Here is a 71,751-nt window from a genome sequence, read left to right on the forward strand (position 1 = left end):
AAGACTCGTCCTGACAAGGCCAACGCAACGCGTGCCGAGGACCGGTTCTGCACTGGTGTAAGATCGCGGAGGATATGCAAAAATTGAAGCTAGAACTTGGTTTTTGAATGCCTTACCGAGACAAGGTCATATGTCAACGATCCTGAACCATCTATGTCCTGTATTTCACTGATCAATGAGTTATCGGTGTGGAGAAATCCCCGCCGCCGACCTCCACAACCGCTGCCTGCACGGACGGTCCCGCTGTGCTCACACTGAGCGGTAGTGAGACCGCTATTTCCCGTTCTACTTGTCTCTTCTAGAATTCCGCGGGATTCGGCTGCAGTCGCATCCGATGGGTGCGGGCGACATCCGTTCGGAAAGTCTGTCGAGCGAGGGGCCCACCCCTGATGACAACCGCCTCGGCGCTGCCGCTGCCCCTGGATGGTTCCGCCAAGCATCGGCGAGACTACTGTTCTATCTGGCGCTCGAGGGACAAGTGCTGTAGGGTACACCCGCCGTTGTGCGGATTCCCGTGGTGGGCGTCGACGGTTGCAATATTCGATACTGCCGTGGTTGGACGTCGGCACATCTGTTGTCGGCGGTGATGCTGCCGTTGTCCACGGGTCGGTAGCCGCGAGTGTGGCGCCGACGCACAAGTCGTTGCCGAATCTGCATCATGCGGGCGTGATTTTGCCTACCGCTGCGTTCGCCATTTCCACGGTCTTCACAGAGAGATGACCGGCACAAGTACCTGCCACGCTCAGATATATGGGGGCGCCCGAGCAGGCAACAAACCGGACCGCTACGAGGCGCCACAAGCATCCTCTCACAATAATGTTTGACATTCACGCACACTTTCCTGGAAACTGACAGTAGAACTGTATTAAATTACTAACAATTATACGGCATCACACACAAATTTATATATTTTTACGCTGTACATCAAAACACGGACATTTCTTCTTACGAAAGCTCACCTCACGTATAACAGAAGCCTAAGCAGATAGCAGGGAATAGGCTGGACGAACCCGTCTATCGGAAAAGTGTGAGATTATGTCAGGAAAGGGTATCTGCTTATCATGTCACCCGACAGAGGAAGACAGGACATCGGAGCTTACAGGCTGCCTAATGTCCCCTAAACAGCACTGCTTCAGACATTTTTTTCTGTGGATTCTGTTCCTTTGCAGGCGTGCATTGTGCAGCCTCCCCTGGTGATGAAGACACAGCCGTCGGTAGGTGACCACCAGAATTCTGATCAGCTCGTTGCGGTGGTTTCCCAAACCGCGCTCCGCAGCATCTGCTAGGGTACTGCATGGTAAACAGCTGCACGGTCCAGCTGCACAATGTAGAGGCGGAGCTCCTCCTCAGCACTCAGGAGCACCTCTCGACTGCTGCTGCGGAGAGATTCACCAGCCCACTGCGATTTTTTCAGTCACAGATGGTGACATAAGGACGTGGGGCCGTCGTGCTCCAGGCGGCTCACCAGTGCCTCTTAGCAGGTGCTGCAGCCTGCTCTGTCCAATGCCCCTCGGACGACGAACACGGTGGCATAGCAAACTGCATTGGCGACCACAGAGGCCGGTAGTCGTCCAGTATACCGAGCACCTCGGTGCTGCCGGTGTTACACGTGCCATCAGTACCAAGCCGACAGCGACTGTGACCCACAGTGAGGATGGATTGGGACCCAGCCTTGCGATGTTCCTCCTGCGTTCCGTGCAAATGCCGGAATGTAGCGACGAACGGGCTGGCGCCCGGGTTGTCGTTTCATCCACCTGAGAAAACTGAATGAATGGTAACGAACCCAGAAAAACCGTCGATCCCGATGTCAGATTTTGGAGTAAGTTCATTGGCATTAAGACACTGGGCACTTGCTCTCAAAGGTCGGTGTAGATGTTCTCAAACAGATAAAAACAGCATGCCAAACAAGGAACACAACGTTATTTCACTCCAGCCGATAGCCTTCTATTGGGTAGCTTATCAAGATCACCGCTGGTAGTGAACAGTGAAACAATGGAACTCATTACTTCAAACATACATTGAGTGGCCATGGATCATTACCTTAAGTAATTATTCACCAGCAAGCCAAATCAATGATTGTGACTCCTTTTTACACAGTTTTGTCACTATATGTTGTTCGCATCACTGCTTGTGACTGAAAGCAATGCAAAAGGCTACAGGGAACACCAGAAGAGTAGCTGTACTAGACACTGCTTAAAAGTTCTATCCTCGTTATGCTCATCAATGTACAGAGAGATAACTAATTTTGTGGTTAGCTGAATTATATCTCAGGTGATTTGGAGATGGAGCCAGAACTGACAAGGCCATGCTCAAATTATTGAATTTTTAAATTGGATTATTATTTTGTTTTTTCATCGAAAATTTGGTGCAGCTGTAGGCAAATAGTGGATCGTTTGGCGAAAAATTTGAAGGTACCCTGTAAGGTCACTGACCTGTGGCAGGTCAAAGTCAGGCTATGGTTTTAACGAAGTCAATTTCCAGGGAATCGTTTAATCTGGTGCACCAAAGGACTGTTAGACGAAGCCATGCGTTTCTGCAATGCTTTCTTAGACAATGCAACAATTGAACGAGTAAATTGCATTGACCTAAGGTCAGGTATGGAGGTCAGACCAAGGTCAATGCCAACCTGTTTTATTACTCTAGGGCTTGCTGAGTAGGATAGTTTATGGTGTTCATTTCGGATTTATTGAGAGCACGAGCAGCACTCTACATCTTCCATGGATTTCTTAAAGATCAGCAAAAGTCACTAGCCTATAGTGACTCAGGTCAACATTTGGTCTTTAGGAGCATACTGTCTAACCTTGAACTTTGTCACTTATTCAAATGCAATACTCAGACCAGTCTTGTATGAAGTTGGTCACCATGAGGTTGACAAGGTCAAACAAGATCACTTACCTTAATTGAGGGTGTCACCTTGGTTGCTTAGAAACAATCATCTAGGTTCTGGGATCACTTTAGCGACCAACCTGGAATTTAACATTGTTTGACCTCATTTGACCCGAAGATAATGATCTTAAAACCTCAAACTTGACCTAAGTTAGGTCACGTGCAGGTCAAGATACCCGTGAATTTGATGTCTCTAGCTCTCATAGTTCTCCTGATCTCAGGTGGGGGGGGGGGGTCAAATTGACTCCCCCCACCCGAGGGAAGGATATCCAGCAGGCCACCCGAGCGCGTATTAGATTATTCATGCCCAAATAGTTAAAACCATCTAAATGTTCAAAGATAATATATATATATATATATATATATATATTTATATTTAAAGCATGGGTTTTTCTTGCAGCCTTAATTCAGGCCTAAATTAGAGAGGAACAAGGTAATAAGCAAGCAATGACAAAATGGCGACTGAGGCATATAGTCGACCTTTTCTCAAGGTTTTAGTTCCAACCATGTGTAAGATTAACATGATCCACATCTGCTTTTTGGAAGGTAGCAAGCTTGTCATGGCACTGAACAAGAGAATAGACTGTGAAATGTGCATAATGCTAACCTATCTAGGTGGTGAAAGGTACTAGTATGGGCGAATAGTTCAAACCAAATATAGCCTCCATGCCATCTAGATCCGTTTCTGATCCCAGATAATGAGCAGTTCTCACAGGACTAGATCTCACACTGTAATGAGCTCTCTTCTGTCAGTCATAGTAAAAGTAATAAAAAAACAATAACAATTATCCTCTTCACACTTAGTTGCTCCCATGTAGTGATGCATGATATCAAGAATCACAGAAACACCAATTCAAAACGTCTGCACAAATAGGAACCTACCATAACCTTTTGGGAGAGCACTGCCCAAAATGTATTAGCAAAATGTACAACCGACAGTCCTGCTACTATAATTGTTGCGCAGTTACACACACCCTGTCTTTGTTAAGAAAATGTAAAAAAACAATGGCAGGGTTTTGATACAGGATGGAATGCACTGTTTGTTACAAAGATAAAGCAGCAGGTATTTTAGCCTGTAGATGACTTACTTCTTTAAAATATGGCCCCCACGAACCAGGCAGGAAGTTCTTTCACCAGAAGTTAGTGATTTCAATATCCCTCATGTAAAATCATGAAAAGCTCTCAGGTGGTAAAGCGAAAAGCAAGAAGTCAGACAGCTCAGTTAGGAAGTTGAGAGAGGCACAGATATACATCGCCAATATGGTACATCTGTGGCTTGCAGAGAGCACGCTACCATGCCATGGTGGCTTCAATAGCCTCGCAACAGATGAGCGGCGTCCGGCCCGAAAAGCCACAGGGCGTCGATGGGTTGTTCTCTGATGGGCTGTTGATATATCCACGCGTTTCGATGAGTTGTTTTGTAACCGTTATATGCCTCATTGACGCACGTTGTTTTCTACCATGGCTCAGTCAGCGCCAGTCAGTGTCAGCGTGGATGACGTCAGCGTCTTGGGCCAGTCCCGCGATTACGTCAGCATCTGAAGTCGTTTCAGTGAGTGATGTCGCTGTCTGAGGCCAGTTCCTTAGAGCGGCGTCACTGCCTTAGCCTGGTCTCCGTTATTACGTCACCTCCTAAAGGCAGCCCCTTGGGTAACGTCACAGTATCAATGTGTCAAGCACGCGGCTTTCGACATGAGCATGTGTCGAGGCAACTGACGTCTGCCTCCGCGTTGGCAAGAACGCCGTGCTCGGCACAGACCCGGACCACGAGTACAACGGCGTGCTGTTCCCCGACGTTGTAGCGACGCTACTGCAGGTCAGCCAGCAGCCGGAGCGGCCCGATCTCTGGCAGTCCGTGCGTCGCGCCCTAGCCGCCGCCATCTTTGTGGTGAACAGCGCCGCGGCTTCGCTGGCCGACCCAAGTCATTTCGTGCAGCTCTGGCCAGAGACTGAGGCGGCCCTGACCAGGGACTGAGGCGACTTTGACCAGGGACTGGGGTGACCCTAGTCAGACACTCAGGCGACCCTGACTGGGACTGAGGCGACTTTGACCAGAGACTGGGGTGACCCTAGCCAGAGACTGAGGCGGTCCTGACCAGAGACTGAGGCGGCCCTGACCAGAGACTGGGGTGCCCCTGGCAGGGGACTGAGGCGACCCTGACCAGAGACTGGGGCGACCCTGACCAGAGACTGAGGCGGCCCTGACCAGAGACTGGGGCGGCCCTGGCAGGAGACTGAGGCGACCCTGACCAGAGACTGGGGCGACCCTGACCAGAGACTGAGGCGGCCCTGACCAGGGACTGGGGCGGCCCTGGCAGGGGACTGAGGCGACCCTGACCAGAGACTGAGGCGGCCCTGACCAGGGACTGGGGCGGCCCTGGAAGGGGACTGAGGCGACCCTGACCAGAGACTAGGGCGACCCTGACCAGAGACTGAGGCCGCCCTGGCAGGGGACTGAGGCGACCCTGACCAGAGCTGGGGCGACCCTGACCAGGGACCAAGGCGACCCTGGCCACAGACAGAGGCGACCCTGGGGATTGGGGCGGCCCCAACCAGGGACTGAGGCGAATCTGATCAGGGACTGCGACGGCCCTGACCGGGGACTGAGGCGGGCCTGACTGGGGACTAAGGCGACCCCACCGTTGCCTTGACGCCTCCACTGGTAAGACGTCCACGTCCGGCTGGTATCTTGTGTGGAAGTACTTTTGTCACAGCCTCACAGACAGTCTATATGTCTATGCGTCACACGGGTAACATAAGGCGCATTTACATAACCTACCAGCAACATAACTTCAACGACGTGGATGTTGTTACATTCGTGCACGTCATGTGTAATTTAAGCTTGCGGAAGTTTCTGACGCGCGGGTGACTTACGGGCCTTGCGTAAAGATTTGCAGGTGCGTACAGTTACTTTGCAGCCCGGGTGTGTTCATAGGAGCCTCTGTCTAAACCACCTATGATGATAAGTATGTCATTCCATGTCGCTTACTTGTGTGGTAACGATCCAGCATGTACTGATCTGTCGGGACGTTGCATAATGCTATCATTTGTCATGTGTAATGCATTGAGTTTACAACTTCTTCCAACGTTTACTGTGAACATGGATGTCATCCAACTTTAAAAATGTCAATACAAGTTGTCTTTTGAAGGGCGTCGATTGACGTAAATGTTTTTGGGAAGGTAGAGGGTGAACAAAGGCTCGGCAAATAAAGACCCGAGGCGAATGTATTGCTGTCGAGGTCGACGTGCTACGTTGCCTTCACAATGGGCCGCTTGATCGACTTCACTGCAGATTCGGCGTGTCCATTGCTCTGTGAGTGATGGGGGCTAGATAAGACAAGGGCCCCCCCCCCCCCACCCCCCCATCTGGACGGAAAATCTCCCGTCCTTTGGCTCTGAACAGAAGACCAGCGTCAGTTCGGAGCACAGTTGGCACACCGTTCCCAGCAAACACGTCACGCTGCACTTCGACCAGCTGACGTGGTGTCGCCTCTCCTCGACACTCAGTGACGTTGGACCAGTTGGATAAACGATTCACATACACAGGGTAGGTTTTGCCGGCATGTTGAAAGTAGTCAGCTGAGACAGACAAGAAAACTGCTTGGTAGATGGTCCGTCAAACATTTATTGTTCTTGTTCCCGGACAGTAGTGGCCTGCAGTCACAACACGAGCTAACGATGTTGGCCATGTCGTTGTCTATGTTTGACCAGTACGTAACTTGCCTCGCTCCTCTTTTCGTTCGACCAAGTCCAACCTCCGTCTTGGCGAACTCCACCTGGGCAGGGCTCGATGTGATGCCGTTTTCATCACACTACTCCAATACTGTCCATACTTGGCCTACATGAGTAGTGCAGTCGTCATCATGCGCAAGGATGTTATCCACGACTTTGCATGTCCGTGGTGCACCGTCCAGGGCCTGTATCAAACACACGCGTTAACGCTGCCTTCACCTGCGCCAGATGATCTGCCCGCTGTTATGTTGAAGGGGCGCCCATGTCAGAAGACCAGATCGGTTGACACGGCATGCGATTATGACTGGTCGTGGATGCCGCTGATGGTGCGCAGGCGCTGACGTGCGGGTTCTCCAGCGCAGTCTGCTGCACGCTTCTGACGTTAGATGGCGTCACCTGCTGCGAGTCCTGAAGCATAGGCAGCGTCACTTGCTCTCCAATCTTAGCCATGGGCAGCGTCACCTGCGCTCCGCCACTGGTGGGTGGCTGTGTCGGATGCGGCTGACGTTGCGGGGATGGAGACGATCGTCGGTGCGCTGAAAGCGGGGTACGCGGGGGTATAGCCAGAGCGTTCTCCGTCGGCTAGTGACTAGAGCTGACATTGAAATCGGCGTCTGGTTCTTAAACTTGCACGTATGCAATCTGCTTCGGAAAGAACGCGGAAGGCGACGGCTGCCGGAATGGCGGACCATGTACAAGGTCAACAGTTCGCTCTTTATGACCGGGATTTTTTGCGTTGGAAGCGGAAGCGGAAGATCACGTAACGCACCAAGAAGGTCTGAGATTTAGAACTCGTTTTTCAAGCTGGCATAGCCCACATCTCCAGATTCTGTCTCCGAATCATAAATTTACGCGAACTGCCGAGTTTCCTGTTGCCTAATTGTGTCGTTGTTATCAATCAGACGTCGTTTGTCTTTGAATAAAAGCATGAGAGGATAACTGGGGTGGGTCAAAAATCGATCACAAATTCCATAGGTTTTCCGCGTGGTAAAAGGCTAATTGCGATGCGATAGGATGGTTCCAGCGTTTCCTGCACAATTTTGTGCGACTTGTGTTTGAATTTTGCGTAAATGCCAGTTTGTCAAAACAATGTTTAACGGATGAGGACAGTCAGCGACCCGACATAGGTAAGCAGCAAAGCCATTGGAAGGTTGAAAGTGTCTCTCCCTGATGTTCATGCCAAACTTGGGCATCTGACCACATATAGTGCAAGAGATATACAGCAGGCCACATCGCTGGGTGTTTTATTGCAACGTGATAAAGCTTGCTTTGGATCTTATTCAACGTGACGATTCCTATATTACCAACAGTTTTTTTTTGGAAAACACACTTTAAACTCTTGCAAAGCGCCGACCGCGATCTTTCAAACCAGTCTCACTGGTCGCCAGCCATTGCTTTGTCTGTCATCTGTCTTCCAGTTATCAGTATGCCTGTTGAGGAGCTTGTGCCAGTTCTGATGTACTCTTGTATGCAAGAGCCTACTATCGAACTACACAAAACGTTTTCGGTAAACTCTCGGCCGCAGATGCCAGGCAATCTACATGTCAATAAGATGGTGTTTCTGGATCTCAGACCACAATCGATGACCGATAAACGAGAACAACTTTCATTGAATAAATCAGTCCGTTTTACTTCCAAGTTTTGTGGTAGCTTACAGCTCATTGTGAGCTTCGCGCAGATTGCAGCTTCACATCGGCGTGTAATTGGCATGCGAAGGCAAGTGCGATGTAAAACAGTGGCCAATTGTCATTGCAATGTGAAATGAACACTATCTTCATAGCACGTGTTTTTAATCCTGGGACGCAACTGACACCTGCGTAAATCCAGGAAGGAATCAGAGTTTGAAAGCAGATTAGGTATGCCCTGCCGGCTGCCCACGCCCCCCATTTCACCGTTTTTAGCAGCTCAGCCTCTGAGAGGAAGCCAGCATCACGTAGGCTATGTAGCTTTGCGTTTTCATTACAAAATTATTTACAACCACATCATTTGCGCATGTCGCACCATCATGCATCCGGTTCGCCGCGCGTCAGGTGATTTTTCCTTATTATTGCACGCATTATTGTCCACGCATCAATTAACATCAACCGCAACAGATAGCAATCACACCAAGCCATGCAGCTGATAAGTTTCTCACGTAATTGTACCTTCACATTGGCGCGTAATCGGCAAACAAGCGTAAGTCCAGTGCAATGCAGGGCCAAGTGTGAGTGCAAGATGAAATGGCTCCTTCGACAGCAGCAAAATTAGGTTTCATACGAAACAAAAACGCTAGAATACCTGGAAAACAACTTACAGGGGACGAAATCCTGAAAGAAATCAGCCCCCCCCCCCCCCCCCACCTACAAGCGATTATGGAGAGTGACACCATAAAACAAAATGAATATGATTAAAAATAAAGGCCAAAATGCAAGGCACCTGAGAGGAGGCGAACAGTACTGGACCATCAGGTTGGCATTGGCGCCAGCCGCCACACAGCGCAATCACCCGAGGCCGTACATTTCTTCGAAGTCGATGTCCGCCAGGGTGACAGGCGGTAAAACTCGACTGCGACGATTGCGGGTCGATTGTGGAATGGTAATGATCCAGCCTTGCACGCGGCATATCAGCAAATGATCTCGCTCAGCATAAAACAAACAGGCCTACCAGCAAAGCAGCTCCGAGTCAACTAGCGGATTTTAGCATACAAAATACGTGTGCACAGTACTGGCGGCGCCCGCTGACGCCGCGCCCGACCGAGCGGCGCGGCAGGGAGGCGCTGGAGCCACACAGACCACCGGGCCAGGCGACGGCGAGAGGAGGTGGCAGCAGTCGTACGAGAAGTGGCGCCGCAGCTCGCGCTAGCATGGAGCGGTGGTCGTGTCGCGTGATCTTACTGTTTGTGCTGCTCAGCGCCGTAACGCCAATCGAGTTTTTGCACCGGTCGGGACGCTGCAATGGTGAGGACCAACAGTGCACACCAATCGTCGGTTGTCCGGGCTACAAGACCAGACTGGACATCCTGAACAATCCACCGACGCCCTGTGGTTTTTTTCGGGCCGTACGCCGCTCATCTGCTGCGAGTCTACTGAAACCACTTTACCGGAGCGTGTAAACCAGACACAGCTGTTGCCGGAGGAATGTGGCGACCCTAACAGAACAATCACTGCCTTTATTCGTTTCCGCCGTGACACGGCAGTCATTGCAACACGTGATGTAGTTATGGGCGAAACGGATTTCCCATGCCCTGGGTTTCAGGTATCAGGTGTCGGCGGCTTGAACGCTATACTCGGCAAGTGGCCGTGGATGGTGCTGTTCGGCCAGCGGACGGACACCGACGGGCAGAAGTGGTTCTGCGGCGGCGTCCTCATCACCGACCGACACGTGCTCACGGCCGCACTCTGCATGCGGCCCGAGCAGGCCGCCACCGTGGTCGCCCGCATCGGCGATCATGACCTCACCACCTTCAGGGACGTCCATCACCAGGAGCGCAACACCTACAGTATCGTGCGACACCCGCAGTACCACGCCTCGCAGAACGACCTGGCGGTGGTGCGGCTGCAGTCGCCGGTGCAGCTGACGGACGCCGTGCGGCCCATCTGTCTGCCGCCGGCCGGCTCGCAACACCACGGCCAGGACGTCGAGATGGCCGGCTGGGGCCTGGTCGAGTTCGGCGGCGAGACGGCCGACGTGCTGCAGGAGGTGCCGCTGCGTGTGGTCGACGAGGACGCCTGTGAGAACGCCTACCGCCAGGCGGCGGCATTCAACATGACATTTCCCGGCGGCTTTCAGGGCGCCAAGATCTGTGCGGGCAGCCGCGACGACAAGCCACGGGACGCGTGTCGGGGAGACTCGGGGGGTCCACTGATGGTCGAGCTGCCCGATGGTTCCTACCGGCTCACTGGCATCGTCTCCACCGGCGTCGGCTGTGACAATCCTGAATTTCCCGGCAGCTACACCAAGGTGTCATCCTACATTGACTGGATCCTCGGCAATCTTACTGAGTAGTGTGTCACTGGCTGTGGCATGGTGTGCAAAGAGCACATCAGTTTGGTGCATTAACGTGCCCAACCGCATGCCTAGTATCTACTCAGTATCTACCTAGCATCTGCTCTAAAGATAATCACCAACCACGTGGATGGGTGTACATTTGAAGAAAATTACAGCTACCTTACACCAAGCTTGTCTCAGTATTCCAACTTGGGCGCTTTATACGAAAATCTTTTGGAATGCATTCCTGTTTCACAGCGCTCAGAGCTAAACAGCTGAGGACATAGATAAGAAATTCGACAACGCCAGCCTACGACGTTGACTTCTGTTCGTGCAATCCCGGTTCAAATGCTGCGCTGTGAGCATGCGGAGGATGCTCTCGACTCAGCCGGCATGAGAAATACAAGAAAAGTTATGTGTGGCGCCCCCCCCCCCCCCCCCGCCCTCCTGGTAACGCTCTGTTGGGCGTGCAGTCCCAAAAATGGTAACGTCTGTTTGGGCCCTAGTTCAGTGGAAGGTGTCAAATAAAAACGGCCACGTTTGATGTCATGCCAGGAGAGAAAGACTTGACTTTGCATAGTTTTGACTAGGACTGAAAGCAAATATACTGAGGCCAGGTAGGTTTAAATTGAACATACCAGACGGCTGTGAAAATTCATGCACCCTTTCAGTTGTTTGGCACACACTTCAGGGTTTTGCTCACCCTTTTAGATGCCAGCTTGCATTGGATCACATCTGCCGGTCATGATTTCGAAAACCCATTGCGTAAGTTGTTCAGTGCAATAGCGAGGAGCATTGTTGACATAGATAAGACAGCAGTATAAGCCTTATCTTCGAAAGACAGGAAAATAGAGATATAGTTAGGCTGCTATTTTGGCAACATGCCTTGCTCCAAACCACAGCAGACGTCTTCTGCTACTGTTTCGAGAAAGGCATAGTACTGCAGTATGATCGAAATCAACCTAACTATATATCCATATCCCAAGCTTTTGCCAAGAAATAAGGTTAATACCACTGTCTTATCTTTCGAAAATCCACCTTAACCGCGCCAGAGTATCAAAAGAAACATGCGTCAGTCTCAGAGGTATTGTATAATTGAGATGTTTTGAAATTTCGACAAAGATCTAAAGTTAGCTTGTTTATAAATACGTCGTGTCTGTACTCAAACACGTTTGAACTTCGGGCTTATCTGAAACACTATAGCACTCCAAACGGTTTTGAGCATTAACATTTTACATTAACATGGATACCAGCCATCGCGCTGACCGGCCGACGGCTCCTGCTTACAACGGAAGGCGACGAATTTAGAGACTGCGGACCATTTACAAGGTCTTCCGTTCGCTCTGTATGACCGGGATTTCCCGCGTTGGCAGCGAATGCGGACAACCACATGACAACGCTATGAGGGTTGCGATTCGTGACTCGTGTTTTAAGCCTGGGCGCAGTGCAGATCTAAATCCTTCAGCGAATCGCTCCTCCGGCGCGCTGCGGTCGCCGCCGCTCTCCCAGGCCCCCTTTCCTTATCGCCGGACGTCTGCCCCCGGTCTGGGGTGGCGCGGAGGTGGAGGCGGAGGGGCAGTCGTTGCCTTAGGTCGGTCATGTTTGTGTGTGGTCAGTCACAGTCGCAGTCACAATCAGTCTTTGGCTCACACCCGTTAATGCTTCGTGTGAGTTTCACACGCATGGTAACCGAATTTAAAGGTGTTTCATTGTGGTGTGATGCGCTGCAGTAGGTACTGCGCTGCTTGGATGACGTGTGGATGTTGGTAAACAGACGTACGTCTAAACCTCTACGTACAAGTCACTTGATAAGATAGTCTACAATGTTTGTCATTCGCGTGTTGAATCCGCTTTGGGTTCTTTTGAATGAGGAACCCAAATCAGGAGCTTTCGGCATTTAGCCTTTCGTATATCATACTATAATCGTAGTGCCGGTAATTACCTGCTCTGTGAGTATATGGTTATAAAAATCAGCGCAGTTCAGTCGAACGTTCTCGTCCATGCTTCCATCATCCTCCTATGCCAGACGGCGGGGTCCAGTCCGGGAGACTGTTACCAGTGCTCAGAAGACAAAATTGCAAAGCGATTAGAGAGACACAGCAGGTGTCGAACATGTTCTCGGGGTGCTGATCTCGCTGTCCGTCGGCCTTGGAGCAGTGGCTGGTGCGGCAGTTTCTTCACTGTTCGGCTTGCCCTATCACTTTTCACAGCACGGCAAAGCTGACTCATGCAATCTGCACGGTGTCGGGACATCACGGTCATCTCTGCATTGTAGTATGGGTGCAGCCAGACGCTTCGGTTAAATGAATAAGTAATGAACCCATATGTCTTTGAAATGCATAGATTCGTCTCATTAGACTGCCTTCTTTGTGCTAAAGCGTGCGCTGCGGATGCTGCTCAAAACCTGAGAGCTATTGTAAAAACTGTTTCTTCCTGTCTCAAGTGATGAAGAAAATTCCCAAGTCAAAACGGCTGTACCATCGCACAGTCTGCGTGATTCGCTTGGATTATACACCGCCGCGTGCAAACGGTCGTCAATGAATTACGTCGCACATAGACAGGAAGATGGATCTTCATGGGTTGTGACCTAAACGCACCGAAGAAAAGAGGAGTTTGGATAACGTTACGTTACTCTCAAATGTTGTGGCATATCATGCTATTTTGTGTAGTTCCGACTTCCTCTTTTATGTTCTCAGCTACTAAACTCCACGCGCTGTAGAAAAATACGTCGCCGTTGATTATCGTGTACCACACAAACATTTGAAAGTTGAAGCAAGCTTGATATCGGCCAGGTTTGAGTCATTTCGAATTCTACACAACCACCAGTATGTCGGCAATCACCAGTATGTTGTTTACACCATCAAGTAGACCCTGGGCATACGGTTCGACACATTGGTGCACCAAAAAGATAAAGGCTTAGCACACAATGCCACAGCCAGTAGTGGCACACTACTCAGTAAGACGAGGATCCAGTCAATGTAGGAGGACACCTTGGTGTACATGCCGGGAAAATCGGGGTTGCCACAACCGACGTCGGTGGAGACGATGCCAGTGAGCTGGTAGGAGCCGTCGGGAAGCTGGACCATCAGCGGACCCCCCGAGTCTCCCCGACACGCGTCCCGTGGCTTGTCGTCGCGGCTGCCCGCGCAGATCTTGGTGCCCTGAAAGCCGCCGGGAAATGTCATGTTGAACGCGGGCGCCTGGCGGTAGGCGTCTTCACAGGCGTCCTCGTCGACCACGCGCAGCGGCACCTCCTGCAGCACGTCGGCCGTCTCGCCGCCGAACTCGACCAGGCCCCAGCCGGCCATCTCGATATCCTGGCCGTGGTGCTGGGAGCCGGCTGGCGGCAGGCAGATGGGCCGCACGGCGTCCGTCAGCTGCACCGGCGACTGCAGCCGCACCACCGCCAGGTCGTTCTGCGAGGCGTGGTACTGCGGGTGCCGCACGATGCTGGTGATGTTACGCTCCTGATGAATGACGTCGTCGAAGGTGGTGAGATCATGATCGCCGATGCGGGCGACCACGGTGGCGACCTGCTCTGACCGCATGCAGTGGGTGGCCGTGAGCACGTGTCGGTCGGTGATGAGGACGCCGCCGCAGAACCACTCCTGCTTGCCGGCGTCCGTCCGCCGGCCGAACAGCACCATCCACGGCCACTTATCGAGTATGGCGTCAAAACCACCGATAGCTTGTTGGATGGTCCCAGGGCCTAAGAAATCCGTGTTTTCTGGAAGTGGGTCAGGTTTTTCAATGACTGTCGTGTCACGGCGGAAACGGATAAAGACGGTGATTGTTCTGTTAGGGTTTCCGCATTCCCCCAGCAGCAGCTGTTCCGGGTTTACACGCTTCAACGTGGTGGCTTCAATAGACTCGCAACAGATGAGCGGCGTCCGGCCCGAAAAGCCACAGGGCGTCGGTGGCTTGTTCAGGATGTCCGCTCTTGTCTTGTAGGCGGTGCAGTCGAGGATTGGTGTGCACTGTTGGTCCTCACCACTGCAGCGTACAGACCGGTCCAAAAACTCGATTGGTGTTACGGCGCTGATCATTGCAAACAGTAAGGTCACGTGACACGACCAGTTCTCCATGTTAGCGATAGCCGCGGCGCCACCTCTCGCACGACTGCTGTCACCTCCTCTCGCCGTCGCCTGGCCCGGCGCAGTGGGGCCGTCTGTGTGGCTCCAGCGCCTCCCTGCTGGTCCGCTCGGTCTGGCGCGGCGCCAGCGAGCGCCGCCAGCGCTGCGTACACGTCTTTTGTATGCGGATAGTGTGCTGGTTCACTCTGAGCTGCACCGCCGGTGAGGCTGTCCGTTTTATCCTGAGTGAGGTCACTGGCTGATCTGCCGCGTGAATAATGGCTGGATAATTACCGATTCGCCTCTGCCGCCATTCATTTCAGTCGGGATTTACCGCCTGGCACTGCGGGCGGTTGCGTCGTCGAACGGGGACGTCCAGCAAATGCACGGCCTAGGTGATTACGCTGTGTGGCAGTTGATGTCTATGGAAGCCATGACAATAATGCATGCATAGACAAGAGCGTGATCTTGCAAGTCATATGGTTGGAACTCATGCCATTGTTTAAACACAACTTATAACCGGACGGCGTGATGCTGTTGGTTTCCTCTCATATGAGTCATCTTCGAAGCTGTCTTTCTATTTTTTATTTCCTTCTATCTTTTGGTGTCACTGTCAAAAAGCGATTGGTGGGATGGGTGTGGGGTCTAACGCGACAGGGCTACCTTCGCTACCCCCAAAACCTGATATCTCCCTGATCTATCCTCCATATGTTACGTCTTTGGGTTCCAAAGATATTTTCTTTCGTTCGGATACTAGCTTTGCCTTAGACGAAGCATTCATTGCATTTTGCACTATCGTTTGTCCATTGCACTGCATTGTACTACCATTGCCATGCCAATTGCACGCTGACGTGCAGGTGCAGTTATGTGAGAAACGTAGAATATATTGCTGTTCACTGAACAATCTGTTAGTGAAGCAGCCTGATTGATCGATGAAATTATTGTTTTGTTATTTACCCTCAATTATTTATATAACTATCATTGTATAATTATTTATTTATCCATCATTGATGGTGGTCCGAGACAGAAAACCACAAACAGTGATAATGATAATTTCATGGCCCGGTACCTGCGGCCGAGAGTTTACGGACATCGTTTTGTGTAGACTGATAGACGGTTCTTGCATGTAATAGTACATCACGACTGACACAAGTTCCTTAGCAGGCATGCTGATAACTGGAAGGAGTTTTAAGACAAAGGCTTGTGACCAGTGTGGCCGCCTTAAGAGAGCGCGACCAGCGCTTTGTCTTGAGTTGGAAACGTCCTTCCGAGAAAAATAAATTATTGGTTATATAAGAAAACCATCTTCGAATAGAGTGCACAGCAAGCTTCACAGCACGTTTGCTATCAAAACCCCAGCGTTGTGGGCTGCAGCATATCTCTTGTGCTACATATATACTCAGTAACCCAAATTTGGCATGAAATCAGCGACGGACACGTTTCGCCCTTTCAATGGTTTTGTTGCTTATTTAAACCTGACGTTGGACAAAACCGATCCGTCGGACATTATTCCTACAAATCGACCTTCACGCACAATACATGTTACGATTCGCACCAATTTGTGCCCGCAACAATCGACCTTCACGCACAATACATATTACGATTCGCACCAATTTGTGCCCGCAACAATGGAAGCATCGTATTGCATCACAATCGCTATTGTGTCGCACTCGCGAAGAAACCGGCGTTGATGCTCTGCGTCGCCGCCTGCCGCTATCATGCCTCCTCACAAGAGTCAATTTATAATGAGCAGCTCATTGGCCAGCACACGAGCCAGATGATATTACACGCACGACTCGGCTCGTTATGACTCCTGTGCACCCGACATCAACACACACTTGCGAGCCACAGGGCTAGGATAAAGGTGGTGACCGACGTACTGGCGGATGGTAGGTCCGATCGGGCACCATGGACGGCCGTCTCCAGGTAAACGGTGGTTCGCCCTTAACTACGGTACTCCACCTCCGCCGTTTAACTGCTGACAACATACAGATGAGCAAAACAGGAAACCGGATGCATTATTATTGAGGCACGGTACTGTGGGTGCCGCACGATGCTGGCGATGTGGCGTCCCTGGTGGCCGACGTCCCCGAAGGCTGTGAGGTCATCATCGCAGATGCGGGTGACCGCAGTGGCGGCCTGCTCGGGCCGCAGGCAGTGGGCGGCCGTGAGCACGTGTCGGTCGGTGATGAGGACGCCGCCGCAGAACCACTCCTGCCTGCCGGTGTCCGTCCGCCGGCCGAACAGCACCATACACGGCCACTTACCGGGAACAGCGTTGAAGCAGCCGACAGCTTGTTGGATGGACCCAAGGCCTAAGAACTCCGTGTCTTCCAGAAGTGTGTCGTGTGCTTCAATAGCTTTTGCTTTACGGCGGAAACGGGGCACAGTTATTGTTCTGGTCATACATATGCGGACTAGAAAGGACAGGTGAATGGAGTGGTCCGCTTGTTGGTAGGTGGAGCCGTCCGCCATGTTAGTAGAGACCAGAAACATAGACTCGCTTTGGCAAGGCCGGCGCAATGCATGGGGCGAGAAAATCGCTGTGCAAGATCGCGGAAGCAAAGATTAAAATCGGAAATGGTTTTGAAGGTATGGCCGCCGACAGCTTGTTGGATGGACCCTGCGAAAAGGCCATAACAAGATAAGGCCATATGTCAACGATCCTGAACCATCTAGGTCTTGTACTTCGCTTATCAATGAGCTATCTGTATGGAGAAGTCCCCGCTGCCGACCTCCACGACCGCTGCCTGCAGGGAAGGTCCGCTGTGCTCACGCTGAGCAATGGTGAGACCGCTATCTTGTTGTTTGCCTGCCTACACCAGAATTCCGCGGGAGTCGGCTGCAGTTGTATCCGATGTGTGCGGCGACATCCGTTCGGAAAGCCTGTGGAGCGTGGGCCCACCCCTGATGACGACCGCCACGGCACTGCCGCTGGCCCAGATGGCTCCACTGCGCCGGGCCAGGCGACGACGAGAGTAGGTGACAGCGGTCGTGCGAGAGGTGGCGACGCGACTATCGCTAACATGGAGGACTGGTCGCGTCACGTGATCTTACTGTTTGCAATGATCAGCGCCGTAACACCAACAACACAAGACCAATTCGGGCCGGACGCCACTCATCTGCTGCGAGTCTACTGAAGCCACTTCACCGGAGCGTGTAAACCCGACAGAGCTGCTGCCCGAAGAATGCGGCGACCCTAACAGAACAATCACTGCCTTTATCCGTTTCCGCCGTGACACGACAGTCATTGCATCACATGACATAGTGATGGACGACAAGGATTTCCTAGGTCCTGTGTTTATGGTACAAAGTGTTGGCGGCCTTGACGCTCTACTCGGTAAGTGGCCGTGGATGGTGCTGTCCCGCCGGCAGACGGACGCCGGCGGGCAGGAGTGGTTCTGCGGCGGCGTCCTCATCACCGACCGACACGTGCTCACGGCCTCCCACTGCATGCGGCCCGAGCAGGCCGCCACCGTGGTCGCCCGCATCGGCGATCATGATCTCACCACCTTCGAGGACGTCCGTCACCAGGAGCGTAACATCACCAGCATCGCGCGGCACCCGCAGTACCACGTCTCGCAGAAGGATCTGGCGGTGGTGCGGCTGCAGTCGCCGGTGCAGCTGACAGACGCCGTGCGGCCCATCTGTCTGCCGCCGGCCGGCTCGCAACACCACGGCCAGGACGTCGAGATGGCCGGCTGGGGCCTGGTCGAGTTCAGCGGCGAGACGGCCGACGTGCTGCATGAGGTGCCGCTGCGCGTGGTCGACGAGGACGTCTGTGAGAACGCCTACCGCAGGGCGCCGGTATTCAACATGACATTTCCCGGTGGCTTTCAAGGTACCAAGACCCGCGCGGACAGCCGCGACGACAAGCCACGGGACGCGTGTCGGGGAGACTCGGTGGGTCCGCTGATGGTCCAGCTTGCCGACGCCTCCTACCAGCTCATTGGTATCGTCTCCACCGGCGTTGGCTGTGGGAACCCTGAATTTCCCGGCATCTACACCAAGGTGTCCTTCTACATCGACTGGATCCTCGGCAATCTCATTGAGTAGTGTGTCACTGGCTGTGGCGTGGTGTGCAAAGACTTTATCAGTTTGGTGCACTAACGTGCCCAGCCGTAAGCCTATTATCTACTTAATGCTCTAAAGATAATCGCCCACCAGGTGGATGGGTGCACATTTGAAGTGAATTTTAAATTCACTTGAATACCAGCCATGGCGCTGACCGGCCAACGGTTTCTGCTTACTACGGAAGGCGACGAATGTGGAGATTGCGGACCACGTGCAAGGTCTTCACTTCGCTCTTTATGAACGGGATTATCCGCTTTGGAAGCGAAAGCGGACGAGCACGTGACAGCGCTAAGAGGCTTGGGATTCGTGACTCGCATTTTAAGCTGGGGCGCAACACAGATCTAAATCCTTCAGCGAATCGTTTCTCCGGCGCGCTGCTGTCGACTCGAAGGCCACCTCTCCTAATCGCCGGACGTCTGACCCCGTCTGGGGCGACGCGGAGGTGGAGGCGGAGGGGCAGTCGTTCAATTTAAAGGTGTTTCATTGTGATGTGATGCGCTGCAGTAGGTACCGCGCTGCTTGGATGACGTGTGCATGTTGGTAAACAGACGCACATCTAAGCGTCTACATACGAGGCACTTGAGGAGATATTTCTACGACCCTTGTCATTTGCGTGTTAAATCCGTTTTGAGTTCTCTTGAATGAAGAACCCAAATCAGGTCTTTCGGCATTTGGCCGGCCGTATATCATACTATAATCATTGTGCCGGTAATCACCTGCTCTGTGTGTATATGGGTATACAAAAACAGCGCAGTTCACTCGAATGTTCCCGTCCATGCGTCCATCATTCTTCTATGGCAGACGGTGGGGTCCAGCCCGGAAGACTGTTACCAGCGCTCAGAAGACAAAACTGCAAAGCGATTAGAGAGACACAGCAGGTGTTGAACATGTTCTCGGGGTGCTGATCTCGCTGTCCGTCGGCCTTGGAGCAGTGGCTGGTGCGGGAGTCTCTTCACTGTTCGGCTTAATCCACCATAAGCCACTTTGCCGTGGCGTGTTGCGAACAAGTGCCTATAACAGTCTAGCTGAAATTTGCATTTGTAAAGGCGTATTTTCAGTTAGTGATGATATTTGTGTATTGGACAGCTGATCCGTAGGTAAAGAAATTTACGTCCCGAAGTGAGCTGCTATTCTGTCAAACAACTCAGTCACCGCGTTTTGGAATGCGCATGCCGTATGGGCGCTGGCTGCGTGCAGTCGGTCATGACATTAAAAGCTTGTATCTGCCACATTTTCACTGGCTTTCATTTTCATATGCCCAACGGAGAGACGCGCTGCTGCTTGTGCAATGTACCAACGGAATCTTTTTTAATGACATCTCGAACCTAAACCGAGTCATTTCCACAAAAATATCGGCACAAAAAAACCGTTCTCCAACAAAGATGCTTTCAAGCCTCTCAGGCAAGCGCCCTGTGTTTGTGCTAACAGGTGATGCCTGTCAAGCCTGTAATTTGTGCGTTGGATCTATGTTGATGTATTGTATTGGGTTTCTGTGCCCATCCTCTCAATAGATTCCGCAGCGCTTTGGCGCGGTGCTTCCAGTGATATGACGTCTGTATAAGCCCATTGTTTATACTTCAATGCACCGCTGGTGTTGCGCACCTCTGGTCCGTAGTGCGTTGCATGTGTCGGGCTTATCAACGGCTGGTCATCATGTGACGGCAGCATGGCAGAGTGCCCAGACTGATGAAATTTCCCGGTAGCAGGTTTCTTACAAGTGTACGGGAATTCCCTGATGCAATCCGTGCCGATTGTGGTATGTGAATGAATGCAGCTGACGTTTGTCGGCACTGTGGTCATGCAACATAAAGCTTCCCATAAAAGAGTTGCCCACCTCCAGAAAGCCACTCAGGGTGTGCCGTCTGGATGGATGAAACTTTTACTCTTGAGCGCCGCGGTCTTTTCCTTCTTAGCGCACCTATCAAGCGAGTCGGACTGCTTCAATGGCAGATTCAGGGGGCACGAGGTCATGACCCTCTTTGGCCCAAAGGGACCCTTAACCTTCTAAAGTGGCCATAACCAGCCGGAACAAGTTTTTCAAAACAAAGCAGAACAAAATTGGGCGACTTTGAGCCTCCAGGCAACCAAGAACAGCTCCAAGCAAAAGTAAGGGCCCATGAGCAGACCAATGCAGTTCTTCATTTATAAAGAGGGTAGCCATTGGTGAGATTTTGAAACTCTTTACGATGTCCACAAGCCCTTCGCTGTTGTCGTTGACACTATATGTCTGCTTACCGGGTCAATGCGATCGCTTAGGGGCCTTCCACGTTGCCCTTGTGGTCTATTTGCATCTGCTCAGAGGGCCCCACGCCTTTACAAGGCCTTAATTGTCAACTTTCCGATCGGTCAGGGGCCCTCCACGGATTCTTGCCGTTCGCCCAAAAGACTCTTTACACTATTGCCGGGAACCCATTGGTTGACCTGCTGGGTCACTCTCGGTAAATCACGGGCCCTTCACGTTAGTTTCGCGTTCTATTCACGTGCTCGGAAGTGCCCACGCTGCTGTTGGGGTCCATATAAGTTAACACACCAAGGCACTCGACACTCAGGGGCCCTCGACGTTGGTCTGGAGTCCTTTCCCTTTTGTTCCATTTGCGGAGGACCCTACACTGAGGATCCCTTGTTTGGTGCTCAGTTATGGCAGGCGTCTTCCGATGAATACCTACGCATAGTGCCATAAACTTGACATTCTCTTCCATTTCTTTTCTGGACGAAAGACGCGGAGCATCTTCTCCAAAAGACGTCGGAGTTGGATGTTAAAATCATTTTTCGAATAAACAGGACATGAAAACAAAACTGACTTACAACTATACTTAACATTGCAGCACTATTCTGAAATACTGACGAAGTCGTACCGCATTCCGTACTCTGAATCCGGTTTGAAATCATTTGATACCATTTACGTCGCTGTCGGCATCAGTTCATCACATCAGCTTTCATCACCACCCAAAGACATCATCTCCCTTAACTCAATCCGGTTTAATGAGTGGAATGCGTTAGGTAGGTACGGGCATTATAACCAGCTTGCAGAAACGCACAGCTCTACACTCCGGCGTCCATATCCTCTTTAGATCTGCTATTCATAGACGAAACAAACATTTCAGAAAGTGCGGTGCAAAAAACCATTTTGTAGTCGGTTCTTTCCATGCGTTACCATATAACAAACTACAAACAAGACTTCCGACACGCTCTCCCAACACCTCGCGCAGCAAAAGGCTTAGGTTAAAGGCGTACCATTGAGGCGTGAAACAAAGCTGGGCCACCCTTCATTTGGATGCATTACCATCAAAACACACCAAAACAAGGACGTGCTCCACCAAGCAGTGTGGCTACATGGCCTGGCTCTGGTCTGCCAGCCCGCCCTCGCCTAGACCAAACGCCTCCTCCTGCCTGACAGGCTGGCGGCTGCGGCTTACGCCCGTCTTCGCCAGCTGGGGCTCAGGCGAGTTCGGCTACTACGGCGCCACTGAGCTGGTGGAGGAGTACATCCACCTGATCGGCGGCAGGACGATGGCCTATCTCAACGTCGACCTGGCCATCATCTACACCTACAACCTGATGGCGGTCGCCAGCCCGCTCATGCACCACGTCTCAGTGGAGGCCGCCAAACGGGTCAACTGAAGCCGGCGACGGGGTCAGCGTGTGACCAATGCGGGCGGAAGAGAAACTAGGTGCTTTTTGCCGTCCAAAGCCATAGGGGTGATGTTGAGTCGGAATATCCTGTGAGATTCGCTCATCCTCTCCCCCCGCCCGTGCTGCTGCTCTCTGTCACAGTGGCACGTGACCTGGCGGCCTACAACAAATCATCAGGTCACTACCTGCGCCCGTCACAGAGTCAGGGCGGGCCTATAAAGGAGTCTGACACGTCATTGCGTTTCCCTAATGGAGCCTCACGGAAGGTCATTATTCCCCTCCAGCCAAACTCACTGGAACGGCGGCAGTATTTTCCAACAACCCTTCGAAACAAGGTGCATAAATATTACGCCTTGGAGGGAGTTTATGATTGTGTTGATTGGAAAAATCACGAACTTCGTCGCCCCAACTTTAATTTGCCAAATCAGGCAATTACGAGCGCAGCCAACCAACGCCGTGACCGTCATTATGACAACACAGCCAACTCAGTGACGAAACATAGCGATATATTTCGCATGCAAAGCCACAGATTTCATCAAAACCTTCACGGGCTTTCATACCAATAAACATGGTACAAACTGAGAAAGCAGATGATCACAAAGTAAATCACATTGACAGTCACAATATTAGTTGCATCGGTTGCGAGCTGCGGGACGCGGAGGCGCTGATATCGCGGTTTGCTTGTGATTTCAGCGCCTCTACAACACTTCACCCCAAGCCTCGCGCCCTCTACCCTGCTGTAGCTCACGGCAGGCTCGTGCTTTCCGAACATTCTCCCCACGTTTACAGTAACGAGTACTTCAAACACAAGACATATCACGCAAATACCGTATTCTTCACCAGAGACGACGCATCTGAATTTGGAATGAGAGACGGGGTACATTACCAAGAGCCTCCCAAACCGATGGGCCCCTATGTTTCAGTACAAGCGCAAAACTTGAGTCTTTGCAAGGGAGGGGCACATGGCAAATGATCCCCCGGTAGTAAAATGCCTCTCTCCTAGAATTAAAAAAGCACCGAGTACGGCCAACTTGTTAATGAAAACCTGTTTTTATATTTCTGATTTTTACCATCTACATTTAACTATGATGGTAGCCAGAAGCCAGGAGCGCAGGTAGAATCTTGGCAAGGGGGCACAGGGTAGAAAAAGGGCCCCATGATAGAAGAAGACACCGAACAAAATCTTCGGATGCTGATCATTTTTGTTGATGACATGTTTTATTAGAGAGGGATGCATATATATATATATATATATATATATATATATATATATATATATATATATATATATATATGTATATATATACATATATACATATATATATATATATATATATATATATATATATATTTAGTGTATATATAAAAATTTAATAAACATATATATACATGTATATATATATATATATGTATATATATATATATATATATATATATATATATATATATATATATATATATATAGATCACACATTATGCCCTCCATACCACATGGTACCTTATAGGCCCGACGCTGCCGCGAGATCGATTCTGTCTTAAGTTTATAGTAAACAAGCTGGCAACATCACGCGTTAAATGGCTACATGAAGCAAATCGCTGGAGCTCTTTATTTTAAAATGGTCCAGAGGACTCTGTTTAAACCGACAGACCTCAGAGACTTTGTCAGAGTTCTTATCTGGGTTGAACAAAGACAGCGAGGACTCCGCGAATGTAAGCTTTGATAAAAATGGTTGAATAGTTTGGATTAACATAGCCAAGCCTCTTGGCCTGGATATGTTGAACATACACCAGAATTGATAAGTGGCACAAATTATGTAACGTACCTTTGAGCAAGCGGGCTCCCAAATCGTAGAAACAAAAACCTCGACGCGGGCGTGGCAGCCGCCTTTGGCCACGCAGCGTCGGCCCCAAATCCAACACTAGCCCGTGGCGAACAGGCGAACAGGCGATCCTTGAATGCTGTTGAACAACACATGGTACATTTGGAGATATTCCTGACGTATATTTCACCTGTGCAGTTTTTAAATTGATGACGATAACGCATTGGTCTTTACAACACCGCGAAGTGGTGCTGTAGTCTGGTGGTTAAACAGAAAGAGTAAAGGTAAAATCTCTATTTTCCGCGTTGCTGGAACTATTAATCTGTCCAGAGGACAACTTCAAGATTGTAAAATAGATTCTCTCAGAGTAATGCTCTAACTGTATGAATTATTTTCGAAAGAAATTCAGAAGCCTTATTTTCCGATGATCCTTATTGCGCGCTCGGCGCCCGCCCCGGCATTACTTGCAGGGATCAACGCTGTTGGGTTTTACGAGAACTGTGACCCGAGTCATCGCTATCCTTTTCCCCCGAGATTACAGGCGTGTCACTGGGGCTTTATGACGCACTCTGCTGCTGAGGCTATGTGGCGCCGCCAGCCTCTCATCCCAGCGGAAGGGGCGGGCACCGCGGGGAATCGAACCCTGCACCTGTGTTTTCTCAGACTCGCTATGGTTAACACAGGCACATTAACCACTTCACATCCCCCAGGGCTTCTGGGCTTCTGGGTGGCGGGTTGGAACGGAAATCCTCTTTAACCCCTGACCGGGAAAGGCAATGAGGCCCCCTGGTCTTCTACTTACGGGGCTCCCTGTCCACGAAAGGGGTCCCATACGTTAGGGGTCTGCAACGTTAGGGGTCTCCTGAGTGCCCAATCTACTGGACCCCTCAACGAACGCATGCGTCGACATGATGATGGCAAATGAAGAAAGCTGGCGTCAGTCACAATAACATGGAACAAATCTGGTGGTTTTACGTGTTTATAATGATTACGATTTTACGTATCTTATAATCTGGTGATTTCCACCTATAATGCTGTGCCAAGCTTTATCTCTTGAAAAGCAACGAAATGAAGGCGCATGAAAAACCTGTGGCACTGTGAACAATCGACCTACGTTTAAAATTCTCACCAGCCAATGTCCAGGCCGTGTTTTGGCATCTACCCTGTGAAGGTGGATGCCTCCTCAATGACCCAACATGCCTACCGACGCGTGGAATTTCGCGTCCCCAGGAAATTACATGTTGAAATGGACGAATGATCTCGGGAAGCGGGATAGCCTTATCTGCCGAATGACACAGATGAGTCGAATAGGCAAGATTGCGCGACAGTAAAAATAGCTCTAGATGCATATCCAGCATATCCATATGCATATCCAGCATTCCAGCATAGCAGCAGTGACATTTAACTGAAGAGCGGTAACAGCCATCATCTCTACCCCTCCCCCGGTCATCGGGCTTGCTGTCCAAAAAATCCTGCAGTGCGCCCTGAGCTTGGCACCCCCCTTTTTGAAGCGTTCCTACGCCTGTGACCTTGATTGGATAATCCCGCCGACTTACCCTGAGCTGTCAGTGCCTCTCGTCGCGGAGGACAGGGTGCCGAATCGCGGCACCGCTAACGAAATCAATAAGTTAAAAATTTATACCCTAGTAAGTATTCATGACACAGCAATGCGAACGCCACTTGCAGAATTGCAGTGCATTGAAAGTCACCGCCCAACTCTTATCTGTCGCATCGCAGTGGTTGAAGCATGTCCTTGCAGTCAGGTGAATCTCCATATTTAGATTTTTGCAGTATTGTATATGGTCTAGTTCGGGTCACTGAAGGTCGGCTGCTAGCAACAGCCAAACGGCCGACCGGCCGGGCCATAAGAAATACAATGATATGTCGCCGGCCTGTCACCGAGTCCGCCGACCAATGTTAAAGAGGCACCCATGTCAGGAGACCAGATCGGTTAACACGGCCTGCGACTATGACTGGTCTTGGATGCCGCTGATGGTTCGCAGGTGTGCTGCGCTGCGCTGAAAGCAGGGTGAGCTCTGAATACGCTACGCTTGTACGCTTGTCCGCCGCCGGCCTGTTCACAGCACCACGGCCAGGATGTCGAGATGGCCGGCTGGGGCTTGGTCGAGTTCGGCGGCGAGACGGCCGACGTGCTGCAGGAGGTGCCACTGCGCGTGGTCGACGAGGACGCCTGTGAGGACGCCTACCGCAAGGCATCGGCGTTCAACACGAAATTTCCCGAAGGTTTTCAGGGCATCAAGATCTGCGCGGGCAGCCGCGACGACAAGCCGTGGGGCGCGTGCCGGGGAGACTCGGGGGGTCCACTGATGGTACAGCCACCCGATGGCCCCTACCAGCTCATTGGCATCGTCTCCACCGGCGTCGGCTGTGGCAGCACTAAATTTCCCGGAACCTACACCAAGGTGTCCTCCTACATTGACTGGATCCTCGGCAATCTCATTGAGTAGTGTGTCACTGACTGTGGCATGGTGTGCAAAGGCTACATCAGTTTGGTGCACTAAGGTGCCCAACCGTATGCCTAGTATCTACTCAATGCTCTAAAGATAATCCCCAACCACGTGGATGGGTGCATATTTGAAGTGAATTAGACCTACCCTATACCAAGCTCGTCTCAGTATTCCAACTTGGGCGCTTTATACGAAAATTTATCGGAATGCATTTTTGTTTCACAGCGCTCATAGCTAAACAGCTGAGGACGTAGATCAGAAATTCGACGGCGCCAGCTTCCGATGGTGACTTCTGTTCGTGCTATCCCGGTTCAAATGCTGCGCTGTGAGCATGCGGAGGATGCTCTCGAATCAGCCGGGATGAGAAATACAAGAAAAGTTATGTGTGGCGCCCCCCTCCCCCCCCCCTCCTGGTAACGCTCTGTTGAGCGTACAGTCCCAAAAATGGTAACATCTATTTGGGCCCTAATTCAGTGGAAGGTGCCAAATAAAAACGGCCACGTTTGATGTCATGCCAGGAAAGGAAGACTTGACTTTGCATACTTTTGACTAAGACTGAAAGCAAATATGTTGAGGCCAGGTAGGTTTAAATTGAACATACCAGAAGGCTGTGAAAATTCATGCACCTTTTCAGTTGTTTGGCACACACTTCAACGTTTTGCTCACCCTTTAAGTTGCCAGCTTGCATTGGATCACATCTGCCGGTCATGCTTTCGAAAACCCATAACGTAAGTTGTTCAGTGCAATAGCGAGGAGCATTGTTGACATAGATAAGACAGCAGTATATGTCTTATTTTCGAGAAGAAAAAAACGGGAAGATGGAGATATGGCTAGGTTGATATATCGGCAACATGCCTTTCTCCAAACCATAGCAGACGTCTTCTGCTACTGTTTTGAGAAAGGCATATTACTGAAATATCAACCTAACTATATTTCCATTCTCCTGGCTTTTGCCAAGGAATAAGGTTAATGCCACTGTCTTATCTTTCGAAAATCCACCTTAAGCCCGCCAGAGGTGATAAAGAAACATGCGTCAGTCTCAGCGGTATTCTAGGATTAAGATGTTTTAAAATTTCGACCACAATCTAAAAATAGCTTGTTTTAAATGAGTCGTGTCTGTACTCAAACATCTTTGAACTACAGGCTTTTCTGAAACACTACAGCACTCTAAACCGCTTTGATCATTAACATTTTACATTGACATAGATACCAGCCATTGCGCTGACCGGCCAACGGTTTGTATTTACAACGGAAGGCGACGAATGTGCAGATTGCGGACCATGTGCAAGGTCTTCACTTCGCTCTGTATGACCGGGATTTCCCGCGTTGGAAGCGAAAGCGGACTACCACATGACAACGGTAAGAGGCTTGGGATTTGTGACTTGTGTTTTAAGCCTGGGCGCAGCGGCGATAAAATCCTTCAGCGAATCGCTCATCCGGCCTGCCGCCGACGGCCACCACACTTCCAGGCCCCCTCCCATGATCGTCGCACATCTGAGGCTGAGTCGTTGCCTTAGGTCGGTCATGTTTGTGTGTGGTCAGTCACAGTCGCAGTCACAAGCAGTCTTTGGCTCACACCTGTTCATGCTTCGTGTGAGTTTCACACGCATGGTGAGTGAATTTAAAGGTGTTTCACTGTGGCGTGATGCGCTGCAGTAGGTACTGCGTTACTTGGATGACGTGTGCATGTTGGTAAATAGACGTACGCCTTAACGCCTACATACGAGTCACTTGAGAAGATACTTCTACGATGCTTGTAATTCGCGTGTTAAATCCGTTTTGTGTTCTCTTGAATGGGGACTGCAGATCAGGAGCTTTCGGCATTTAGCCGGCCGTATATCATACTATCATTATTGTTCGGGTAATTACCTGCTCTGTGAGTATATCGGTATAAAACCCAGCGCAGTTCACTCGAATGTTCCCATTCATGCTTCCATCATCCTGCTATGCCAGGTGGCGGGGTCCAGTCCGGGAGGCTGTTTCCACTGCTCAGAAGACAAAACTGCAAAGCGTTTAGAGAAGCACATCAGATGTCGAACATGTTCTCGGGATGATAATCTCGCTGTCCGTCAGCCATGAAGCAGTGGCTGGTGCGGCAGTTTCTTCACTGTTCGGCTTAATCCACCATGAGCCACTTTGCCATGGCGTGTTGCGAACAAGTGTCAATAACGGTCTAGCTGAAATTTTGCCTGGTAAACACATGTGTTCAGAAAGGCGTGCCATTTGTATATGGACAGCTGATTCGTAGGGGAAGAAATTTATGTTTCGAAGTGAGTTGTTTTTCTGTCAAAATGACTCAATCACCGTGTTTTAGACTGTCTGCACCGTATTGGCGCTGTGCTGCGTGCAATCGGTCATCACTTTTTGAGCTTTTAGCTGACACTTCCTCACTGGCTTTTATATTTATTTACCCGACGGACGGACGCGCCGTTGCTTGCGCAATATTCCAGCGGAATCCTTGAATGACATCTTGAACCCAAACCGAGTCATTTTTCCAAACATATCAGCACCGATAAACCTGACCTCCTCCAAAGATACTTTCGAGCCTCTCAGGCAAGCATTGTGGAATTGTGCTAACAAATGATGTCTGTCAGGTTTGTAATTTCTTTGCCCATCTTCTCAACAGATTTCACGCTGGTTTGAGGCAGTGATTCTGTGGGGGGGGGGGGGGGGTGGGGGGGGGGAGGGGGTCCGCGATGGGCGACGTGCGCGGCTACCTGGCCGCCGCTGGATGTTGTACGCCGCCGGCTGCCGCTGTCACGCCTCCCAACAAGAGCAAAGTTATAATGAGGAGCCCGTTGGTCGGCATATGACCCAGTTGGTGTTAGCGCATGAATCGACACGTTGTGGCTCCGGTACACCCGACATCAAAGCACACTTGTATGAGCCACCGAGCTAGGATGAAGCGGGTGACCGGTGACCGGGATGGTGGGTCCGATCAGGCACCATGAACGGCTGTCTCCCCGCCCATGCCTGTGCGCCCTTAACCACGGTACCCCACCTCCACCCTATGGCTTACGATAATATTTAGGCGGGGCAAAAACGGGACCGCATGCATACTTATACCCCCACTGGCAAGGGTCCCACGCACTGGCGAATTATGTTGGCAACGGCCCGTTGGGTAATGGCCCGGGGCCCCCCCCCCCCCGGCCTTAACTAATCCACGCAGACTCCATGCACTCGGCGCCCCACCACACTCACCCCAAGCATTCGCATACGCTTGTGCCCACATCATCCCATTTATCCTTGGCTCGCACATGGGTGGGACCCCCCTCCCCCCTTTTTTCCTGCGCCTTGGCCTTATAATTGGCTCGTCCGCGTGGGTCCTCGTTAAGTTAAGTTGAATTCATTTAACACATTTCGATCTTACCATTAAGCCACGTTTAAGCCCCGTTTAGGGTGTATTGTGTTAATTTGCTAGCTTGACACCGACGCACCTGCTGGGCCGACACGGGATGTCCGAAGCGGGACGGCGACTCGTTCCCTCGCCTGACCTCCAGAGTGACGGCTCCCTGTTTGGACGACGCTCCCCGCGTTCCGTCCACTATGAGCGGCCCACCATTCGCCCGGCCACACCCACCGCTCGCAGCTTCCTGCTGCCGCGCATGCGCCTTAGGCAGCGCCTCGTCCAGCACGGAGCCGTCGTTTTCGGCACTTCTGCGCCCTCGCCTCCCGCCCACCGAGCAGGCTTTGCAAGGCACCGCCCCACGGCGCGCCCCTCAGAGGCCTGGGGGTAGACAGCGCGCTCATGGGACGGTGGAGCCTCTCGGCAGACGAGCGCCCGGCGCGACATGCGTGCACGCCTTACGGTCTCCTCGACCGGCTTGCTCTGGAGACTCGGCCTCACCGGCCTTTAAGGCGACCTGATTCTTCGTCGTCTTCCCTATGAGCGTCGATGGTGGGATCCCTATCCCTCCCGAACATCCCGTCACCAATCGCTCATAAGGCCCGGCGTACACCACGTCGGAAGAGAGCAGGCTGACTGCTGTCTTCTCCCAAGGCGGAGACACCACGGATAGACTCCGCTACCGCCATGCACAATCAAGCAACCCGGGCGGCCCCCACGGGTCCTGGGTTACCTTGCGACCAATGCATCTTTATGCCGTCACGCCTGGGGTCAAGTGGGAAACAATAGAGCATGTCAGCCGTCTCCGAAAACAGAGCGAAACTGTGTTTTGAGCCGCGCTACCCACAAACGTCTATCTGCGTAAAAGCAGGGCTACGGTCGTCTGGCTCCTCGTCCTTGTCGTAGCCACGCCGGCCCGCTCACTTGCCGGCAAGCACTGAATCGCTCCGTCCATCTACACCGCAAAATACTGTCATATGCAGGCGGGTCGCGGGTGCGCGGGACGCCATCGCGCACCGATGGGTGCTGCTCGCTGCCGCGATTGCCCATGTGGACCGCCAGGTGGCGCCCGTATCTCCTTCCGAACGCTGTCCCTGACGACGCCCCGCGAGAAACCTTCCCTGGTCGCGCAGAACTATAGGCGGTCCCTCGAGATGTAGCGGGCTCGGAGCACCTCGTCGCTATGCCCGAGAACCCCAGCAGGCGATCTCTCTTCGACTTCTAGCCAACATCCCGAGATCCTGTCCGGACAGTTTTGAAGTTATTTCCAAAAAAACACTCAGACGGCGCTCGATGTTGATTTTGCAATCGCTGCATCAGCTTTTTACATGCACAGAAACACGTGCCGCTACACTTACACACTAAATGAACCATGCTCTTTCATTCAGAACTGAAAAAATCTCGTTTGGAAAAGTTTGATTTTTTCGACAAAATGGCCCCCCAAAATATTTTCGGTCGGCACCTGGTGATCAAAAATGTTGTCAATAAGTGGCAACATCGGTATACATCGTTGTCAAGCTAAAACACGCTTCGATATTCATTGGTTCGCTAGATTTGAGATTGGAACATTTTACTAGCCGAAAAACGGCTACTTTCAATCTGAACACATATCCGATTTGCACGCGTGCAAGACTCCATATTGGTCCTCATATGGGTCGAAAAACCATCCGTTTCTGAAATCGGCCGTTCTTCACATCAAAGCGGCCGCAGCCAGATTTGCGATCGCTTCCATGTTGACAACAACGCCACTGAATGCCTGTTCCACCACTGTGTATCGTCTGCGCCGACAATCTGCTTTCAAACGGAGCGGATCTCAAAAACAAAACCATGGAAATTGCGGCCATCAAGAATGCTACATGTTTCCAGCAACGCACTAGTGTATTACTATACATCATTCGACGCGCAATGGCACGGCAAACACGATGGTATCACTTCAAACATTAACGCACGTATAGTTGTGAAGACATTTTCAAAAAACACTCTCAAACAGCGCTCGATGTTGATTTTCCAATTGCTGCACAAACTGCTTGCACGCACAGAAACACTTGCCTCTACACTTGAACACTAAATGGACTATGTCCTTTTATTCAGAAATCAAAAAATCGTGTTTCGAAAGTTTTCATTTTGTTCGACAAAATGGTCCCCCAAAATATCCGGTCGGCACCTAGTGATCAAAAATGTTGTCAACAAATGGTAAAATCGGGTTGCATCGTTTGCGAGTTAAAGCACCCTTCGATATTCATTGGTTCGCTAGATATGAGTTTGGAACATTTCACTGGCCGAAAAACGGCTATGTTCAATCAGAACATGCATCCAATTTGTACGCGTGCTGGATTTCATATTGGCCATCATATTGGTCGAAAAAACGTCCGTTTCTGAAATGGGCCGTTTTTCGCATCAAAATGGCCGCGGCCAGATTTGCGATCACTTGCATGTTGACAACAACGCCACTCAATGCTTGTCCCACGACTGTCTGCACCGGCAATCTGCTTTCAAACGGAGCGGCTCTCAGAAACAAAACCATGGAAATTTGCGACCATCAAGAATGCTATATGTTTCCAGCACCGCACTAATGCTTTACTATATATCATTCCACGCGCAATAACACGGCGAACAAGATGGTATAACTTCAAATATTTACGCACGCATAGTTGTGAAGTTAATAAAAAAACATTCAAACGGCGCTCGATGTTGATTTTGCAATTGCTGCACAAACTGTTTGCATGCACACAAAAACACTTGCCGCTGCACTTCCACACTAAGTGGAGCATGCCCTTTTATTCAGAAATGAAAAAATTTTGCTTGGAAAACTTACATTTGGTTCGACAAAATGGTCCTCCAAAACTTTCGGTTCCCACCCGGTGATCAAAAATGTTGTCAACAAGTGGTAACATCGGGTTACATCGTTTGCAAGATAAAGCACCTTTCGATTTTCATTCGTTCATTAGACATGACTTTGGAAACATTTCTAGCCGAAAAACAGCTGTTTTCAATCTGAACATCCGTACGATTTATACGCGTCCTGGATTTCATATTGGCCCTCATCTGGGTCGAAAAACGTCCATTTCTCAAATGGGCCGTTTTCGCATAAAAGTGGCCGCGGCCAGATTTGCCATCACTTGCATGTTGACAACAACGCCACACAATGCTTGTTCCACCACTGTCTGCACCGGCAATCTGCATTCAAACGGAGCGGCTCTAAGAAACAAAACCATGAAAATTCGTGGCCAACAAGAATACTATGTGTTTCCAGCAACGCACAAATGTCGTACTATATATTATTCGACACGCAATGGCACGGCGAACACGATGGTATAATATCAAACATTAACGCACGTAAAGATTTGAAGTTATTTTCAAAAAGCACTCTCAGACGGCGCTCGATGTTGATTTTGTAATTCATGCACAAACTGTTCGCATGCACAGAAACACTTGCCGCTGCACTTGCACACTAAATAGACCATGCTCTTTTATTCCGAAATGAAAAAATCGCATTTGGAAAAATTGCATTTTGTTCGACAACATGGTCCCCAAAGTATGCGGGCGGGACCTCAGGATCAAAAATGTTGTCAACAAGTGGCAACATCGGTTTATATCGTTTCCAATTGAAAGCACGCTTCGATTTTCATTGGTCTGTTAGTTTTCGTTCAATCTAAACATGAATCCAATTGATACGCGTGCTGGATTTCACATTGGCCCTCATCTGGGTCGAAAAATGTCCATTTCTGAAATGGGCCGTTTTTCGCATCAAAGTGACCGCGGCCAGATTTGCAATCACTTGCATGTTGACAATAACGCCACTGAATGCTTGTTCCACCACTGTGTTTGGTCTGTACCGGCAATCTGCTTTGAAACGGAGCGGCTCTCAAAAACAAAACCATGGAAATTTGCGCCCATCAAGAATGCGATATGTTTCCAGCAACGCACTAGTGTTTTACTATATATCATTCGACGCGCAATGGCACGGCGAATACGATGGTGTTACTTCAAACATCACCAAACGTATAGTTGTGAAGTTATTTCCAAAAAACACCCTCAAACAGCGCTTGATGTTGATTTTGCAACTGCTGCACAAACTGTTTGCACGCACAGAAACACTTGCCGCTGCACTTGCACACTAAATGGACCATGTCCTTTTATTCAGAAATGAAAAAATCGTGTTTGGAAAATTTTCATTTTGTTCGACAAAATGGTCCCCCAAAAGTTCCGGTCGGCACTCAGTGATCAAAAATATTGTCAACAAGTGGTAAAATCGGGTTACATCGTTTGCAAGTCAAAGCACCCTTCGATTTTCATTGGTTCGTTAGATATGAGTTTGGAACATTTTACTAGCCGAAAAACGGCTGTGTTCAATCAGAACATGCATCCAATTTGTACGCGTGCTGGATTTCATATTGGCTATCATATTGGTCGAAAAAACGTTCGTTTCTGAAATGAGCCGTTTTTCGCATCAAAATGGCCGCGGCCAGATTTGCGATCACTTGCATGTTCACAACAACGCCACTCAATGCTTGTTCCACCACTGTCTGCACCGGCAATCTGCTTTCAAACGGAGCGGCTCTCAGAAACAATACCATGGAAATATGCGGCCATCAAGAATGCTATATGTTTCAAGCAAGGCACTAATGCTTTACTATATATCATTCGACGCGCAATAGCACGGCGAACACGATGGTATAACTTAAAACATTAGCGCACGTATAGTTGTGAAGTTACTTAATAAAACACACTCAAACGGCGCTCGATGTTGCATTTCCAGTTAGTGCACAAACTGTACGCATGCACAGAAACACTTGCCGGTGCACTTGCACACAAAGTGGAGCATGCCCTTTTATTCCAAAATGAAAAAATTCCATTTGGAAAATTTACATGTTAATCGACAAAATGGTCCCTCCAAAATTTTCGGTTCCCACCCGGTGATCAAAAATGTTGTCAACAAGTGGTATCATCGGGTTGCATCGTTTGCAAGTCAAAGCACCTTTCGATTTTCATTCGTTCATTAGATATGACTTTGGAAATTTTACTAGCCAAAAATCGGCTGTTTTCAATCTGAACATCCATACGATTTGTACGCATGCTGGAGTTCATATTGGCCCTCACATGGGTCGAAAAAACGTCCGTTTCCGAAATGGGCCGTTTTTCGCATAAAAGTGGCCGCGGCCAGATTTCCCATCACTTGCATGTTGACAACGCCACTCAATGCTTGTTCCACCACTGTCTGCACCGGCAATCTGCATTCAAACGGAGCGGTTCTCAGAAAAAAAAAACATGGAAATTCGTGGCCAACAAGAATGCTATGTGTTTCCAGCAACGCACAAAAGTTTTACTATAAATTATTCGACACGCAATGGCACGGCGAACACGATGGCATAACTTAAAACATAAACGCACGTAAAGTTTTGAGGTTATTTTCAAAAAACACTCTCAAACGGCGCACGATGTTGATTTTGTAATCCATGCACAAACTGTTTGCATGCACAGAAACACTTGCCGCTGCACTTACACACTGAATGGACCATGCCCTTTCATTCCGAAAGGAAAAAATGGCGTGTGGAAAAGTTACATTTTGTTCGACAGAATGGTCCCCTTAAAATCTTCGGTCGGTGCCCTATGATCAAAAATGTTGTCAACAAGTGGCAACATCGGCTTACATCATTTGCAATTGAAAGAACCATTCGATTTTCATTGGTCCGTTGGACATCAGTTTGGAACATTTTACTAGCCGAAAAACGGCTGCTTTCAATCTAGACATGAATCCGATTGATACGCGTGCTGGATTTCACCTTGGGCCTCATCTGGGCCGAAAAAATGTCCGTTTCTGAAGTGGGCCGTTTTCGCAGCAAAGTGGCCGCGGCCAGATTTGCAATCACTTGCATGTTGACAAAAACGCCACTGAATGCTTGTTCCAACACTGTGTTTCGTCTGTACCGGCAATATGCTTTCAAACGAAGCGGCTCTCAAAAAAAAAACCATGGATAATTTGCGGCCATCAAAAATACTATGTGTTTCCGGCAACGCGCTTATGTTTTACTATATATCATTCGACGCGCAATCGCACGCCAGACACGATGGTATCACTTCAAACATTAACGCACGTATAGATGCAAAGTTATTTCCAAAAAACACTCCCAAACAGCGTTCGATGTTGATTTTGCAATTGCTCCACAAACTGTTTGCACGCACAGAAACACTTCCCGCTGCACTTGCACACTAAAGGAACCACGTCCTTTTGTTCAGAAATGAAAAAATCGTGTTTGGAAAATTTTCATTGTGTTCGACAGAATGGTCCACCAAAATTTCCGTCCCGCACGCGGTGATCAAAAATGTTGTCAACAAGGGGCAAAATTGTGTTGCATCGTTTCCAAGTTACAGCACCGTTCGATTTTCATTGGTTCGTTAGATATGAGTTTGGAACATTTTACAAGCCGAGAAACGGCTGTTTTCAATCAAAACATGCATTCAATTTGTACGCGTGCTGAATTTCATCTTGGCCACCATATTGGTCGAAAAAACGTTCGTTTCTGAAATGGGCCGTTTTTCGCATCAAAATGGCCGCGGCCAGATTTGCGATCACTTGCATGTTCACAACAACGCCACTGAATGCTTGTTCCGCGACTGTCTGCACCGGCAATCTGCTTTCAAACGGAGCGGCTCTCAGAAACAAACCATGGAATTTTGCGACCATCCAGAATGCTATATGTTTAAAGCAACGCACTATTATTTTACTATATATCATTCGACGTGCAATAGCGCGGCGAACACGATGGTATCATTTAAAACATTAACGAACGTATTGTTGTGAGGTTAATTAAAAAAAACACTCAAACCGCGCTCGATGTTGATTTTGCAAGTCTGCACAAACATTTTGCATGCACAGAAACACTTCCCGCTGCACTTACACACTAAATGGACCACGCCCTTTCATTCCAAAATGAAGAAGTCGCGTTTGGAAAAATTACATTTTAATCGGCAAAATGGTCACCCAAAATTTTCAGTCGGCACCCTTTTATCAAGAATGTTGTCAACAAGTGTTAACATTGGTTTACATCGTTTGCAAGTAAAAGCACCCTTCGATTTTTATTGGCTCGCTAGATATGAGTTTGGAAATTTTTCTAGCCGAAAAACGGCTGTTTTCAATCTGAACATGCAGTCCATTTGTACGCGTGCTGGATTTCATATTGGCCCTCATATTGCTCTGAAAAACGTCCGTTTCTGAAATGGGCTGTTCATCGCAACAAAACGGCCGCGGTTAGATTTCCGATCACTTGCACATGGACAACAAAGCCACTGAATGTTTGTTCCACGACTCTCTGTACCGGCAATCTGCATTCAAACGTAGCGGCTCTCAGAAACAAAACGATGGAAATTTGCTGCCATCAAGAATACTATATGTTTCCAGCAACGCACTAGCGTTTTACTATATATGTCATTCGACGCGCAATCGCACGGCGAACACGATGGTATAACTTAGACCTTCATGCACGTATAGTGGTGAAGTTAATTCCAAAAAAAACACTGTAAAACGGCGCTCGATGTCGATTTTGCATTTGCTCCACATACTACTTGCTGGTACAGAGACACTTGCCGTTGCACTTACGCACTAAATGGACAAGGACTTTTCATTCAGAAATAAATAGTCGCGTTTGGAAAATTTTCATTTTGTTTCACAAAATCGTACTCCCCAAAAAATCGGTTGGCAACCGGTGATCAAAAATGTTGTCAACAAGTGGAAACATCGGATGCATCGTTTGCAAGTTAAAGCACCTTCTGATTTTCATTGGTTTAGTGGATATCAGCTTGGAACATTTTACAAGACGAAAAACGGCGGTTTTCAATCCGAACATGCATCCGGTTTCTACGCGTGCTGGATTTCATATTGGCCCTCATGTTGGTCGAAAAAAGTTCGTTTGTCAAGTGGGCCGTTTTTCGCATCAAAGTGGCCGCGGCCAGATTTGCGATCACTTGCATTTTGACAACAACGCCACGGAATGTTTGTTCCACGACTGTCGGCACCGGCAATCTGCTTTCAGACGGAGCGGCTCTCAGAAACAAAACCATGGAAGTTTGCGGCAATGAAGAATGCTATATGTTTCCACCAACGCACCAATGTTTTACTAAAAATCATTCGACGCGAAATCGCACGGCGAACACGATGGCATAACTTAAAACAGCAACAGACGTATAGTCTTGAAGTCATTTTTTCAAAAAGGCTCTCAAAGGGTTCTCGATGTTGATATTGTAATTGCTGCACAAACTGTTTGCATGCACAGAAACGTTTGCCGCTGCACTTACACACTAAATAGACCATGCCCTTTTATTCAGAACTGAAAAAATCGCGTTGGGAGTCTTCATTTTGTTCGACAAGTTTGTACCCCACCCCCCAATTTTTCCGTCGGCACCCGGCGATCAAAAATGTTGTCAACAAGTGGAAACATCGGGTTACATCGTTTACAAGTTAAAGCACCCTTTGATTTTTATTGGTTCGGTAGATATGAGTTTGGAAGTTTTCCTAGCCGAAAAACGGCTGTTTTCAATCTAAACACGCATCCGATTTGCACGCGTACTGGATTTCATGTGGGCCCTCACATGGGTCGAAAAGACGTTTGTTTCTGAAATGGGCTATTTTTCGCATCAAAGTAGCCGCGGCCCGATTTGCGATCGCTTGCATGTTGCCAATAACGCCACTGAACGCTCGTTCCACCACTGTGTACCGTCTGCACCAGCAATCTGCATACAATCGGAGCGGCCCTCACAAACAAAACCATGGAAATTTGTGGCCATCAAGAATGTTATATGTTTGCAGATACGCACTAATGTTTTGCTAGATGTCATTCGACGAGCAATCACACGGCAAAAACGATGGTATAACTTAAAACATTAACGCACGTATAGTTTTGAAGTTACTTCTAAAAAACACAGCTTTAAGTTGATTTTTCAATTGCTGCACAAACTGTTTGCATGCACAGAAACACTTGCGGCTGCACTTACACACTAAGTGGACCATGCACGTTCACTCAGAACTGAAAAAAATGCGTTTGGAAAATTTTCATTTTATTCGGCAAAATGACGCCCCTCCAAATTTTTGTTCGGCACCTTGTGATCAAAGATTTTGTCAAAAGGTATAACATTGGGCTACATCGCTTGAAAGTCAAAGCACCGTTCGATTTTCATCGGTTCGTTAGATATGAGTTTGGAACAAATTACTAGCCGAAAGACGGCTGTTTTCAATATGAACATGCATCCGGTTTGTACGTGTGATGGATCTCATAATGGCCCTGATTTGGGTCGAAAAATTGTCCGTTTCTCAAATGGGCCGTTTTGGCATCAAAGTAGCCGCGGCCAGATTTGCGATCACTTCCATGTTGACAATAACGTCACTGAATGCCTGTTCCACCACTGTTTATCGCCTGCTCCGGCAATCTCCTTTCAAACGGAGCGGCTCTCAGAAACAAAGCCATGGAATTTTGCGGCAATCAAGAATGCTATAAGTGTCCAGACACGCACTAATGTTTGACTAGATATCATTCGATGCGCAATGGCACTGCAAACACGATGGTATAACTTAAAACATTAACGCACGTATATTTTTGAAGTTATTTCCAAAAAACCCTCATAAAAGGCGTTTGATGTTGACTTTGCAATTGCTGCACAAACTGTTTGCATGCACAGAAACACTTGCCGTTGCATTTACACACTTAATGGACAATGCCCATTTATTCAGATTTGAAAAAATTCCGTTTGAAAAATTTACATTTTGTTTCACAAAATGGTCCGCCCAAAACCTTCGGTTGGCACAAGTTGAACGAAAATGTTGTCAACAATTGGTAACATCGGTCTACATTGTTTCGAAGTTAAAGCATCCTTCGATTTTCATTGGTTCGTTAGATATAAAATTGGAACATTTTACTAGCCGAAAAACGGCTGTTTTCAATCAGAACATGAATCCGGTTTGTACGCGTAGTGGATGTCATATTGGCCCTCATATGGGTAGAAAAAACGTCCGTTTCTCAAACTAGCCGTTTTTTCCATCAAAGTTGCCCCGGCCAGATTTGCCATCAGTTGCATGTTGACAACAACGCCACTTAATTCTTGTTCCACCACTGTCTTCCCCGGCAATATGCCTTCAAACGGAGCGGCTCTCAGAAACAAAACCATGAAATTTTACGGCCATCAAGAATGCTATATGTTTCCAGATAGGCACTAATGTTTTATTAGATATCGTTCGACGCGCAATCGCACAGCGAGCACGATGGTATAACTTAAAACATAAACACAGGTATAGTTTGATGTTATTTCCCAAAAACCCTCACAAAGGGTGCTCGATGTTGATTTTGCAATTGCTTCACAACTTGTTTGCATGCACAGAAACACTTTCCGCTGCACTAACACATTAAATACACCATGCCCTTTCATTCCGATATGAAGAAATTGCATTTTTAAGTTTACATTTTGTTGACAAAAAGGTCCTCTCAAAATTTTCGGTTTGCACCCGGTGATCAAAGATGTTGTCAACAAGTGGTAACATCGGGTTTCATCGTTTGGAAGCTAATTCACCTTTCGATTTTCATTCGTTCGTAAGATATGACTTTGGAGCATTTTACTAGTCAAAAAATGTCTGTTTTCAATCTGAACATGCGTCCGGATTGCACGCACTCGTCCGGATTTCATATTGGTCCTTAAACCGGTCGAAAAAACGTCCATTTCTTAAATGGTCCGTTTTTCGCATCAAAGGAGCCGTGGCCAGATTTGCGATCACATGCATGTTGACAATAACTCCACTGAATACTTCTTCAACCTCTCTGCATCATCTGCACCGGCAATCTGCTTTTAAAACCTCAGAAACAAAACCATTTAAATTTTCGGCCATCGAGAATGCTGTATGTTTCCAGCAACGCACTAATGTTTTACTATATCTCATTTGACACGCAATCGCACGGCGAACACGATGGTGTAACTTAAAACATTAACGCACGTATAATTTTGAAGTTTTTCTAAAAAAAATCCCTGAAAGGGCGCCCGATGCTGCTTTTGTAATTGCTGCACGAACTGTTTGCATGCAAGGAAACACTTGCCGCTTCAATTACACACTAAATTGACCATACTCTTTTATTCAGAAATGAAAAGTTGCGTTTGGGAAAACTTCTTTTTTCGACTAAATGGCCCCCTAAATTTTTGGTCGGCACCCGGTGATTAAAAATGATGTCAACAAGTGGCAACATCGTTTTACAACGTTTGCAATTGAAAGCACCCATCGATTTCCATTGGTTCGTTAGATATGAGTTTGGAACATTTTGTTCGCCGAAAAACGGCTGTTTTCAGTCTGAACATGCATCTGGTTTATGCGAGTGCTGGATTTCATATTGGCCTTCATGTGGGTTGAAAAAACGTCCGTTTCTGAAATGGGCCGTTTTTCGCATCAAAATGGCCGGGCCAGATTTGCAATCACTTGCATGTTGACAACAACGCCACTGAGCGCTTGTTCCACAACTGTGTATCGTCTGCACCGGCAGCCCGCTTTTAAACTCTCAGAAACAAAGCCATGGAAATTTGCGGCCATCAAAAATGCTATATGTTTCCAGCAACGCACTAATGTTTTGCTATATATCATTCGACGCGCAATCACAAGGCGAACACGATAGTATAACTTAAAACATTAACGAACGTATTGTTTTGAAGCTATTTCCAAAAAACCCTCTTGAAGGGCGCTCGATGATGATTTTGCAATTGCTGCACAACCTGTTTGCATGCACAGAAACGTTTGCCGCTGCACTTACACCGTAAATTGACCATGCCCTTTCATTCAGAAGTGAAAAAATCGCGTTTGGAAAAATATCATTTTTTCGAAAAAATGGCTTCCCAAACTTTTCGATTGGCACCCGGTGGTCAAAAACGTTGTCAACCGGTGGAAACATCGGGATACATCGTTTGCAATCTAAGGCGCCCTTCGATTTTCATTGGTTCATTAGATATGAGTTTGGAACATTTTACTACCCGAAAAACGTCGGTTTTCAATCACAACATGCATCCGATATATACGCGTGCTGGATTTCATATTCGCCCTCATATGGGTCGAAAAAACGTCCGTTTCTGAAATGGGCCGTTTTTCGCCACAAAACGGTCGCGGTCAGCTTTGCGATCACTTGCATGTTGACAACATCGCCACTGAATGTTTGTTCCACGACTGCCTGCACCGGCAATCTGCTTTCAAAAGGAGCGGCTCTCAGAAACAAAACGATGGAATTTGCTGCCATCAAGAATGCTGTATGTTTCCAGCAACGCACAAACGTTTTACTACATATATATCATTCGACGCGCAATCGCACGGCGAACACCATGGTATAATTTGACCTTTTATGCACGTATGGTGTTGAAGGTAATACCAAAAAACACTGTAAAACGGCGCTCGATGTTTATTTTACAATTGCTGCACATACTACTTGCTTGCACAGAAACACTTGCCGCTGCACTTACGCACTAAATAGACAATGACTTTTCATTCAGAATAAAAAAAAATCGCGTATGAAATTTTTTTTATTTCTTTCGGCAAAATGGCCCTCCAAATTTTCGGACGGCACTCGGTGATAAAAAATGTAGTCCACAAGTGGTGATATCGGGATGCATCATTAAACTCATACTCATTAACATTTAACTCATACATCATTAAAAGCACCCTTCGATTTTCATTGGTTCGTTAGATATGATTTTGGAAAGAATTCCTACTCGAAAAAAGGCTGTTTCAATCAGAACATGTATCCGATTTGTACGCGTGTTGGATTTCACATTGGCCCACATATGGGTGGAAAGAAATTCCGTTTCTGAAATGGGCCGTTTTAGCATCAAAGTGGCCGCGGCCAGATTTGCGATCACTGCGAAAGAACGTTCGTTTCTGAAAAACGCCGTTTTTCGAATCAAGGTAGCGGCGGCCACATTTGCGATCACTTGCATGTTGACAATTACGCAACTCAATGCTCGTTCCACCGCTGTGTATCGTCTGCACCGGCAATATGCTTTCAAACGGAGCGGCTCAGAAACAAAACCATGGAAATTTGCGTCCATCAAGAATGCTATATGTTTCCAGCTACGCACTAATGTTTTAATACATATCTTTCGACGCGCAATGGCACGGCAAACACGATGGTATAACTTAAAACATTAACGCACGTATAGTGTTGAAGTTTTTTTCCAAAATACACTCTCAAACGGCGCTTGATGTTGATTTTGGAATTGCTGCACAAACTGTCTGCATGCACAGAAACACTTGCCGCTGCATTTACACACTGAATGGACAATGCCCTTCATTCATAAATGAAAAAATCGCGTTTGAAAAAATTCTTTTTCGACAAAATTGCCCCCCAAAATTTCTGCTCGGCACCACGTGATCGAAAATGTTGTCAACAAGTGGGAACATCGGTTTACGTCTTTGCAATTTAAAGCACCCCTCGATTTTTATTGGTTCGTTGGATATCAGTTTGGAACAATTTACTACGCCAAAAACGGCTAGTTTCAATCTGATCATGCATCCGGTTTGTACGCGTGCTGGATTTCATATTGGCCCACGATGGTCAACACGATGGTATAACCTAAAACTATAATGCGTATATAGTGTTGAAGTTATTTCTAAAAAAAACTCTGTAAAACGGCGCTCGATGTTGACTTTGCAATTGCTGCACATCCTACATGCATGCACAAAAACACTTGCCGCTACATTACACACGATACGGACCATGCCCATTTATTCAGAACTGAAAAAGTTCCGTTTGGAAAATTTACATTTTGATCGTCAAAATGGCCCCCCAAAATTTTCAGTTGGCACCCGGTGATCAAAAATGAAGTCAACAAGTGGGAACATCGGGACACGTCGTTTGCAAGCTAAAGCACCCTTCGATTTTCATTGGTTCGCTAGATATGAGTTTAGAACATTTTACTACCCGAAAGACGGCTGTTTTCAATCTGAACACGCATCCGGTTTTTACGCGTAGTGAATTTCATATTGGCCCTCATATGGGTCGAAAAAACGTCCGTTTCTGAAAAGGGCTGTTTTTCGTATCAAAATGGCCGTGCCTAGATTTGCGATACATTGTATGTTGACAACAACGCCAATGACTGCTGGTTCCACCACTGTCTGCACCGGCAATCTGCTTTCAAACGGAGCGGCCCTGAGAAACAAAACCATGGAACTTTGCGACCATCAAGAATGCTATATGTTTGCAGCAACACACTAATGTCATACTATATGTCATTCGACGCGCATTCGCACGGCGAACACGATGGCATTACTTAAAACATTAACGCACTTATAGTTTTGAAATCATTTCCCAAAAACACTCTCAAAGGGTGCTCGATGTTGATTTTGGAATTCCTGCACAAACTGTTTGCATATACAGAAACACTTGCCGCTGAAACTACACACTAAATGGGCCATGCCTTTTCATTCAGAAAAAAAAACAATCGCGTTTGGAAAATTTCATTTTGTTCGACAAAATGGCCCCTGCCAAGTTTTCGGTTCGCACCCCGTGATCAAAAATGCTGACAAGTGGTAACATTGGTTTACATCGTTTGCAAGTTAAAGCACCTTTCGATTTTTGTGGGTTCGTTAGATATGAGTTTGCAAATTTTACTAGCCGAAAAACGGCTGTTTTCAATCACAACATGCATCCGATTTGTACACGTGCTGGATTTCATATGGGCCCTCATGTGGGTCGAAAAAACGTCCGTTTCTAAACTGGGCCGTTTTTTGCATCAAAATGGCAGCGGGCAGATTTGCGATCACTTTCATGTTGACAACAACGCCACTGAATGTTTGTTCCACGACTGTCTGCACCGGCAATCTCCTTTCAAACGGAGCGGCTCTCAGAAACAAAACCTTGGAAGTTTGCGGCCATCAAGAATGCTATGCGTTTCCAGCCAGGCACTAATGTTTCACTATATATCATTCGACGCGAATCGCACGGCAAACAGGATGGCATAACTTAAAACATTAACGCACGTGTAGTTGTGAAGTTATTCTCCAAATGCCCTTCTCAAAGGGTGCTCGATGTTGATTTTGCCGTTGCTGCACACACTGTTTGCATGCACAGAAACACATCCCGCGCAACTTCGAAAATTTCATTTTTTCGACAATATGGCCTCCTAAATTTTTCGGTCCGCACGCCGTGATAAAAAATGTGGTCAACAAGAGGTTGCATGGGTTTACATCGTTTGCAACCTAAAACACCCTTTGATTGTCATTGGTTCGTTAGATATGAGTTTGGAACATTTTACCAGGAGAAAAACGCCTGTTTTCAATCGGAACATCCTCCGATTTGCACGCGTTCTGGATTTCATATTGGCCCTCATATGGATCGAAAAAAACATCCGTTTCTGAAATAGGTCGATTTTCGCATCAAGGTAGCGACGGCCAGATTTGCGATCACCTATATGTTGACAATAATGCCACTGAATGCTTGTTCCACCACTGTGTATCGCCTGCACCGGCAATCTGCTTTCAAAGGGAGCGACTCTAATTAACAAAACCATGGAAATTTGCGACCATCAAGAAGGCTATATGTTTCTAGTAACGCACTAATGTTTCACTATATATTACTCGACGCGCAAAGGCAAGGCAAACACGATGGTATAACTTAAAACATTAACGCACCTATAGTTTTGAAGTTAATTCCAAGAAAACACTCTCGAGAGCCGCTTGATGCTGATTTTGCAATTGGTGCACAAACTGCTCTCACAGAGTCACTTGCCGCTGCACTCACACACTATATGGACAATGCCCTTTTATTCAGAACAAAAAAATTTGTTTGGAAAATTGAAATTTTTTTCCACAAAACGGTCCCCCTAAAGTTTTTGGTTGGCACCCTGTGATCAAAAATGTTGTCAACAAGTGATAACATCGGGTTACATGGTTTGCAAGTTATAGCACCCTTCAATTTTCATTGGATCAATAGATTTGAGTTTGGAATATTTTGGTTGCCGAAAAAGGGCAGTTTTGAAACAGAACATGCATTCGATTCATACGCGTACTGAATTTGATATTGGCCCTCATAGGGGTCGCAACAACGTTTCTGAAGTGGGCCGTTTTTCGCGTCAAGGTAGCCGCAGCCAGATTTTCGATCACTTGCATGGTGAGAATAACGCCACTGAATGCTTGTTCCACCACTTTGTATCTCCTGCACCGGCAACCTGCTTTCAAAGGGAGCGGCTTAAAGAAACAAATCCATGGAAATTTGCGGCCATCAAAAGTGCTATATGTTTCCAGCAACGCACTAGAGTTTTACTATATATCATTGGACGCGCAATCGCACGGCAAACACGATGGTATAACATAAAACATTAACGCACGTATAGTTTTGAAGTTATTTTCAAAAAACTCTCCCAAACGGCGCTCGATGTTGATTTTGCATTTGATGCACATACTACTTGCATGCACAGAAACACTATCCGCTGCACGTACACACTAAATGGAGCATGGCCTTTTATTCAGAACTCAAAATTTTCCCTTTCGAAAATTTATATTTTGTTCGACAAAATGTTCCCTCGAAAAGTTTCGGTTGGCACCCGGTGATGGAAGATGTTGTCAACAAGTGGTATCATTGGCTTACCTGGTTTGCAAGTTAAAGTACCCTTCGATTTTTATTGGTTCCTTAGATATGAGTTTGCAAATTTTACTAGCCGAAAAACGGCTGTTTTCATTCTGAACACGCATCGGATTTGTACGCGTGCTGGACATCATATTGGCCCTCATTTGGGTCGAAAAACATCCGTTTCTGAAGTGGAACGATTTTTGCATCAAAGTACCCGCGGCCAGATTTGCGACCACTTGAATGTTGACAACAACGCCACTGAATGCTTGTTCCACCACTGTGTATCGCCTTCCCCGGCAATCTGCTTTCAAACTGAGCTGCTCTCAGAAAAAAAACATGGAAATTTGCGGCCACCAAAACAACTTTTTGTTGGCACCAGGTGATCAAGAATGTTGTCAACAAGTGGTAACATTGGTTTCCGTCGCTTGCAAGATAAAGCACCCTTCGACTTTTATTGGTTTGTTAGATATGAGTTTGGAATTTTTACTAGCCGGAAAACGGCTGTTTTTAAGGTGAACATGCATCTGATTTGTACGCGGTCTGGAATTCCTAATGGACCTCACATGGGTCGAAAGAACGTTCGTTTCTGAAAAGCGCCGTTTTTCGAATCAAGGTAGCGGCGGCCACATTTGCGATCACTTGCATGTTGACAATTACGCAACTGAATGCTTGTTCCACCACTGTGTATCGCCTGCACCGGCAATCTGCTTTCAAACGGAACGGGTCTCAGAAGCAAAACCATGGAAATTTGCGGCCATCAAGAATGCTATATGTTTCCAGCAACGCACTAATGTTTTACTAGATATCATCCGACGCGCAATGGCATGGCGAACACGATGGCATAACTTAAAACATTAACGCACGCATTGTCTTGAAGTCAGATTCTCAAAAAGCCTCTCAAAGGCTGCTCGATGTCGATTTTGCAATTGCTGCACAAATTGTTTGCATGCAGAGATTAGCTGCCGCTACATTTACACACTAAATGGAGCATGCCCTTTCATTCAGAAATAAAAAAATCGCCTTTCGAAAGTTTTTATTTTGTTCGACAAAATATACCCCCACAAATTTTCCGTCGGCAACCGGTGATCAAAAGTGTTGTCAACAAGTGGTAACATCGGGCTATATCGTTTGCAACTCAATGCGCGCTACGATTTTCCTTGGTTTGTTAGAAATGAGTTTGGAACATTTTGCTCTCCAAAAACGGTTGGTTTTGATCTGAACATGCATCCGGTTTGTACGCGTGTTGGATTTCATATTGGCCCTTGTATGGGTAAAAAAAACGCCCGTTTCTAGAATGGGACATTTTTAGCATCAAAGTGGCCGCGGCCAGATTTGCGATCACTTGCATGTTGACAATAACGCCACTGAAAGCTTGTTCCACGACTGTCTGCGCCGGCAATCTGCTTTCAATCGGAGCGGCTCTCAGAAACAACACAATGGAAATTTGTGGCCATCAAGAATGCTATATGTTTCCAGCAACGCACTAATGTTTTACTACATATCTTTCGACGCGCAATGGCACGGGGAACCCGATGGCATAACTAAAAACATTAACGCACGTATAGTTTGGAAGTTAGTTCAAAAAATCACTCAAACGTCGCTTAATGTTGATTTTGCAATTGCTGCGCAAACTGTTTGCATGCACAGACAGACTTGCCGCTGCACTTCCACACTAAATGGACGATGCCTTTTTATTCAGTAATAAACAATTGCGTTTGGGAAATTTGCATCTCTTCGGCAAAATGGCCTCCTCCCTAAAAATGTTTTGTTGGCACCAGGTGATCAAACATGTTGTCAACAAGTGATGACATAGGTTTACATCGTGTGCAAGTTAGAGCACCCTTCGGTTATTATTGGGTCGCTAGATATGAGTTCGGAAATTTTACTAGCCGAAAAACGGCTGTTTTCGAGATGAATATGCATCCGATTTGTGCGCGGTCTGGAATTCATATTGTTCCACATATGAGTGATAAAACGTCCGTTTCTCAAATGGGCCTTTTTTGCATTAAAGTAGGCGCGGCCAGATTTGCAATCACTTGCATGTTGACAATAACGCCACTGAACGCTTGTTTCACCACTGTGCATCGTCTGCATCGGCAATCTGCTTTCAAACGGAGCGGCTCTCAGAAACAAAACTATGAAATTTTGCGGCAATCAAGAATGCTATATGTTTTCAGCAATGCCCTAGTGTTTTATTAGATGTTCGACGCGCAATGGCACGGAGAACGCGATGGAATAACTTAAAACATTAACGCACGTATAGTTTTGAAATTATTTCCATAAAACTCTCATACTACGCTTGATGTTGGTTTTGCAATTGCTGCACAAACTCTTTGGATGCACAGAAGCACTTGTCGCTGCACTTACACACTAAATGGACGATGACTTTTCAATCAGAACTAAAAAGATTGCGTTTGGGAAAATTTCCTTTCGTGAGAAAATGGCTTCCTAAAATCTTCGGTCCGCACGCGGTGATCGAAAATGTTGTCAACAAGTGGAAAGATCGGTTTACATCGTTTGCAATTTTGAGCACCCTTCGATTTTCATTGGTTCGTTAGACATGAGTTTGGAACATTTTACTAGCCGAAAAACGGCTGTTTTCAATCGGAACATCCTCAGATTTATACTCGTGCTGGATTTCATATTAACCCTCATATGTTTCGAAAAAAACGTCCGTTTCTGGAATGGGCCGTTTTTCCCATCAAAGTGGCCGCGGCAAGATTTGCAATCACTTGCATGTTGACAACAACGCTACTCAATGATTTTTCCACCACTGTCTGCACTGCCAATCTTCTTTCAAACGGAGCGGCTCTCAGAAACAAACCGATGGAAATTTGTGGCCATCAAGAATGCTATATGTTTTCAGGCACGCACTAATGTTTTGCTAGATATCATTCGACGCGGACACGCACGGAGACCACGATGGTGTAACTTAAAACATTAACGCACGTATAGTTTTTAACGCACGTATAGTTTTAAAGTTGCTTCCTAAAAACCCTTACAAAGGGTGCTCGATGTTGATGTTGCAGTTGCTGCGCAACCTGTTTGCCTGCACAGAAACACTTGCCGCTGCACTTACGCACTAATTAGACCATGTCCTTTCATTTAAAAATGGGAAAAATTGCGGTTGGAAATTTTTTTCGACAAATTTATCGGTCGGCCCCCGGTGATCAAAAATGTTGTCGACAAGTGGTAACATCGGGTTAAAACGCTTGCAAGTTAAAGAGCCCTTCGATTTTTATTGGTTCATTAGATATGAGTTTGGAACATTTTATTAGCCGAAAAACGGCTGTTTCCAATCTAAACATGCATTCGGTTTGTACGCGTGCTCAATCTCGCATTGGCCCTCATATGGGTCAAAAAACGTCTGTTTCTGAAATGGGCCGCTTTTTGCATCGAAGTAGCAGATGCCAGATTTGCGACCACTTACATTATGACAACAACGCCACTGAATGTTTGTTCCACGACTGTCTTTGCGGGCAATCTGCTTTCAAACGGAGCGGCTCTCAGAAACAAAACCATGGAAATTTGCGGTCATCGAACATGCTATATGTTTCCAGCAACGCACTAATGTTTTACTATATATCATTTGACGCGCAATCGCACGGCGAACACGATGGCAAAACTTAAAACATTAACGCACGCATAGTCTTGAAGTCAGTTTCTCAAAAAGCCTCTCAAATGGTGCTCGATGTTGACTTTGCAATTGCTGCACAAACTGTTTGCATGCACAGGAACGTTTGCTGCTGCACTTACACACTAAATGGACCATGCCCTTTTATTTAGAATTGAAAATATCTTGTTTGGAAAAATTTCAATTTTTTCGACAAGAAGTGCCCCCCCCCCCCCCCATTTTTTCCGTCGGCACACGGTGATCAAAAATCTTCTCAACAAGTGGTTTCATCGGGTTACATCGTTAAAATGTTAATGCGCCCTTTGATTTTCATAGGTTCGTTAGATCTGAGTTTGGAACATTTTACTAGCCGAAAAACGGCTGCATTCAATCTGAACATGTATGCGGTTTGTACGCGTGCTGGATTTCATATTGGCCCTCATATGGGTCGTGAAAACGTTTGTTTTTGGAATGAGCCATTTTTCGCATCAAAGTGGCCGCGGCCAGATTTGCGATCACTTGCATATTGACAATAACGCCACTGAAAGCTTGTTCCACCACTGTGTATCGTCTACACCGGCAATCTGCTTTCAAACGGAGCGGCCCTCATAAACAAAACCATGGACAATGGTGGCCATGAAGAATGCTATATGTTTCCAGACATGCACTAATGTTTTCGCTAGATATCATTCGACGAGCATTGACACGGCAAACACGATGGTATAACCTAGAACATTAACGCACGTATTGTTTTGAAGTCAATTCCAAAAAAGCACTCCGAAAAGGTGCTCAATGTTGATTTTGCTTTTGCTGCACAAACTGTTTGCATGCACAGAAACACTTGCGGCTGCAATTACACACTAAATAGGCCATGCCCCTTCATTCAGATATTAAAGAATTGCGTTTGGAAATTTTGCATTTTGTCGACAAAATGGCCTCCCCCTAGAAATCTTCTGTTGGCACCACGTGATCAAAAATGTTGTCAACAAGTGCTAACATTGGTTTACATCGTTTGCAGTTCAAAGCACCATTCGATTTCCATTGGTTCGTTAGATATGAGTCTGAAACATTTTACTAGCCGAAAAACGGTTTTTTTCAATCTGAACATGCATCCGGTATGTACGCGTGCTGGATTTCATATTGCCCCTCATTTGGGCCGAAAAAACATCCGTTTCTGAAATGGGCCGTATTCGCATCAAAGTAGCCGCGGCAAGATTTGCAATCAATTGCATGTTGACAACAACGCCACTAAATGCTTGTTCCACCAATGTGTGTCGTCTCTACCGGAAATCTGCTTTCAAACGGAGCGGCTCTCAGAAACAAAGCAATGGAAAAATGCGGCGATCAAGAATGCTATATGTTTCCAGCAACGCACTAATGTTTTACTATATATCTTTGTACGCGCAATAGGACGGTGAACACGATGGTATAACTAAAAACATAAAGGCACGTATAGTTTTGAAGTTATTTCCAAACGACATTCTCAAACGTCGCTTGATTTTGATTTTGCAATTGCTGCACAAATGGTTTGCATGCACATAAAGAGTTGCCGCTACATAAACACACTAAATGGACGATGCCCTTTCATTCAGAACTACACTGTTGAGTTTGGAAATTTTGCGAGACTAATAACGGGTCTTTTCAAGGTGAACATGCTTCCGATTTGTGTGCGGTCTGGAATTCATATTGGCCCTCACATGGATCGAAAAAATGTCCGTTTCTGAAATGGGCCGTTTTTCGCATCAAGGCAGCGGCGGCCAGATATGCGATCACTTGCATGTTGACAATAACGCCACTGAATGCTTGTTCCACCACTGTGTATCGCGTGCACCGCCAATCTGCTTTCAAACGGAGCGGCTCTCAGAAACAAAACCAAGGAAATATGCGGCCATCAAGAATGCTATATGTTTCCAGCAACGCACTAATGTTTTATTAGATATCATTCGACGAGCAATGGCACTGCGAACGCGATGGCAAGACTTGAGACATTAACACACATATAGTTTTGAATTTATTTCCCAAAAAACTCTCAAACGGCGCTTGATGTTGGTTTTGCAATTGCTGCACAAACTGTTTGCATGCACACAAACACTTGCCGCTGCACTTCCACACTAAATGGACAATGCCCTTTCATTCATAACTGGAAAAATCGCTTTTAGAATTTTTTTCGACAACATGGCCCCCCCAAAATTTTCGGTTGGCACCGGGTGATCAAAAATGTTGTCAACAAGTGTGAACGTCGGTTTACGTCGTTTGCAATTGAAAGCACCCTTCAATTTTCATAGTTTCGTTAGATATGAGTTTGGAACATTTTACTAGCCGAAAAACAGCTGTTCTTTATCTCAACATACATCCGGTTTGTACTCGTGCTGGACTTTATATTGGCCCTCATATGGGTCGAAAAAACATTCGTTTTTCAAATTGGCCGTTTTTCGCATCGAAATGGCCGCGTCCAGATCTGCGATCACCTGCATGTTGACAACAAAGCCGCTGAATGTTTGTCAACGACTGTGTGCACCGGAATCTGCTTTCAAACAGGGCGGCACTCAGAAACAAAACCAAGGAAATTTGCGGCTATGAAGAATGCTACATGTTTCCAGCGACGCACAAATGTGCTACTATATATCATTCGACGCGCAATGGCACGGCAAACACGATGGCACAACTTAAAGCATTAACGCACGTACAGTTTTGATGTTATTTCGAAAAAACACTCAAACGGCGCCTGATGTCGATTTTACAATTGCTGCACAAATTGTTTGCATGCGCATAAGCACTTGCCGCTGTACTTGCACACTAAATGGACCATGCCATTTTGTTCAGAAATGTAAACATTGCGTTTGGAAAATTTGCATTTTTTTACACAAAGGGGTCCTCCCAAAATTTTGGTTGGTACCCGGTGATCAAAAGTGTTGTCAAGAAGTGGTAGCATCGGGGTACATCGTTTGCATGTTAAAGCACCCTTCGATTTGTATTGGTTTATTAGATATGAGCTTGGAATCTTTTACTAGCCGAAAAATGGCTGTTTTCAATCAGAACATGCATCCGATTTCTACGCGTGCTGGATTTGATACTGGCTCTCTTGTGGGTCGAGAAAACGTCCGTTTCTGAATTATGCCGTTTTTCGCATCAAAATGGCCTCGGCCAGAACTGCGATCACTTGCATGTTGGCAACAACGCCATTGAATGTTTGCTCCACGAATGTCTGCACCGGCAATCTGCTTTCAAACGGGGCGGCCCTCAGAAACAAAACGATGACAATTTGCGACCATCAAGAATGCTACATGTTTCCAACAACGCACTATTGTTTCACTATATACATCATTCCACGTGCAATCGCACAGCGAACATGATGGTATAACTGAAAACATTAATGCACGTGCAGTTTTGAAGTTATTTAAAAAAAAAACACTTTAAAACGGCGATCGATGTTGACTTTGCAAAGGCTGCAAATACTACTTGCACGCACAGAAACACTTGCCGCTGCACTTACGCACTAAATGGACCATGACTTTTCATTCAGAAATAAAAAATCGCGTTTGGAAAATTTACATTTTGTTCGACAAACTTGTCCTTTTAAAATTTTCGATTGGCAACCGGTGATCAAAAACGTTGTCAACAAGTGGTAACATCGTGTCATCGTTTCCAAGTTAAAGCACCCTTCGATTTTCATTGGTTCATTAGATGTGAGCTTGGAACATTTTACTACCTGAAAAACAGCTGTTTCCAATCAGAACATGCATCTGATTTGTACGCGTGCTGGACTTCATATTAACCCTGATATGGGTCGAAAAAACGTTCGTTTCTCAACTGGGCCGCTTTTCGCATCAAAATTGCTGTGGCCAGCTATGCGATCACCTGCAGTTTGACAACAACGCCATTGAATATTTGTTCCACGACTGTCTAGACGGGGAATCTGCTTTAAACGGAGTGGCTCTCAGAAACAAATCCATGGAAATTTCCGGCCATCAAGAATGCTATATGTTTCCAACAACGCACTAAGGTTTTACTATATATCATTGGACGCGCAATCGCACGGCGAACACGATGGCGTAACTTAAACATTAACGCACGCATTGTCTTGAAGTCAGATTCTCAAAAACCCTCTCAAAGGCTGCTCGATGTCGATTTTGCAATTGCTGCACAAACTGTTTGCATGCAGAGAACAGCTGCCGCTACATATACACACTAAATGGAGCATGCCTTTTCATTCAGAAATTTAAAAAATCGCGTTTCGAAAGTTTTCATTTTGTTCGACAAAATATACCCCCACAAATTTTCCGTCGGCACCCGGTGATCAAAAGTGTTGTCAACAAGTGGTAACATCGGGCTATATCGTTTGCAACTTAATGCGCGCTACGATTTTCCTTGGTTTGTTAGAAATGAGTTTGGAACATTTTGCTCTCCAAAAACGGTTGGTTTTAATCTGAACATGCATCCGGTTTGTACGCGTGCTGCATTTCATATTGGCCCTCAGATGGGTCGAAATAACGTCCGTTTCTGGAATGGGCCATTTTTCGCATCAAAGTGGTCGCGGTAACATTTCCGATGACTTGCATGTTGACAAAAACGCCACTGAAAGCTTGCTCCGCCAATGTGTATCATCTGCACCGGCAATCTGCTTTCAAACGTAGCGGCCCTCACAAGCAAAACCATGGAGATTTGGGGCCATCAAGAATGCTAAATGTTTCCAGATGCCCACTAATGTTTTCCTAGATATCATTCGACGCGCACTCGCACGGCAAACATGATGGCATAACTTAAAATATTGACGCAAGTATAGTTTTAAAGCTACTTTCAAAAAACACTTCTTAAAGGCGCTCAATGTTGATTTTGCAATTGCTGCACAAACTGCTTGCCTGCACAGAAACATTTGCCGCTGCACTTACACACTAAATGGACCATGCCCTTTCACTCAGAAAAGAAAAATTCGCGTTTGGAAAATTGTCATTTTTTTCGGCAACATGGCCCCCCTCCATGTTTTCATTCGGCACCCGGTGATCAAAAATGTTGTCAACGAGTGGTAACATCGGGTTACATGGTTTGAAGGTCAAAGCACCTTTCGATGTTCATTGGTTCGTTAGATATGAGCTTGGAACTTTTTACTAGCCGAAAAACGGCTGTTTTCAATCTGAACATGCATCCGGTTTGTACGCGTACTGGATCTCAAATTGCCTCTAATGTGGGTCGAAAAAAGTCCATTTCTCAAATGAGCCGTTTTCGCATCAAGGTTGCTGCGACCAGATTTGCGATCACTTGCATGTTGACAATAACGCCACTGAATGCTTCTTCCACCACTGTGTATCGCCTGCACCGGCAGTCTGCTTTCAAAGGGATAGGCCCTCAGAAACAAAACCATGGAATTTTGCGGCAATCAAAAATGCCATATGTTTCCAGATACGCACTAATGTTTTACTAGATATCACTCGATGCGCAATGGCACTGCAAACACGATGGTATAACTTAAGACATTTCTGCACGCATAATTTTGATGTTTTTTTTCCAAAAATCACCCTGAAACGCCGCTTGATGTTGATTTTGCAATTGCTACTCAAACTGTTTGCATTAACAGAAACGCTTGCCGCTGTACTGACAGACTAAATGGACCCTGCCATTTTATTCAGAACGGAAAAAAATTGTTTGGAAAATTAGAATTTTGTTCCACAAATCGGTCCCCCCAAAATTTTCGGTTGGCACCCTGTGATCAAAAATGTTGTCAACAAGTGGTGACATCAGGTTACATCGTTTGCAAGCTATAGCACCCTTCGATTTTCATTAGATCAATAGATATGAGTTTGGAATATTTTGCTTGCCGAAAAGGGCAGTTTTGAAACAGAACATGCATTCGATTTATACGCGTGCTGGATTTGATATTGACACTCAGATGGGTCGTAAAAACGCCCGTTTCTGACGTGGGCCGTTTTTCGCATCAAGGTAGCCGCGGCCAGATTTGCGATCACTTACATGTTAAGAATAACGCCACTGAATGCTCGTTCCACCACTGTGTATCACCTGCACCGGCAATCTGCTTTCAAAGGGAGCGGCTCCAAAAAACAAAACCCTGGAAATTTGCGGCCATCAAGAATCCTATATGTTTCCAGCAACACACTAATGTTTTACTATATATCATTTTACGCGCAATGGCACGGCGAACACGATGGTAAAACTTGAAACATTAACGCACGTATAGTTTTGAAGTTATTTCCAAAAAAGCACTCTCAAAAGGCGCTTGATGTTGGTTTCGCAATTGCTGCACAAACTGCTTGCATGCACAGAAACACTTGCCGCTGCACTTACACACTAAATGGACGATGCCCTTTGATTCAGACATGAAAAAATTCCGTTTGCAAAAGTTACATTTTGTTCGACAAACAGGCCTTCCAAAATTTTTGGTCCGCAACCGATGACAAGAAATATTGTCAACAAGTGATGACATTGGTTTGCATCGTTTGTAACATAAAGCACCTTCGATTTACATTGGTTCGCTAGATATGAGTTTGAAACATTTTTCCGGCCGAAAAACGGCGTTTTTCAACCTGAACATGCATCCGGTATGTACGCGTGCTGGATTTCATATTGCCCCTCATATGGGTCGAAGAAAGGTCCGTTTCTGAAATGGGCCGGTTTCCCATCAATGTATCCGCGGCCAGATTTGCAATCAATTGCATGTTGACAACAACGCCAATGAATGCTTGTCCCACCACTGTGTGTCGTCTCCACCGGAAATCTGCTTTCAAGCGGAGCGGCTCTCAGAAACAAAACCATGGAAATTTGTGGCCATCAAGAATGCTATATGTTTCCAGCAACGCACTAATGTTTTATTATATATCTTTGGACGCGCAATGGCACGGCAAACACGATGGTATAACTAAAAACATTAACGCACGCATAGTTATTACGTTACTTCCAAAAAGCATTCTGAAACGTCGCTTGATGTTGATTTTTCAATTGCTGCACAAACTGTTTGCATGCACAGAAAGACTTGCCGCTGCACTTACACACTAAATGGACGATGCCCTTTCATTCAGAAAGAAACGATTGCGTTTGGAAACTTTGCATTTTTGCAACAAAATGCCCCCCCCCCCTAGCAATTTTATGTTGCCACTAGGTGATCAAAAATGTTGTGAACATGTGGTAACATTGGTTTACATCGTTTGCAAGTTAAAGCACCCTTCGATTTTCATTGGTTCGTTAGGTATGAGTTTGGAAATTTTGCGAGCCGAAAAACTGCTCTTTTCAATGTGAACATGCTTCCGATTTGTGCGCGATCTGGAATTCATATTGGCCCTCACATGGATTGAAAAACGTCCGTTTCTCAAATGGGCCGTTTTTCGCATCAAGGCAGCGGCGGCCAGATTTGCGATCACTGTCTTACATTGTGCCACCCGGAACATTAAAGTAAGATGTTTATTGTTTCTTGTTGGAACCAACACACAGAACGTATCTTTGGTTGGCATAAGCCCCATATTGTTTAATATAGTATTTCTGATATGGACATCGGATAACACTGGGGTTAGTTAGGTTTTCTGTCCTTTAAATCCCCTTGGTCCTTGGACATTTTTCGGTGGATGAGGACTAGTGTGAGCACACTTGTTCAAGCACGCTATGTCATTATTACAACTTGGCTTAATAACCAGCATGTATTTCGATGTCATGTGGTATCCAGATGTCAGTTATGATGTCAGCTCACCAGCACCGCTGCGTTTCCGTCGGCGTCGGCCAGATGTGCAAACTACCTCGGCAGCATGCGCTGCATGGCCGGAGACCTGGGCCGGGCAGAGTGGGAGCGTGGGCCGAGCGACCACTCACCCGCGGCTCCGACCCGCATGGGCAGGGACGCTGGAGCTGGAACGACTTCCCGCTCTACCACACCGTGTACGAGACGTTCTCGGCCATGGCGCACCTGGATCCGGAGTTCGTGTATCACCAGGCGCTGGGGCGGCTGTGGGCCGTGCTGGCCCAGCGGCTGGCCCAGCAGCCGCTGCTGCCCATAGACGTGCGCGACGTGGAGAAGCCTCTCCGGCTGGGCCTTGACCACATCAGGCGGAGCTACGGCCAGCTGATGGACCGGCACAACGTGTCGCTCTGTGGGTAACGCTGGCTGAGCCTGCCCGCAGCCAGCGACCGGTGGATAAGTGAATCATGCCGTCGAATTCAGGTAAGCTGGGTTGTCGGAGCTTCAGGGTGTGGGGTGTTGTTACTGCTGGCTCAGTGTTGTTGATAACTACCAGACCAACAACCAGAGGTCCGGTCTCTGTCTGTCAACGCAGTGGGTGATGTGTGTCCCGGTCAGTGGCTGATTTGTCTGTCCAGACAGTGGCTGATGCGTGGCCTGGCCTGTGAATGGTCTGTCTGTCCAGCCAGTGGCTGATGCGTGGCTCGGCCTGTGAATGGTCTGTCCGTCCAGCCAGTGGCTGATGTGTATCCTGGCCAGTGGCTGGTCTGTCTGTCCGGCCAGTGGCTGATGTGTGGCACGGCCAGTAACTGGTTTGTCTGCCCAGCCAGTGGCTGATGTGTGGCCTGGCCAACAACTGACCCGTCTATATGTTCAGTGGGTGATGTTCATGTTCAGCCAATGATTGGTGTCTCGGCGTGTTCAGAGGCAGTCTGGAGCGGGCCGGGCAGCGGTACGTGACTGCAGCACAGCAGTTTCACAAGGAGATCTTCTCATGCACTGATTTAGGTAGGTGCATCCGACGGCGTTGTTTGAGGGCTACATGTACTGCATTCCGCCGTTCGGCCAAAAAGTTAAATGGAAACGATCTGCTTTGTATAGTTTTATGGCTTAGCTTGAACCTTGAAAGCAAATCTTGGTATTCATACTTATTTTCGAAACCAATGCACGTTGTTATTCATAAATGCATTGGTTATGAAAGAAGCTGCTTGCCATATGACACTGACACAACAGATAGTGTCGTTTACACGATCCACAATGCACTGAAAGAGTTACGTGATTCGTAAATGGCGTAAATGAGGTCCCGGCCGGACGGACCGGACCCTTAATGAGGCCTACAGCCAGCCTTTTTGACTCTTCAGCTTCCAAGTTAGGCCCTGAATCGTCCATACTGAGGGGCCTTTAGGGCTCTCCAAACACTGTCCTTGGTTCGCTCAGGTTCTTTTCAGCATAGGGCCACCTGTGAGGCACTGTCGGCCTTGACCGATGCAGGATGTCTCTCACCTATTGAGCGACAACGGTACAATGCAGATCATGGGTCCTAGCCTTATCCCTGCTTGGGAAATGGGCCTTTAGGCCCAGAATGCATCGGAGCCGACTGTTCGGTACTCATAATGCCTGGTCGACAAAGGGGGCCTCACCTTCTCAGGGGGAAGAGGGTAATCAGCGCAAAGGGACCTCTGATTTAAATTTGAGAGCCCCGGCCCGCAGGGCGATCACCCTTAATACGACCTCCGGCCAGCCCCTCAGGCCCAGAAACCGGGCTCTCAGTCGTCAGTCTCGAGGACCCCTCGAGACCTAAAGGGGCGGGGGAGGGGCACATGCCCCGTACCCTTCTCCCTGCACTGTCTGCATCACTTGATGACGTCGAGTGAAGGTGGGAAAAGGTAAATGCACGTGCGCTTTTAACCCTCTCCGAACGGTGAGCCACTGATGCTCATGTTCAGCGACAATGTTTTTGCAGATTATTCGGAAGATTCGCTCGTAAAATCTGATGTTCATTTACACCTAATTGGATTTAAACATGTTCCCCTGGCAATTCACAGCTCACCTTCACGTGTTCCACTGATCTGGAGCTTCGACAGATCAACGATCAGATGGTCGGCGTCGAGAGATCATTTGTCGATCCCGACGGTCTTCTGGTCGATGAACAAAACCGGTGAGCTAAGCGATGCTGTATCACACTTCCACACGGGAACTGATAATTCCATGCGTTTCGATAAGTTGTCTTGTAACCGTTATATGTCTCATTGACGCACGTTGTTTTCTACCATGGCTCAGTCAGCGCCAGTCAGTGTCAGCGGTGATGACGTCAGCGTCTGAGCCAGGCGGCGACGTGAGTAGGTGACAGCGGTCGTGCGAGAGGTGGCGCCAAGGGCTATCGCTAACATGGAGGACTGGTCGTGTCACGTGATCTTACTGTTTGCAATGATCAGCGCCGGAACACCAACAACACAACACCAATTCGGACCGGACGCCACTCATCTGCTGCGAGTCTACTGAAGCCACTTCACCGGAGCGTGTAAACCCGACAGAGCTGCTGCCCGAAGAATGCGGCGACCCTAACAGAACAATCACTGCCTATATCCGTTTCCGCCGTGACACGACAGCCATTGCAACACATGATATAGTGATGGACGACACGGATTTCCTAGGCCCTGTGTTTATGGTACAAGGTGTTGGCGCCTTTGACGCTATACTAGGTAAGTGGCCGTGGATGGTGCTGTTCGGCCGGCAGACGGATGCCGGCGGGCAGGAGTGGTTCTGCGGCGGCGTCCTCATTACCGACCGACAAGTGCTCACGGCCGCCCACTGCATGCGGCCCGAGCAGGCCGCCACCGTGGTTGCCCGCATCGGCGATCATTATCTCACCACCTTCGATGACGTCCATCATCAGGAGCGTAACATCACCAGGATCGTGCGGCACCCGCAGTATCACGCCTCGCAGAACGACCTGGCGGTGGTGCGGCTGCAGTCGCCGGTGCAGCTGACGAACGCCGTGCGGCCCATCTGCCTGCCGCCAGCCGGCTCCCAGCACCACGGCCAGGACTATCGAGATGGCCGGCTGGGGCCTGGTCGAGTTCGGCGGCGAGACGGCCGACGTGTTGCAGGAGGTGCCGCTGCGCGTGGTCGACGAGGACGCCTGTGAAGACGCCTACCGCCAGGCGCCCGCGTTCAACATGACATTTCCCGGTGGTTTTCAGGGCACCAAGATCTGTGCGGGCAGCCGCGACGACAAGCCACGGGACGCGTGTCGGGGAGACTCGGGGGGTCCGCTGATGGTCCAGCTTGCCGACGGCTCCTACCAGCTCACTGGTATCGTCTCCACCGGCGTTGGCTGTAGAAACCCTGAATTTCACGGCATCTACACCAAGGTGTCCTCCTACATCGACCGGATCCTCGGCAATCTCATTGAGTAGTGTGTCACTGGCTGTGGCATGGTGTGCAAAGACTATATCAGTTTGGTGCACTAACGTGCCCAGCCGTAAGCCTAGTATCTACTTAATGCTCTAAAGATAATCGCCCACCAGGTGGATGGGTGCATATTTGAGGGGAATTTTAAATTGACTTGAATACCAGCCCATGGCGCTGACCGGCAAACGGTTTCTGCTTACAACGGAAGGCGACGAATGTGGAGATTGCGGACCACGTGCAAGGTCTTCACTTCGCTCTTTATGAACGGGATTATCCGCTTTGGAAGCGAAAGCGGACGACCACGTGACAGCGCTAAGAGGCTTGGGATTCGTGACTCGCATCTTAAGCTGGGGCGCAACGCAGATCTAAATCCTTCAGCGAATCGTTCCTCCGGCGCGCTGCAGGTCGACGCCGCTCTCGAATGCCCCCTCTCCTTATCGCCGGATGTCTGACCCAGTCTGGGGCGGCGCGGAGGTGGAGGCAGAGGGGCAGTCGTTCAATTTAAAGGTGTTTCGTTGTGGTGTGATGCGCTGCAGTAGGTACTGCGCTGCTTGGATGACGTGTGCATGTTGGTAAACAGACGCACGTCTAAGCGTCTACATACGAGGCACTTGAGGAGATATTTCTACGACCCTTGTCATTTGCGTGTTAAATCCGTTTTGGGTTCTCTTGCATGAGGAACTCAAATCAGGAGCTTTCGGCATTTGGCCGGCCGTATATCATACTATAATTATTGTGCCGGTAATCACCTGCTCTGTGAGTATATCGGTATAAAAACAGAGCAGGTAACTTAAATGTTCCCGTCCATGCTTCCATCATCCTCCTGTGGCAGACGGCGGGGTCCAGCCCGAGAGACTGTTACCAGTGCTCAGAAGACAAAACTGCAAAGCGATTTGAGAGGCACAGCAGGGGTCGAACATGTTCTCGGGGTGCTGATCTCGCTGTCCGTCGGCCTTGGAGCAGTGGCTGGTGCGGGAATTTCTTCACTGTTCGGCTTAATCCACCATAAGCCCTATTTTCCGCGTAGTGTCGCGAACAAGTGCCTATAACAGTCTAGCTGAAGTTTGCCTTTGTAAAGGCGTATGCTCAGTAAGTGATGATATGTGTGTATTGGACAGCTGATCCGTAAGTAAAGAAATTTATGTTCCGAAGTGGGCTGCTATTCTGTCAAACAACTCAGTCACCGCGTTTTGGAATGCGCATACCGTATGGGCGCTGGCTGCGTGCAATCGGTAATGACATTAAAAGCTTGTATCTGCCACATTTTCACTGGTCTTCATTTTCATATGCCCAACGGACAGACGCGCTGTTGCTTGTGCAATATACCAACGGAATTTTTTTAATGACATCTGGAACCCAAACCGAGTCATTTCCACAAAAATATCGGCACCAAAAAAGCCGTCCTTAAACGAAGATACTTTCAAGCCTCTCAGGCAAGCGCCCTGTGTTTGTGCAACAAGTGATGCCTGTCAAGCCAGTAATTTGCGCGTTGGATCCATGTTGAGGTATTGTATTGGGTTTCTGTGCCCATCTTCTCAAAAGATTCCTTAGCGCTTTGGCGCGGTGCTTCCAGTGATATGACGTCTGTATAAAGCCATTGTTTATACTTCAACGCATCGCTGGTGCTGCGCACCTCTGGTCCGTAGTGCGTTGCATGTGTCGGGCTGATCAACGGCTGGTCGTCATGTGACGGCGGCATGGCGGAATGCCCAGACTGATGAAATTTCCCGGTAGCAGGTTTCTTACATGTGCACGGGAATTCCCTCATGCAATCCGTGCCGATTGTGGTATGTGGATGAATGCAGCTGACGTTCGTCGGCACTGTGGTCATGAAAAATAAGCTTCCCATAAAAGACTTGTTCACTTTCAGAAAGCCATGCAGTGTCTCGCGTCTGGATGGATGTGACCTTTACCATTTAGCGCCGCGGTTTTTTCCGTCTCAGCACGCCTATTAAACGGGTCGGTCTGCTTCAGTGGTAGATTCAGGGAGCACGGGGTGATGACCCTCTTTGGCCAAAAGCGACCCATGTGCTTCAAAGGTGCCCATAATCAGCCGGAAGAAGCTTTTTAAAACAAAACAGAACAAAATTGGGCGACTTTGAGCCTCCAGGTGACCAAGAACAGCTGCAAGCAGAAGTGAAGGGCCCGTGAGCAGACAAATGCAGTTCTTCGTTTACTTCGAGGGCAGTCAAAGGTGAGATTTCTAAGTTCATTACGCTGTCAAGAAGCCCTTCGCTGTTGTTGACGCTAGCTGCCTTCTTACCGGGTCAATGCGATCGCTTAGGGGCTTTCCACGTTGCCCTTGTGGTCTCTTTGCATCTGCTTAGAGGGCCCCACGCCGTTGCTGGGCCTTAATTGTCAACTTTCCGACCGACCAGGGGCCGTCCATGGATTATTGCCATTCGCCCAAAAGACTCTTTACACTATTGCCGGGACCCCATTGGTTAACCTGCTGGGCACTCTCGGTTAATCACGGGCCCTTCACGTTAGTTTCGCGTTCTATCCGCATGCTCGGAAGCCCCCACGCTGCTGTTGGGGTCCATATAAGTTAACACACCAAGGCACTCGACACTCAGGGGCCCTATGCTTTGGTCTGAAGTCCTTTCCCTTAATTCCATCCGCGGAGGACCCTACACTAACGGTCATTTGTTCGGTATATGGTTATGGCAGGCATCTGTCGATGAATACCTGCGCATAGTGCTATAAACTTAACATTCTCCTCCACCTTTTTCTGGAAGAAAGACGGAAAACATCTTCTCCAAACGACGTCGGAGTTGGATGTTAAGTGCTTTTTTAGTATAGACAGGCCATGAAAACAACTGACCTATAACTATACTTAACATTACTGCACTTTGCTGAAATGCTGACGCAGCCGTAACGCATTACGTACTCTGAATTCGGTTTGTAATCCCCTGACACTATTTGCGTCGCAGACAGCATCACGTCATCACAGCACCTTTCATCATCACACAAAGGCATCATTTCAAGTACCTCGACCAGGTTTACTTAGTGGAATGCGTGCGGTAGGGACGGGCATTATGACCAGCTTGCAAAAACGCACAGCTCTACACCCCGGCGTCCATGTCCTCTTTAGATCTGCTCTTCATGGACGAAACAAACATTTTAGAACGTGAGGTGCAGAAAACCCTTTTGTAGTCGGTTCTTTCCATGCGTTACCATGCAACAAACTACAAACAAGAATTCTGACGCGCTCTTTCAACACCTCGCGCAGCAAGAGGCTTGATTCGAAGGAGCACCATTCAGGCGTGGAACAAAGTTGGGCTCCCCTTCATTTGGATGCATTACCATCAAAACACACCAAAACAAGGACGTGCTCCACCAAGCAGTGTGGCTACATGGCCTGGCTCTGGTCTGCCAGCCCGCCCTCGCCTAGACCAAACGCCTCCTCCCGCCTGACAGGCTGGCGGCTGCGGCTTACGCCCGTCTTCGCCAGCTGGGGCTCAGGCGAGTTCGGCTACTACGGCGCCACCGAACTGGTGGAGGAATACATCCACCTGATCGGCGGCAGGACGGTGGCCTATCTCAACGTCGACCTGGCCATCATCTACACCTACAACCTGATGGTGGTCGCCAGCCCGCTCATGCACCACGTCACAGTGGAGGCCGCCAGACGGGCCAGTTGAAGCCGGCGACGGGGTCAGCGGGTAACGAATGCGGGCGGAAGAGGAGCGAGGTGTATTTTTGTCGTCCATGGCCATAGAGGTGATGTTGAATCTGAAGATCCTGGGAGATTCGCCCATCCCTTCCCCCAACCGTGGGGCTGCTCTTAATCACAGTGGCACGTGACCTGGCGGCCTACAACAAATCATCAGGTCACTACCTGCGCCCGTCACAGAGTCAGGGCGGGCCTTTAAATGAGTCTGGCACGTTGTTGCGTTACCCTAATGAAGCCATACGAAAGGTCATTATTCCTCTCCGGGCAAACTCACTGCAGCGGCGTCGCTATTTTCCAGTCGGGACTCGTAACAAGTTGTAATAATATTACGCCGTGGAGGGCGTTTATGACCGTGTTTATTGAGAAAATCACAAACATCTTCCCGTCCAACATGGTTTTACCAAATCCAGCAATCACGACGGCAGAAAACCAACGCCGTGACCGTCGTCATGACAACACAGCCAACTTAGTGATGAAATACAGCAATACATTTCGCGTGCAAAACTACAAAATTCACCAAAATTTTCCAAGGCTTTAACTCCAATAAGCATAGGACAAATCAAAATGGCAGATATCCGCAAAGCAACTCACATTAACAGTTACAATGTTACCACACATCGGTTGTCACCTGCGTGCAGGACCAAACCGCGACATCAGCGCCTCTACAATACTTCACTCCAAGCCTCGCGCTCTCTACCTAGCTGCAACGTACGGCAAGCTCTTACTTTTCAGAACTCACGCAACTACTGTATTCTTAACCAGAGGAGGCGTGATTGACGGCGAACTTGTACCGAAAGAGGGGATAGTTTACCAAGAGCCTCCAAAACCGAGAGCCCCTATATTTTAGTATAGGCGCAAAGCCAGACTCTGGGCGAGGGAGGGGAACGTGGCAAGTATCCCCTGGTAGCAAAGACATGTCCGCTCGAATAATAATAAAAAATATGATATATGGTCCATCTGTTAATGAGGACCTGTTTTATATTCCCCATTTTTACCTTCTTCATATGACTGGAATGGTAGCCAGAAGCCTGGGGCGCAGCCAGAATCTTGGCAAGGGGGGGGGGGGCATAGGGTTGAAAAAGAGCCCCATGGTGGCAAAAGACTCCCCAAACAAAATTGTTGGATATGGTCTATTTTATTGACGACTTGTTTTTGTTAGAGAGGGACATGTATATATATATATATATATATATATATATATATATATATATATGTACATGCGTTTTTGTTTGTTTTTATTGATGCGCGATGTACATAATACATACATGTGTGTTTTACATGTAAATGATTATATGTATATATATATATATATATATATATATATATATACATATAATCATATATATATATATATATATATATATGTATATATATATAAATGTTGGAACATTTTGGCAGAATTCCTTCTTTCATAAATGTTTGATTAAAAATAACTGCTGACTCAGCATTGACGAGCTATTTGATGCATCGTTCTAGTTGCCGGGCCTTTGACTTTGCGTCATCGCGTAGATTAAAGATGGTTCGCACAAAATTACTCATATATTCATGGAAGGAGTGATGGAAGGAGTGATGAATATATGAGTAATTTTGTGCCATCCATCTTTAATCAAAGCGATGACGCAAAGTCAAAGGCCCGGAAACTAGAACGATGCATCAAGAAGCTCGTCAATGCTGAGTCAGCAGTTATTTTTAATCAAACATATATATATATATATATATATATATATATATATATATACATGTATATGGGTATATATCACACATTATGCTCTCCGTGCCATATGGTGCGTTACAGGCCAGACGCTGCCGCGAGATCGATTCTGATTCTGTCGTCGGTATACTGAATTATCTCCATGTCACCACATCAAAGGGCAGTTGAAAGTTGCTATTATGCACTGCTCAGATTTTTGGCATGGTATTCAAGCGCTGCCTGCATAGGTCACACTTTTAAGGATATCAACGTTTCGAAAAAGGCCAAAGTACTTTACCTGTTCAGTATGCTAGTGCTCACAAAATTGTGTTATCGTCTGGTGTTCAAATGCGTGATTGCCAATTACAAAAGCGGTTCTATGAACAGCCCATATTGGTGTAAAGCTTCGAAACTAAGAAAATTTATAGGTCAAATGGGCTGTACCATCGAACAGAGTTTCCGTGATTCGCTTGGATTACTGACCGCCGCATGCAAAGGGTCGTCCATGAATTACGTCGCACATGGAGAGGAAGATGTGTCTTGATGCATCGTGATCTAAACGCACCGAGGGAAGGAGGAGTTTGGATAACTTTTGGATAACTCAGGTTGTCGCAAATCAAGCTATTTTGTGTAGTTCCGACCTTCTCTTTAATGTTCTCAGCTATTAAACTCCGCGCGCTGTAGAAAAATGCGTCGCCGTTGATTATCGTGTACCACACAAACATTTCAAAGCTAAAGCAAGCTTGGTATCAGCCTGGTTTAAGTCATTTCGAATTCTACGCAACCATCACCAGCGTGTTATTCACACCATTAAGTAGATCCTGAGCATACGGTTCTGCACATTGGTGCACCAAAAAGAAATAGCCTTAGCACAGGCAATGACAAAGACAGTGACCAACTACTCAATAAGATTGCTGAGGATCCAGTCAATATAGAAGGACACTTTGGTGTAGATGCCGGGAAAATCGGGGTTGCCACAGCCGACGCCGGTGGAGACGATACCAATGAGCTGGTAGGAGCCGTCGGGCAGCTCGACCATCAGTGGACCCCCCGAGTCTCCCCGGCACGCGTCGCGTGGCTTGTCGTCGCGGCTGCCCGCACAGATCTTGGTGCCCTGAAAGCCTCCGGGAAATGCGGTGTTGAAGGCGGGCGCCTGGCGGTAGGCGTCCTCACAGGCGTCCTCGTCGAACACACGCAACGGCACCTCCTGCAGCACGTCGGCCGTCTCGCCGCCGAACTCGACCAAGCCCCAGCCGGCCATCTCGACATCCTGGCCGTGGTGCTGGGAGCCGGCCGGCGGCAGGCAGATGGGCCGCACGGCGTTCGTCAGCTGCACCGGCGACTGCAGCCGCACCACCGCCAGGTCGTTCTGCGAGGCGTGGTACTGCGGGTGCCGCACGATGCTGGCGATGTTGCGTTCCTGGTGGTCGACGTCCTCGAAGGTGGTGAGGTCATGATCGCCGATGCGGGCCAGCACGGTGGCGGCCTGCTCTGGCCGTAGGCAGTGGGCGGCTGTGAGCACGTGTCGGTCGTTGATGAGGACGCCGCCGCAGAACCACTCCTGCCCGCCGGTGTCCGTCCGCTGGCCAAACAGCACCATCCACGGCCACTTGCCGAGAATAGCGTTAAAACCGCCAACAGCTTGCGCGACGAACACAGGGCCTGTGAAATCCGTGTCTTTCTGAAGTGGGTCATGTTTTTCAATGGCCGTTGTGTCACGGCGGAAACGCAAGACGGTGATTGTTCTGTTAGGGTTGCCGCATTCCTCTGGCAGCAGCTGTGTGAGGCTTACAGGCTTCGGTGAGGTGGCTCCAGTAGACTCGCAACAGATGAGCGGCGTCCGGCCCGAAAAGCCACAGGGCGTCGGTGGCTTGTTCAGGATGTCCGCTCTGGTCTTGTAGGCGGGGCAGTCGAGGATTGGTGTGCACTGTTGGTTCTCACCACTGCAGCGTCCAGTCCGGTCCAAAAACTTGATTGGCGCTACGGCGCTGAGCAGCGCAAACAGCACAATCCCGTGACACGACCAGCGTTTCATGCTAGCGCGAGCTGCGGCGTCACCTCTCGCACGACCGCTGTCACCTCCTCTCGCCGTCGCCTGGCCCGGCGCAGTGGAGCCGTCTGTGTGGCTCCAGCGCCTCCCTGCTGCGCCGCTCGGTCTGGCGCGGCGCCAGCGGGCGCCGCCAGCGCTGTGCGCTCGCCCTTTGTACGTTAATAGTGTGCTGGTTTCCTCGGGTCTGCACCGCTGGTGTGCTTGTTTTTTTATGCAGGGCGCGATCATTTGCTGATATGCCACGTGCAGGGCTGGATCATTAACATTCGTCCGTCGACTCGCGATCGTCGCAGTCGGGTTTTCCCCGCCTGTCACCCTGGCGGACATCGACTTCGAGGAAATGCACGGCCCCGAGTGATTGCGCTGTGTGGCTGCTGACGTCATTTCCGACCGGTAGGCCCGTTCGTTTAATGCCGCGCAAGATCGGTCGCTGATATGCCGCGTGAATAATGGCTGGATAAATACCGCTCCGTCTCGGCCGTCAACCACTTCAGTCGGGATTTACCGCCTGGCGCTGCGGGCGGGTGCTTCGCGGGACGGTGACGTCCAGCAAATGTACGGCCTAGCTGATTGAGCTGTATGGCGGATGATGTCTATCGAAACGATGACAACAATGCATGCATGCACGAGGGCGTGATGTTTGCAAGTCATATGGTTGGAACTCATGCCGTTGTTTACAGATGCGTCATTTTCCAAACTGCTTCTCTGTCTTTCTCTTTCTTTCACCCTTTTGTACTTGTAGTTGTCCATTGCGCTGCATCACACTGGCATTTCCATGCCAATTACACGGTGATGCGCAGGTGAAACTACGTGAGAAACATAGAATATACTGCAATCCAATGCAATTTTTTAATTAAAGACGCCTGATTGATCAATGATGGTCCGAGCCAAAAAATGCCACACACACACACACACACACACACACACACACACACACACACACACACACACACACACACACACACACACACACACACACACACACACACACACACACACACACACACACACACACACACACACACACACACACACACACACACACGCACGCACGCACGCACGCACGCACACACACACACACACACACACACACACACACACACACACACACACACACACACACACACACACACACACACACACACACACACACACACACACACAATGATAATGATAATTTTTTGGTTTGGTACCTGTGGCCGACAGTCTATCGACAATGTGTTGTGTAGATTGATTGGAGGTTCCTGTATCTAAGAGTACAACAGAACTGGATCAAGTTCCTACGCATGCATGCTGATAACTGGAAGGAGCTTTAAGGCAAAGGCCTGTGAACGGTGTGGCCCACTTAAAAGAGCGCGACCAGCGCTTTGTCAAGAGTTGGAAATGTCCTTTCGGGAAAAACAGCTTCTTGGTTATGCAACAAAATTCTCTCTGAATACAGTGCACAGCAAGCTTCAGCACGTTTGCTCTCAAACCCCCGGCGTTATGGGCTGCAGCATGCTCTGCGCCGCACCTATGGTCGGTAGCCCAAATTTGGCATGAAATCAGGACGGGCACTTCTCACTCTTTCTTGAATGGAGTGGTCTGCTTGCTTGTAGGTGGAGCCGGCCGCAATATTGGTAGACAAGGAACATGGACTCACTCTGACCAGACCATCGCAGCGCACGGGGCGAGGAGATCGCTGTGTACGATCGCGCAAGCAAAAACTAAAGCTAGAACTGGTTTTAAAGGGCTTAACGAGACCAGGCCTTATGTCAACGATCCTGAACCATCTATGTCTTGTATTTCACTGATCAATGAGTTATCTGTATGGAGAAATCCCCGCCGCCGACCTCCACAACCGCTGCCTGCAGGGAAGGTCCGCTGTGCTCACACTGAGCAATGGTGGGACCGCTATCTTCCCGTCTGCCTGCCTCTTCTAGACTTCCGCGGGAGTCGGCCGCAGTTGCATCCGATGTGTGCGGGCGACATCCGTTCGGAAAGTCTGTCGAGCGAGGGCCCACCCCTGATGACAACCGCCTCGGCGCTGCCGCTGCCCTGGATGGTTCCGCCAAGCATCGGCGGTACTACCGTTCTATCTGGCGCTCGAGGGACAGGTGCTGTAGGGTTCACCCGCCGTTGTGCGGATTCCGTGGTGGGCGTCGACGGGCGCAATATTCGATACTGCCGTGGTTGGACGTCGGCACATCTGTTGTCGCGGTGATGCTGCCGTTGTCCACGGGTCGGAAACCGCGAGTGTGGCGCCGACGTACAAGTCGTTGCCGAATCTGCATCGAGCGCGGCGTAATATTGCCTACCGCTGCGTTCGCCATTTCCGCAGGCACTCGGCCAGGTGGGGGACTTGTTAACCAGTTTCTAATCATCGTTATGAGCACTCAAGACCAGCTAGCTACTTACACAGCAATAATTATCAGAGAAATAACAGGAAAAGATATCCAACAAACCGGACCGTCACGAGGCGCCACAAACATCCTCTCAGAGTAATGTTTGAGATTCACGCACACTTTCCTGGGAACTGGCAGCAATGCTGTTTTAAGCCACTTACAATTATACAGCGTCGCACACAAGTTTACATACCTTTACGCTGTACATCAAAACAAAGTCATCTCTTCCTACGAAAGTCCAGCTCACGTGTAACAGAATCCTAAGCAGATAGCAGGGAATAAGCTGGACGAACCCAACGATCGGAGAGGTGTGAGATTATGCCAGGAAGGGATATCTGCTTATCATGTCACCCAACAAAGGAACACAGGATATCGGAGCTTACAGATTGCCTAATGTGCCCTCAACAGCAATGATTTAATCATTTTTGCGGATCCTTTCCATCGCAGGCGTACATTGTACAGCTTCGCCTGGTGATGAAGACACAGCCGTCGGTAGGTGATCACTAGAGTCCTCATAAGCTCGTTGCGGTGGTTTCCCAAGCCGCACTAAGTTTCCAGGGAGTGGTGCCCGCGATCTCACACGTCATTGGTACCGATGCGGCACACCACCGCACTCCTCAGCATCCGCTAGGGCACTGCATGGTAGACCGCGTCCAGCTGCACAATGTGGCGGCGGA

The 71,751-nt window shown here is 48.2% G+C and overlaps 6 protein-coding genes across 6 annotated transcripts; 4 read left to right on the forward strand and 2 right to left on the reverse strand.

Annotated features, from left to right (window-relative positions):
- The first annotated feature begins 9,900 nt into the window (after positions 1-9,900).
- On the forward strand, positions 9,901-10,602 carry LOC119097392 (proclotting enzyme-like). The gene has a single exon (XM_037220436.1). It carries the CDS (start codon positions 9,901-9,903, stop codon positions 10,600-10,602), a length of 702 nt encoding a protein of 233 aa, XP_037076331.1.
- A 2,746-nt stretch (positions 10,603-13,348) lies between these two features.
- LOC119096799 (proclotting enzyme) lies at positions 13,349-14,732 on the reverse strand. Its single transcript, XM_037219738.1, has one exon. It carries the CDS (start codon positions 14,229-14,231, stop codon positions 13,437-13,439), a length of 795 nt encoding a protein of 264 aa, XP_037075633.1. The 5' UTR covers positions 14,232-14,732; the 3' UTR covers positions 13,349-13,436.
- Positions 14,733-18,110: 3,378 nt separating this feature from the next.
- Positions 18,111-18,713, forward strand: LOC119097393 (trypsin-1-like). The gene is made up of 2 exons (XM_037220438.1): positions 18,111-18,257; positions 18,351-18,713. The coding sequence occupies exons 1-2, from the start codon at positions 18,111-18,113 to the stop codon at positions 18,711-18,713; spliced, it is 510 nt and encodes a 169-aa protein (XP_037076333.1).
- Positions 18,714-20,113: 1,400 nt separating this feature from the next.
- On the forward strand, positions 20,114-26,652 carry LOC119097394 (proclotting enzyme-like). The gene is made up of 3 exons (XM_037220439.1): positions 20,114-20,132; positions 22,129-22,343; positions 26,344-26,652. Exons 1-3 carry the CDS (start codon positions 20,114-20,116, stop codon positions 26,650-26,652), a joined length of 543 nt encoding a protein of 180 aa, XP_037076334.1.
- Positions 26,653-60,131: 33,479 nt separating this feature from the next.
- LOC119097395 (anionic trypsin-1-like) lies at positions 60,132-64,918 on the forward strand. Its single transcript, XM_037220440.1, has 4 exons — positions 60,132-60,149; positions 60,619-60,858; positions 60,971-61,262; positions 64,695-64,918. Exons 1-4 carry the CDS (start codon positions 60,132-60,134, stop codon positions 64,916-64,918), a joined length of 774 nt encoding a protein of 257 aa, XP_037076335.1.
- A 1,718-nt stretch (positions 64,919-66,636) lies between these two features.
- LOC119096828 (venom protease) lies at positions 66,637-68,749 on the reverse strand. The gene has a single exon (XM_037219789.1). It carries the CDS (start codon positions 68,673-68,675, stop codon positions 67,539-67,541), a length of 1,137 nt encoding a protein of 378 aa, XP_037075684.1. The 5' UTR covers positions 68,676-68,749; the 3' UTR covers positions 66,637-67,538.
- Between the last annotated feature and the right edge of the window lie 3,002 nt (positions 68,750-71,751).

The sequence above is a fragment of the Pollicipes pollicipes genome, unplaced genomic scaffold, assembly GCF_011947565.3.
Source record: "Pollicipes pollicipes isolate AB1234 unplaced genomic scaffold, Ppol_2.1 Scaffold_4295;HRSCAF=5057_pilon_pilon_pilon, whole genome shotgun sequence".
Classification (NCBI taxonomy): Eukaryota; Metazoa; Arthropoda; class Thecostraca; order Pollicipedomorpha; family Pollicipedidae; genus Pollicipes; species Pollicipes pollicipes.

Excerpts from the sequence above, each read along its gene's own strand:
- LOC119097395 (XM_037220440.1), top strand. Across the intron at positions 60,859-60,970 it reads CGGTGCAGCTGACGAACGCC|GAGGTGCCGCTGCGCGTGGT; the intron begins GTGCGGCCCATC and ends GACGTGTTGCAG. Across the intron at positions 61,263-64,694 it reads CTACATCGACCGGATCCTCG|GCTGGCGGCTGCGGCTTACG; the intron begins GCAATCTCATTG and ends CCCGCCTGACAG.
- LOC119096799 (XM_037219738.1), bottom strand. The coding sequence starts at position 14,231 with ATGGTGCTGTTCGGCCGGCGGACGGACGCCGGCAAGCAGGAGTGGTTC.
- LOC119097394 (XM_037220439.1), top strand. Across the intron at positions 22,344-26,343 it reads CAGTGGAGGCCGCCAAACGG|GAGGTGCCACTGCGCGTGGT; the intron begins GTCAACTGAAGC and ends GACGTGCTGCAG.
- LOC119097393 (XM_037220438.1), top strand. The coding sequence starts at position 18,111 with ATGCGGCCCGAGCAGGCCGCCACCGTGGTCGCCCGCATCGGCGATCAT. Across the intron at positions 18,258-18,350 it reads CGCAGAAGGATCTGGCGGTG|ATGGCCGGCTGGGGCCTGGT; the intron begins GTGCGGCTGCAG and ends CAGGACGTCGAG.
- LOC119096828 (XM_037219789.1), bottom strand. The coding sequence starts at position 68,675 with ATGAAACGCTGGTCGTGTCACGGGATTGTGCTGTTTGCGCTGCTCAGC.
- LOC119097392 (XM_037220436.1), top strand. The coding sequence starts at position 9,901 with ATGGTGCTGTTCGGCCAGCGGACGGACACCGACGGGCAGAAGTGGTTC.